Source organism: Gossypium raimondii, chromosome 2 (genome assembly GCF_025698545.1).
Source record: "Gossypium raimondii isolate GPD5lz chromosome 2, ASM2569854v1, whole genome shotgun sequence".
Taxonomy (NCBI): domain Eukaryota; kingdom Viridiplantae; phylum Streptophyta; class Magnoliopsida; order Malvales; family Malvaceae; genus Gossypium; species Gossypium raimondii.
The window spans coordinates 30,830,224-30,902,312 of NC_068566.1; the positions used below are offsets into that span (position 1 = coordinate 30,830,224).

A 72,089-nucleotide genomic window follows, 5' to 3' on the forward strand; every position below is an offset into this window, starting at 1 on the left:
TCTTGATATATGATTCGACACTAAAAAAAAAAAAAATTTAAATGTATTGGTGCCGCCATTGACAAAAGCCAAGACCCAAAATTTTTTTATTTTTTCAGATATCGATATTTGATTTTGACACGGAAAAAAAGAATAAAAAATTTTAATTTGTACTGGGTGCCGGCCATTGACAGGCTAGCACCCAAAAAAAAAATTTAATTTTTTCATATACTGGTATCTGATTCTGAGCCAAAAAAAAAAGAAAAAAATTTTAAATTGTACTGGGTGCTAGCCATTGACAGGCCAACACCAAAAAAAAATTTTATTTTTTCAGATATCGATATCGATTCGACACGAAAAAAAGAAAAAAAATTTAAATTATCTTGGGTGCCGCCATTGACGAATGCCAAAGACCCAAAAAAATTTTTTTTCGTTTTTCTTTTTTCTCCCTTTTTCGTATATCAGTATTATACAATTTAAAAAAAATACATGGGTTCCGGCCATTAACAAGCCAAAACCCAAAAAATTAATTTTTTTAAGTCTGACACAATTATTAGGCAAACATGGGTGCAAAATACGAGTGGGTTCTGGCCATTGACAGGCTACAACCCAATTTTACTATTCCTTTTAGGTTATTTTGGTGATTGTTTTTAAACCTGAGTTATTTTTGTAAATATAATATTTTTTGGACTAGTTTAGTAAAATAGCCTTATTATCTACATAAACAACCTAACGGAGGTCAAGTTACACACTTAACAAAGATCTTAGAATAAACTTGTTAACCTATCAAGAGGCGTAACGTGAAAAGGAGGTTAAGCCCATATTTATTTTCTAATCAACCTTGACGCTCTCTCATTCACACACTCTACCCTTCTCTCAACTCCAACAGTATTTTCTTCATCTTCTTCTCTCCTCTTCTCCTAGTTCTTACCCTTTTGAACTAGCTTCCATCTCTCCACCACTTGAAGGATACGACTCTCTACTCGAATAAGGTGAATTGTCTACAACCTTCACCACAATCTCTTTCACATTACTTCTCAATTAAAGTTATTCATAGGCTGGGTTGAGTTAAACTCGAGTTGTGCATAAGTATGATATTAAAACACTTTATACTTGCCTAAGTTCAGCCTGACACGAAATATGAACTTAAAATTTTACCCAAATCTGTTCATATTTGTAAATAGATAATTAAGCTCATTTTAGGTCCACCCATATTTTTTTAAATTATATTTTTTTAATTTAATATTTAATAGTTTTATATATTTGATCATTTATTAAAATTTTATATATAAACATCTTAACTTTTTTAACATTTTCAACATTACATTATTATATATTATTATAGACTTAATTTTTATGTATTATAAATTACATAATATATAAATATAATATATTACAAACTTAGAAAATGGATTGGGCTAGGTTCAAGCATTGAATCTTGAAGCTTGAGCCCAAATTATATTTTAAATAAGTCTAATTTTTTACCTAAGCTCATTTTCTAGGTCTAATATTTTCTAGGTTAATTTAAAGAAACATATTTTTAGATCGCATACTTATTTAAGTTAATTAGCCTAAATTAACCTCTTCCTTAATCATAACATTGCATAATCTATATAATCTTTTAACATTATAATATTTATTCCAAAACTATTTTTACTTTCCAAACTATTATTACCTCTGTATACATTATTAATTATTTCACCACTGAACTCTTTAGTTCATACTTTTGAACTTATTCCACATAATTCTCGTAAAATTTCATCATAAAGCAACACTAATAAGGGAGTGGGGTCGTAAAGCCTCTAACTTGGCTCTCATATATACACATATGTAACTTAACATTCATCTTCCACGTAATATCGTCACAATCATATAATTCATTCCAAGCAAATTAACATATCTATTTGTTATAAATATTTTCTGTCACCCACAATTTCACTCTACTCATTCGAGCTCAATATTAATATCTAATTAAATTTCAACACTTCGTTTCCATTTTACTTACTGATATTTGTCAAATTAGAGAACAACTTGCGGAATTGAGTACTTCGTTTTCACATTGCCATAGTATGACTATGGTCTTACACAGAAATACATATCACACTGATGCCATAGTTCAGCTATGGTCTTATACAGAAGCACATAATCACATTTTCATATATTACCATGATCGAACCATGGTCTTTTCTGTCAATTCATCACATATCACTGAATGTAAGTACTTATTCCTGCGTTCTACTCATTTTGATCTTCCAATTCAATTTTCATACTATTGTAATATTTAGGGTTCAATAGTAAAAACATAAAACAAAACATCATATTATCTCTAATTTAACAATTTAACATAAGATTCTACCATATGAGCATCTTGATTTCACTTATTCAAACGAATGTACATAAACTCACATTCATTCTATTTAAATAAATTTGCATACCATATTCACTTAATCAAATATATTGAGCACATAGCATCATATGATCACCAACATACTTGGATGAACTTATCATAACATAAACATTTTTTTTCATCTTATGATCATCTCTTTTTATATCGATTACATACATATTACTTAATTTCTATTCTTACCTTTTCAAATTCCAACGTAACATAAGCATATTTCATTTATCTCAATATTATTTTTAACATTATTGAAAACAGCTCAGTTAGAAATCATCTCTGTCTTAACAGAAAAATTTTCTTAGTGCCAGAAGGTATTACACTATTACACATACGCTATGTTAGTCCGAGAACCGACTAAACCATAGCTCTGATACCACTAAATGTAACACCCAAACCCGTATTCGACGCCGGAATAGGGTACGAGACATTACTAGAACACATACACTTGTATACGTATTTAAATTGAGTTACAAGATTTTATCTGAATTAAAACTTTTTAAATTACTAACGTGCTTTTATAATTCTTTACAACATATCCTTGAAATATTATATTCATAATAAATAGAGCCTACGAGACTCGATACTTACTCATGTAATTCAATGCTTCATTTCCATTTCATTCAATTCGCAACTTCTCTGTTCACAATTCAAATCAATTTCTCAATCCATTATACTTCTCAGTACCACAATAGTTGTTTTAATCACTACACCAAAACAGGCTTTTAGCGGCGCTTTTTTATGCCTTTAGCGGCGCTTTTAAGAGCCACTAAAAGTATTAGCGGCGCTTGAACTTTAGCGACGTTTATGTGAAAAAACGCCGCTAAAGATCATGACCTTTAGTGGCGCTTTTATAACAAACGCCGCTAAAGAACATGACCTTTAGCGGCGCTTTTGTCACAAACACCGCTACAGATCGTGAGTTTTAGCGGCGCTTTAGCCACAAACGCCACTAAAGAATATGATCTTTAGCGGCGTTTTGTCACAAACGCCGCTAAAGAATAAAGCTTTAGCCACGCTTCTAGCAAAAACGTCGCTAAAAACATAACCTTTAAAAAAATTATTTTAATCAAATAATATTTATTTTTATGATAAATATTATATTATGTTTTATTTTTTAAATTTGAACTTTAAATATACTTGTTAAGGATAAATAAAAATATTATTTAATTTAAATTTTCTATGAAAATCTCAACTTTAAAACTAAATATAAAAATTAATGAATTTAGCTTTAGAATTTAAAATAATAAATTAATAACACAATTAAAAAATTAGAAAATTTAGATTCCTAGAGTCAAACCATAATGATTTTCTCGTAGAAGTAAGAAACTAAAAAGAAAAAGAAAACTATGAATGAAGTAGATATCATAAAAAGAAATCCGCAGATGATTTTCTAGCAAAACATTTTTACATGATTAGTTCATAAAATCCACATCTTCATTACACAAGAGAAAGGACATTACATATCTAAAAGAACATAAAAGGCTTTGCACAAATAGGATGAAAAAAGCTAGAAAGGAGGTACAAAATTGTACATCTTTATCAAGTAGGAAGAAGTTTTGTGGAGTTGTATCTGCATTTCCTGTCATCCTTACAACAGCTTGCACAGCCATGCTAAGAACACCAAGCCCTGCACTGGAAGCCAGAAAGAAAAGTTTTTATGAGAAATAAAGCTGTGAGGGAATGGATGCAAGGAGCCGTAGAAAAATTATGGTCAAATATTGAAAGACCAAGCTTTATAAGTCAGCCAAATACCTTCCATCTCCCACCACAACAATCTTGTGGTTTGGAAAATCATCCAAAGATCGACCTTGTGCTCTTACAGTTCCTAACAATCCAGCAAGTGCAACTCCAGCAGTTCCCTAAGAGAATTAAGTAAGCACAACTTTCTAATATTTGTGGCATTCATAGTGATGCTGCAGCAATCTAAGTTACACTAGAATCTAATCTTATCCATAAAAGTAGCAACTTGCTGGGCCAAGTGCTCACCTGTACGTCATCATTAAACATGCAAAACCTTTCCCGATAGCGTTTCAGAGTTTTAAAGGCCCACTTCATTTGAAAATCCTCAAACTAAATGGGGTAACCATCAAATAAACATCATGGTATCAGCATAAAACAAAAGTCTCACTTCTGAAAGAGAGAAACCTGTACAATAGCCTCAGGCTAACGTGTTAAAATCGCTTCGATGAACTCATCAATAATTGATAAATATTCTTCCCCTTCTAACCTTGGTTGTCTTAGTCCTAAATCTGTCCAAACCCCCAAAGAGAAACATGTCAAGAGAAATCTCCACAATCGGTAAATAAAACAAAGTACCACCAAACATTTCATATGTTCCATTCTATGAATAACAAAGTAAATAAGCACATATTTTACTCATAAAGTGGGTCTTCAATTAGCTTTAGATTGTTAGTACCAACATCTAGCATATCTGGGAGTATATGTCAGAGACAGATTGATTTAATAATTAAAGTTCTAACACAAGACAAAAGAGTTGCCATCACAAGAAAATGTTGAAAATGTAAAATATGATAATAACATGGAGCAAACATTTTCAGCAAGATATAATCCACACACACACATTTTGCTCAGCCATAAAAATTATTTTAATATGATATATTATCATATATTTAGCTTTCCAGCTAAGTATGAAACCCTTATGGGGCCTTCTTTTATTTGCCCAAATTAAAAATGGTCATACCAATGCAAAGTAAATCGGTTTAATTTGATTCTATCTCTATTTCATTTTATTTTATTTATATTTAATGATAAAGTATATACATTTTCATATAGGAATAACTTTTAATGGGTTGAACCTAATTCATGAACACTTTCAATTTAAAAAATAAAATAAAAGCAATAAAAGCAATAAAAAGCGTGAAAGCAATAAAAAAGACAGACACAAAATATCATTAAAAGATAACATGAATATGATATAAAAATAAGAATATTTAACAATTATTAAATAAATAGTGAGAGATGAGAGGTAGTTGCACTCTCATCAAGCAATGTATAACTCACTCATTTAAATGCACCACTTCCCACTATAATGGCTCGCAAATAAACATTCATTTCATGGGTAACTCTTTCCTTACACAGGCTAATAGCTTGCCTTCATAAATTTGAACCTTTTGAACCTCTCAATTTATTAATTAAAGAAGAAAGATCTCTCATTTCTCCAACCAATCTTATGTTTCAGAACTTGTTTTTTATTTATTTTGTTTATGTGTTTAGTTGACAAAAGTTGATTCCAAGGGAGTTTTTACGACTTTTTTTCTTTTTTAATTTATAGATTTCTATTGACAGCTTCAACTATGCCTTGTCCTTAGGTGACACATTACTGAATCAAATTACTAATATATATTTATATATTTAGTATTTAAATGTTTATTTCTATTTGGTCTAATGGTTTTTGGCCTCCAACTTTATAACAAAGTTATTTCAGCTCTCCATTTAATTTTTTTTAATTTTTTAACCCTTAAACTTACCAAATGAAATGCCATATGTCTTCAATATAAGCTCTAAAATAATCTCTAAAGCAATTAGACACACATAATATGCATCCAAAAATCGACCAACAGTTCAAGATTTACAAATCAAACATGAAAGACAATAAAAAAGAAGAAAACACTATGTTTCATAACATTATTAGGAAATGCAGCTAAGGCTTATATATTACATTGGTAAATGACTAAATTTTGGACAAACCAAAGCAGGAATTGAGTTGAAAACATAACATGGAACACAGATCAAAAGATGTTATGTAATTGCAGATCCAAATAGCAAATAAAAGATAGGAAACTACATTAAAGAAAACAGCTTTTTAAAGTGACCAAAACAGCAAACAAAATGCAAAATTCCAAAATCAAAGTCAAGATCTAAACATCCATACATCAAGATCCGAGACTTAAAACCAAAAGTCAAATAGTATTAAAAAAGTCGGATCAAACCCAAATCTTTAAAAGAGTGAAGTCCTATGTTACTCAAACCCGGATGTCATTTTCATTTATCTTTATATCGGAGAAGCTTTCTTTGTAAGCTGAAAATATACCAACAAAAATAAAGTAGAATCATTTTTATCTTAACAAAACAAGATTCTTCTCAAACCTTATTTGCTTTTCAGGAAAGAATCCTTCTTAAAAATGCTTACACTACATTAACATTTAACATCAAAAGGATGTAGACAGGTAAATTCTATTTTATGAAAACAAAATCAATATGAAAACAAAAAAAAAACAAAAAAATTGTTATACCAATTTCAACTTCCGCGAACATGAGTGAAAGCTAATGTTAGTGCCCAACTATCTAGGGAACTACCCATATGTCCTTCGAATTCTTACCCAATGACATTACAACCTCCTACCACCAATCAAATCAAGTTGCCCATAATTTTACTTAACAACCTACAGAATAAGGTATGGCACACTAGAGAACATGTACATGACATATTGCCACCATCATAACCACCTCTTCACAGCTCTCAGCATCTCAACTCTCTTCAACAAAATTCATTTCAACCTAAAATAGAAGAATTGAGTTATCTACTTTGATACAAAAGGCCACAGCTTTGATAAATTGATATCATACTAAAATGGAGAGAAATTCCTTTGTTTCCAATAACATAGCAGCCATTCTTTATCCTCAATGTAACAACAATGTCAGTCATTAAAATCCCATCTGATCAACGAACTGTGCCATCTACTCCAAAACAAAACAAAAAAAAAGCAAGAAGAGTGCTGCAATGACATGATAAGAATCATCTATATTATAACTAAAATGTTTGATTGTTTAATTGAGTTAATATTACGAGTTAATCTCATACCAACTTAATTGAAACAATATATAAAGTCAATTTATATAAAAAGGTAAAGATATTACTAAAGTTATATATATACTAAATAGAATAGAAAATCACTTTCCTAAGCAACACCACACACAAAATTGGTTGTGGCTGATGAACTTGTTGTGTAAAAGAAAGTTAAAACTATATATGTTCAGGGAACTTACTATTCACTGTGTATAAGATTTTGAAATCTTTAGGAATCTGCTTCCATTTGACTGATCGTTTATGCCAGGGGGAGATTTTTCGATGCCGAACATGGAAAAATAGAGGAGTCGAGCAGTATTAGAAACCAACGGATGCCACCACAAAAACCTCGATCTTTCAAAGCAGGTAAAAGTTCTTAATGAGCAGATAATCTTAAAAGACTGTAAAGACGCAATAAAGTAAGACACCCTGGATGGGAGGAAGGATAAGATAGCCAGCACGTCAGATAAGATGATGAGGAATCCTTAGACTTACGGGCTGGAATGTGCCGCTCCGCTTAGTCGACTGACAGGCATGGAGAAGAAAATCAGATTGACCTAACTCTAAATGAAACTGTGCATAACTTCTCTTCTTATTTAGATTTCTCCCATTTGAACCACATTCTTCCCTTGAAACCCTAGTCTCTGATATGGGTTTGTCGAACTTGTCATCGCCAGATTATTTTTTCTTGTCATTCCTTAAAAAGTCCCAAAAGTAAATAAAATTAAAAAAATGAAACAAAACAAAAAACCAGGATATCAACAAACCCTTCTATCAGTTTCATCATTTCTTCCAGCGATATGTCTGGGTGATTCCATCCCATCTTCTGGTTTTCTTCCTTCAAGTCTGTTGTTGGAAATGGGAAATTTGGGGGATTTCAGCTGAAGAAAAACAAACTTTTATTTGGGGGATTTAGGGCGCACGACGGAGATGAGAAGAAGTGGGAGTAATGAGCGGGTAATCAAAAATTTTAATTACAAGTGAGCGGGATTTTAATTATCTTTCATTTTCTTCCATATTTGTGGCGTTTTAAAGAAAAAACGCCACTACCTAAACTGACCCTATTGAAAAATTGCAATACATATTTGCGGCGTTTTTATCAAAACGCCGGTAATGTCTACCTTTTGTGGCGTTTTTGTTGAAAACGCCACTAAAAAAATTAAATTTTTCTACCCAAATGGCATCGTTTTGGGAAATTTTAATACATAGTAATCGCGTTTTTTGTTGAAAACGCCGCTAAAGCTCGCATATTTTTTTATATTCAATTATTGTATCTTTTATATAAATTTTACATAAAGAATTATTAAAATTTTAAGTAATATTTAAAAGAATTAGAAAAATTATAAATTTTATTTTTATTTCATTTTATTTTTATTTTATTTTTGTATTTTATTTTTCTTATAATTTGGTCCTATCCAAATTAAATAATTACCTATCTATCCATATTAAATATATCAAATGGTTTAGATTAAATATTTTTAAATATAAAAGTATTAATTAATTGTATAAAATTGTATCATTTAACAAATCTCAAATAAACCTTAAATCTTAAATTAACCATTCAATATACATAAAGTCTATCTATTATATATCTCTTAAATAATATAAACTATACTCATAATTTCAATATATTAAATTTATTATTATATCTTTTACAATTATATAAGAAAACATTTAATATATAAATAAAAAACTAATTAATATAAACCCTAAACCTTAACCCGACCCTTGAAACCCTAAATCCCTAGTTCTTAACCCCTAACCCCTAAACCTTAAATCCCAACCCTTAAACCATAATCCCTAAATCCATATATAATCCCCAAACCTTAAAATAGTAACTCCTAAATTGGCCTTAAATCTTAAATTAACCATATACCGTAAGCCATATAAACCCTAAACTATAATGATAATTAATTAAATATTTTAAAATTAATACTATCTTATCTTTTTCAATTATATATGAAATTATTTAATATATAAATTTAAAAACATATTTAAAATATAAATAAAAAAATTAATTTAAACCCAAAACCCTAACTCGACCCATGAAACCCTAAACTCTAAATCCTTAACTCTTAACCCCTAAACCCTTAAACCTCTAAATCTTAACCCATAAACCTTAAATCCTAACCCGACCCTAAATCCCTAATCCCTAAACCCTAACCCAACCCAAAATCCCTAACCCTTAAACATTATTTAATATATAAATTAAAACACACTAATTAATCTAAACCTAACCCCTAACATCTAACCCTTAAATCCAAAAACCCTAAATCCATAACTGATCTTAACCTCTAATCCCTAACCCCTAGCCCCTAACCCATAAACCTTAAATCACAACCCTTAAATTAGAATCTCTAATCCATAATCCCTAATTTCATAACCTATAAACCTTAAAATTGTAACTTTTAAACTGACCCTAAATCCTAAATTAACCATATATATACTCTAAACCTATATTAAACCCTAAACTATAATGATAATTAAATTAAATATTTTAAAATTAATACTATCGTATCTTTTACAATTATATTTGAAATTAATACTTAAAATTAATACTCTAATTTCATTTGTCCTTTTCATTCATTTTTAGTTCTTACTCTTGAGTAGGTACTATTAGGTCATTGTTGTGTTCATGTTTGATTAACTAAATATAAAATTATTTTTGGTAATAAAATTATCAATATATAATATTATTTATCACCATATTTGGTGTTTTATATTTACTTTATTTGATTTATTTAATCGAACTATCAATTTAAGTTTTATGAAATTTTATTTTACTCATAATTTAATATATTTTTCTAGTAAAGTAGTTTAAATAATCGTGATTGAAAATAATAATAAATAGTTAGGAGTTAGGACTTCTCTTTAATAAAAACATTTTGTATTAAATAATATTATTTGTTATCATTTAAATGTAAATTTGACCAATATATAATAAATACAACGAAATATCAATTTTTTCAACTTATAATAAAAAAAAATATAATTGAAACATTACTTGAGAATATATCAAAGAATGAGATAGTTGAAATGGTTTTAGATTTGATTATTATTAGCGGCGCTTTTTCAAAAACGCCGCTAAAGGCCAGAGCATTAACGGTGCTTCTTCAAAAACGCCGCTAAAGGCCAGAGCATTAGCGGCGCTTCTTCAAAAACGCCGCTAAAGGCCCCAAAAACTCAGAAAACGGTGTCGTTTGGCTTAGGCTTTTTGCGGCGCTTTTCAGAAAACGCCCCTAATGCTTATTTTTAGCAGCGTTTTCGGAGAAGCGCCGCTAATGCTCTACCTTTAGAGGCATTTTTATAAAAGCGCCGCTAATGCTCGATTTTTAGTGGCGTTTTTGTCCAAGCGCCGCTAAAAACGCCGCTAAAAGCCGGTTTTGGTGTAGTGAATTCAAATCATATCACCAGCAATGGAAGTTTCCATTTAATTCACATATAATCCAATATCATTTAGTTCAGTACTAAAACGCATTTACCGTTTAACTCAACGTTTATGAATTATGATCGAGCATATGACCCATTCACACACAAGTCATTCATATATATGTATATTCCATTCCATACCATTCCATTCTATACTATTCCATTTCATACCATTCCATTCCATTCCATTTCATCAAGCATTCATAATTACAACCAATTATACACAATTCATTCATATAATTTAATGTCCTCCTCCTCCTCTCCATTCCACATCCTTGATACATATAACACTCTTAATTGGCATTATACATAATTTCACTATTCACTTATATTTAAATTCAAAACTATCTAGTCGAGTTACAGTTACTAAATTATTTTTATTCGGATCTACGGAGCTCCAAATTGAGTTCCGTTAATTTTCCCCGAAACTAGACTCACATATATTCTTACCATAAAATTTTAAGAATTTTTGGTTTAGCCAATTAGTACAGTTTATTCTCTCAATGTTCCCCTGTTTCACTGCTTGACATTTCTGACCTCTCTTCACTAAAAATAAATTATCTCACTGTAAAGAATTTTGATGATAATTTCGTTTATTTCATTTGAAAATAGACTCATCAAGGATTCTAAGCATATAAATTATAACTCATAATTATTCTTTTAAAATTTTTAGTGATTTTCCAAAGTCAGAACAGGGGATTCTGAAATCATTCCGACCCTGTCTCACTAAAATTAAAATATCTCAAAATATACAACTCTTTGCTTGATCTGTTTCTTTTATATGAAAGTAGACTCAATAATCTTTAATTCCATATCTCATTCAACCACTAAATAAATTTTTACAATTTTTGGTGATTTTTCAAACTAACGTCACCGTCACTGTCCAAATCTATTCTATTCCAACATCTCTCATTCACATAGCACTATAACCATTTATTTTATAACACAATGCAAGACTTCATCACTTTAGTCACTCTTTCGTAACTTATCACATTTCAATCACATACTCATATCTCGTTAAACATGTAGGTATAACAACAAATATTTGGGGGTTTCACATAGTACCACCCATGTTACTATTATCATTCGATACACGTAGTAGCCTTCACATAGTACTACACACGTGATCAATTTTTACGGTTCACGTAATAGCCTTCACATAGTACTACATACATGATCAAGTTTTACGGTTCACGTAGTAGCCTTCACATAGTACTACATACGTGACTAAAGCTTTTCGGTACACATAGTAGCCTTCACTTAGTACTACACATGTGACCATCATTTATCAATTCACGTAGTAGCCTTCACACAGTACTACGCACGTGACCAAAGCTTCTTGGTACATATTGTAGCTTTCACTTAGTACTACACATGTGACCATTATTTATCGATTCACTTAATAGCCTTCACACAGTACTACACACGTGACCAAAGCTTCTCGGTACATATTGTAGCCTTCACTTAGTACTACACATGTGACCATTATTTATCGATTCACGTAGTAGCCTTCACACAGTACTACACACGTGACCAACACTTTCACTTTCATATAGTGGCCTACACACAGTCCATGCCACATGTGAAAACATTTCTGTCACTTCATTCATATCCTTTTTTTATTCCGAATATTCAATCGAAAAATTTCTCACTTTATCACATTCTTTTTTTTCACTAATCAAAGTCAATTCCATGTCTTTCTTGACTTATAGTAACACATTTAACTTATTTAACATTCACATTATTCAATCCAGTCCAAAAATCACATTTTGGAAAAATTATATTTTTGCCCCTAAAGTTTCACAAAATTACGATTTTGCCCATTGGCTCGGAAATTAAACTTTATTCCTTTTTCTTATGTTTTATGACATGCTAAACATTTTTCCCTCCAATGAATACATCAAATTCTTGCTCTATAGTGCACTTATGAACATTTAGTATTATTATCGATTATGTCAATTTACTCGGTTTCACTAAAAATCGCTTAGCCAAAATCGTATAACACAATTCTAAGCTTCATATTCCATCATAAAACATCAAAATTCACACTTTTCATCTATGGGTAATTTTCCAAACATAAATTCTAGCTCGAATTAATGGTAAAAGTAGCTTAAGCTAGTTACCGGGATTCTAAAAATATAAAGAACAAGAAAAGCGGGGCTAGAACGGACTTACCATAAAGCTTGGAAGCTTGAAAAAAACCCTAGCTATGGCTCCATGACACATTCGGCAGCCCCCCCCCCATGGAGAAGATGATGAAATTTGGCTTATTTTGTCTTTTTAATATGTTTTAATTACCAAATTACCAAAATACCCTTAACTTAAAAATATCTTATTTCACCTATTTCATGTCCATTTTTGTCCATAATGTAACCAATGGTCTAATTACCATTTAAGGACCTCCAATTTAAAATTTCATAACAATTAGACACTCCTAACATATAGAACTCAACTTTTGCACTTTTTACAATTTAGTCCTTTTGACTAAATTGAGTGCCCAAACGTCGAAATTTTTGAACGAAATTTTCACAAAATTATTCCTTGAAATTGTAGACCATAAAAATATAATAAAAATAAAATTTTTTCTCGTCAAATTTGTGGTCCCGAAACCACTGTTTCGACTAGGCCCAAAATCGGGCTATTACATTTTGGGTTTTACATTGATAAAATTTTTAACATAATAATTGTAATTATCAAATTCGATATTTAAAATATTCATATTTACACCGATCGCATATTCAAATTTCATTTTGCAAATTGATTAAAAATTGAAACTCAGAGTACTCGGTTCGGATGCATAACTAGTTTTAAATACTTATCTAGTACTTTATTTTTTACGATATGGATTCTGAAAATATATCTCGGGAATCCTGGGATATCTGAAATGATTCTAAAAAATGCCCCGGATATTGGGGGTTGAAATTTGTAGAGAAAAATGCTACAAGCAGGACGCAATGTCAGCAAAGTACTGAAAACACTTCTAGCTGGACGCGCTTTTAGTACTTCTGCTGACAGTGCATCCTGCTTAGAGCGTTTACTCTTTAAAAATTTCAACGCCCTGTATCTGGGGGATTTTTTCAAAATCAATAGGAGGTTATCCCTTAGGTTATAAATGTAACATATTTCAGCCTCCGGTGGCATAAGCCGAGGAAATAAAATTTGAAGAAGTTCAGAAGAATAGAAGTTCGCGGGAAAGGCATAAGTTGGAGCAACGATACTATTTGTATAAAAAGTAAGCAACATTGATTTTTCATGTTAATATTTATTTGAAACATAATATTTTTTGTTTCAAACTACTCTCGACAGATAATTTGGTTAAAAATGAGTGAACAGATTAATGTTATTATTTATTACGATGGTGAGGTCCGTGGCACCGAGAATAGTGTGGTTTTTTTATAGGAGAACACAACACAACTGGCTTTTAACCAAAACATAAAGTTTCCAGAACTTCAGAAAGGAATTAGGCGAAAAATCGTCGGATCCAACCAAATGAGAGTATCGTTTATTAAGAATCAATTTTGTGGTTCTGTCAATCCCATGAGATATAACGCTTTCGATATCAAATATGGTAAGAACTTGGAGGGGATAGTGCAGACGCACATCGACAGTGAATCATTATTTCTCGAGTTATATGTGAAATTTTCAAGGCCAAATGAAGGCATTCGGTCGTCAACATCTCTTTCTGTTCGAGAGGTCAGAACGGTTGAAAATGCCGATAGTCCAACCACTTTGTGAGAAAGTTTCCATTATGATATCTCAAAATTATCGATAGGAAGACACTCATCCGTATCGGCCTTAGATTTTAATTGTGGGAGGCAAAATATCGAACAATTGGGTTTTGCTAGTAGAACAGAATACACGACCCCTGCACGACACTCAGTTAGTGGGTGTGACATGAACCTCGATGGGTAGATGTTCAACGCTGGGAATACTTACTAGGAATGTCAATATCTTCCAGCGGATGGCAATCTGCAAGTGATTCTAGATATTTCAAAAACTACACAATAAGGGAAGATTACTTCCTGCGACATCCACCAGCGATGGGACATCTAACACGACAGATGTTAGTGGGTCCGAGGATGAAGAAAGTAATGAATCTAATTTGAATATAGTATGAGATCCTGGGCCAATGGTTCAAAAATTGTATTATATTCTGAACCAGAGCCTTTTCTAACTGAACCAAAAGACGGTGGAAAGGGTGAAGATGAAGAAGAAGAATATCCATGATTCATGGCGTACTTGCCTCCAGCCCACATGCATAATGTCGATCTATCGGTAAAGGATGGGTTTGAGTTTGCAGAACTACCACACAGGAGACCGGGCCACGTAAGTTTTTCGTTGGATTTGGGTGATTTGGGAGTAGGCAAGGAGTTTTCCACTAAATATGGTTTTCTCGTTGCAATGAAACGATACATCCTCAAGAACAGGGTTAACTTTCACGTGGTTAAATCTCGATCTAAGAAGTTCGAGTCCAAGTGTGTAATGCGATACAGTAGATGCGCATGGAAAATCATAGCTTATGTTAAGAAGAAGACGAGGTTGTGGACGATAAAAAAGCTAACCGCTCCGTATACATGTGTTGTCACTAGTACAGTATCAATATCGGTACATATTATGACATAGTTGAATTACTTAATTTAACACACCTCTCGTGTTGCAAGTATTTCACGGGATTATCCAAAGTTCGATTCAGAGATGATCACAGACATAATACTACCGATAGTGAAAGCGAATCTAAGGATTATTGTGTCAGTTTTAATTGTAAATATTCATAGCCAATTCAATTACATGCCTTTGTACCATAAGGTGTGGATAGTAAAACATGAGACATTAAAAAATATGCACAATGGGTGAGACACGTCATACAAAAAGGTATGGAAGTGGTGTTGGGTGTTGGAGAGGTACATATCAGGTTTTGTAACTAATTTAAAAACATGACCCACGTACCACAACGATCGCTTGCTCTGTGGATGCCGAGTGTTCCACCGTCTATTTTGGACCTTCAAGTAATGCCCTCAAGCATTCCAATACTAGAAGTCAATTGTACAAATAGACGGTACCTTTATGTATGGTAGATATACCCATTGGTTATTGTTAGTTGTGGCACAAGATGGTAATCAGAGAATCCTTCCAATTACGTTTGCAATAACATCGGCAGAGTCAACAGATGACTAGGATTTCTTTTTGTCTAGGTTGAGAAGGCATGTTTGCCTTCAACATGATACATGCGTCATCTCGAATTGGGGAACTAGAATACTATCCACAATTGAATGACAGAGAAACCTCTAGGACCACACACACCATCAGTATTATCTAAGGCACATTGCGTCCAACTACTACAAAAAAATATCCCTCACCACTAAGCGAGCATAAGTGACCAACATGGATAAGTAATCGCCACCAATATTCTTTGGTTTGTAATATTTTGTTTGTTTTTTTATATTCTTTGGTATGCAATTGCCACTATCCACTTCTATCGATAAGGTATGAGCTCGTGAAGGGTCGTGTCCATGAGATGTTGGAAATATTATGGTCAACTAACTAGGCGGAGGCACGGTACCTCTCTAACATATCCTTCAATCAGTGGACACAATGCTACGAAGGAGGTCTACGATATGGTTACATGGCCTCAAACCTAGCGGAATGTATCAATTTCGTTTTAAAGGGAACGTGTCATTACCGATAACCTCGATTGTGAAAGAGACATACTTCCTTTTGGAAAAATTATTCCCAACGTGAGTGGCGAGTTATGCTGGGAAATTGTAGGGAGGCCACGTATGGTTCTCGGATGTGGTGAAACAAGTTAAAAATGCTACGACACGAGCAAATTGCATCCACTCAGTGTGTCACTTACGTGAAGACTTATGGTTTTGGATAATGGAGTTCGACAGACTAGACCAAGGTATTGCCAAGGGAGTGTACCGTGTACACCTGAGAAATAGGACTTGCGAATGTGGAAGATTTTACACACTTCATTTTCCATGCGCTCATGCAATTACAGCGTGTAGCAATCTACACTTCGACCCCATGAGCTTTGTGGACGAAATGTACAAATTAGAAAACTTGTACAACTTATGGAAACACGTATTCCCACCAGTCTTAAATAAACGTATCCGGTCGTCTGTATCGAGCGTTCCATTTAAGTTGTTACCCAATAGGTCATTGTGTCGCAAACCAAAAGGTTGACCAACGTCGACCCGAATACGTGACCACATAGATGTTTGAGACAGGTCCAACCAACCGAGGTTATTTGGATGGTGTAGGAACCCGATCCATACAATATTTTCATGTCCACATTGAAAGGACAATGCAAACTAGAAAACAAATATCAATTCCATTATAATATGTAAACGTGTGGTTCTGTGAAATGATAACAAATATCAGCTTTTCATTTTGTGAAATGATAACAAATTACAACTTTAATTTTGTAAAATGATAAAAAATATCAACTTTAATTTTGTTAAATGATAACAATATTCCTCTAAATACATAATAATAAAAACCATTGATATAATATAAATGTTCGATATAAGGATAAAAATAATCAGTGCAGATGCCGGTCAAAATTTGTGCCACATCAAGGTAGTCAACGTTTACGCGTTGGATTCCTTATTGGTTCAACCTCCAGGCAGGGTTGTGGTCGTTGGAATTGTGGTCTTGGTAGCTTCTCTTCTTCACCTTCAGTCGATTGTGAACCTTGCATTCTCGGTTGTCATCGTGCATCCTCCAATCTAGGAATAGGTGGTTGGGAAGATTAACCAACTTTGTAGAACAATGATCTTGGAGGTGTTTGCATCACAAACGGCGAATGAGCATAACCATGTTGAGTCCCATACATCAATAGGATAATGAATGGACTCTCCGTCGGTGCCTGAAACATAAACGGCCTATACGTTATCGTCGGTATCATTGTCGTTGGAAATGTAGATGGCATGAGCACGTAATACATCGGGGATGGATGTCCAAGAGTCCAACTTGACATAAGACTAGAAGTAGAAAAATGTGGTGCAATATATGGTGCTTGTGTGAAGATGATAGGGTTAGAATACGTACCAGAATAAGACGATACATACTGAATAGCGGGTGGTGTAAGCACCGGTGCTACGATTGTCGGTGCCGGTTATTGCATGGATGTTGATAGTGGACCTGCCTTGTAACACCCCTAACCCGTATCCGTCGCCAGAATAGGGTTACAGAGTGTTATTGTATAAACGCATATTAAAAACATACATTTCCAAAAAATTATATAGCATAGCATAATCCATTTTAATACATGCATTTCATCCCTTAATCGAGTCCTCGAGGCCTTAGAAACATTTTAGAAATGATTCGGGACTAAATCAAAAACATATGAAACCTTAAGAAAAAATTTTGAAAATTTCACATTGCATGGGTCACACGGCCGTGTCCCACCCCATGTCCGTGCCCGTATAACTCTTTAACTTGGGTCACACGGCCAAGCCACACATCCGTGTGCCAGGCCGTGTAACCTTCGAAATGGCTTCAGGCGCTCCTGTGCCAGATCGTGTGTTAGGCCGTGTAACTTTTGAAAACAACCATTAAAACCTACAAGGGACACATGTTCGTGTCGCTTGGTCGTATGTCACACACGACTAAGACACATTCCCGTGTCTTAGGTCGTATGGACAAGAAAATGGCCAAAATCAAGCCATTTCTTTCACCCATTCAAACATGAACCTACAAGCAACTTGAACATATAATTAAGACTTTAAAACATACCTAAATCATGCATAATAAGACCAATTCCCTATACCAAATATCCATACAACCAATATACCAATAGGCACCTCAATCACAATTCATTAAACTTACCAAAACTTATGTATAATTAACTTTGCTTCCAACATCTTACTTTCACCATACACATCTAGCTCCATATCATCTTAAAACATGCAACAATTAAAACCATTTCTATCATAGCAACTTAATTCATCAACAAGCCAAAACAAACCACAAGTGTATACTTTCATACCATTCTAATTGAACCAAAAGGATACATATTTACAACCTTAGTAAAGTGCATAACAACTTAGTTTAGTATTTTGTCCAAAAGATACCATAACAACCTATATAGCCACATATACATGTTAGAGTATGCCTAAAGATCAATCATGAGATGGTTGTAATAACATACTTGATTTATCATGTTTATTAATATAAGGCGTTACCATTATTATTTCAGTTTCTTTTACGTGTATATAAATAAATTGTTTTATAATAATGTCACGAGAATAATATGATTATTCTTAAAAGTTCCTTAGTCAAGTATTATTGTTGGATAGGACAACGATAATGCATTAAGACTAACGTGTAGTTGATTGATGATAAAGAGTTGTCATTGATATGGAATGTCGAATCATTACATGAATATGTGTGTTAGAGAACAACATATTGGATGACCCGTTATGAGTATGTTTCTTGGATTATTATGTAATTGTCACGACATTACTCATAATCATTAATATTTATATGATCCTCGACTTGAGATCATCATAATCCCAACATCGTGAGTTGTATATTTTGATACGCTTAAACGCATTATCGAATCGGTTGTTCTATAAAGGCGATGTTGGATATACCACAATCTATGTAGAGGGATATGGTTGGTCGATATAGGATAAGTCCCTCCTACATAATGGGAGTAATATCTTAGGCCACTTGATTAAGTAAGACTAGAAATGCATGGCCATGCTCAAATAAGTTGATATTAGATGTCATACTTATTTGTATATCGTAAGTCCGCTTAAGAGATCAAGGAACATGGAATGGACAATGAAAGTGTGACTATTCCATGACTTGTGTCCAATCCGAGATAAAGGACTTAAGGATTATTGCATAAAGGTTAATCATAAAAGGTTATGTCGAATCATGATCTCTTGTGACTTAGGTAGCAATGACGCATTGCTAGATGCCACTCATTGGTCGTAGTATTAGAATCGTTCTAGTGTTACCGCTAACGTTACAAGAACCTCTGTGGTCACACCCTATAGTTGAAATGAACGGAATATACCATAGTTGGTATTGTTTTTGGGTCGCTTGAATTAAATTAATTATAGAATTAATTTAATTCGGTAATCAAATTTCAACACATTATGTACAAGGTTGTTGTGCATATAGTGAGGATATGAATTTGGTTAGCATAAGAATTCAAATAAATATATGGTTTACCGAACTTATATTATAATTAATGTAATTATAATTTTCGGTTTAAAATATTATCATATTTATTTAATTCTTAAAACCCTAAAAACAAAATGATATAAATAATCACGTTTTTCTTTGTTTGAGTCTAGCGTAGCATAAGAAAAATAACTCTCAAAATTGTTTTGGGGATTCCTTCCGTTCAGTAGTCAACTGGGTGGATTACGTAGAGGCCGGATCACGATAGATTGCGGTTTTGGTTCAACAACAGATCGGACTACTTGTTGTTGAGGTGTTCTTGTCTCTACTGAATAAACATTAGGTAAATTCGTAACCTTGATCACCCCGATTCGTTCCTCACACATGGATCCATGGTTAGGGTCGCCGATTTTAATTTTTTCGCTGCGCCGTAGGGGTGCCGGCGATCCAACAATACATGCCACAACCCTAAGGAGTATAAGAACTGCCAACATCGATGGATAGTGTGATCCAAAGATTCGATCCATCCAAAAGTCAACAGTAACGATCTACAAAACAATACACAAAAACGTATAAGCTTATAAAGCTTAGTAAGAACATAGTAAGTCTTTTAACTTAACAACAAAAGAATGTAACTCTTATTTTACTCGATTTGAAGTTATCGGAGTGTAAACAATGGCACGTATGTGCAATTCAGGGGTACCGAAGTACAAACAGTGGCACATAAGTGCAATTTAGGGGTACTGAAGTATAAACAGGGGCACATAAGTGCAATTCAGGGTATAATTAAGTGTAAGTGAATAATTACATAATTATATTGTAACAACAAGTAGAAATTCAATTACGTATAAAAATACTATGAACTTACCTCGACAACTAAGACAAAGAAATACGATCGAGCTAATCCGTAACTTTTGCCTTCCCTTGATTTAGGTCCGAATGAGATTTATATTGATCTAAATAAGAAAATTCAATCTATTTAATACATACACTATTCAATTTAATCCAAAATTCATACTTTTGTAAATTTATATTTTTGCCCATAACATTTTAACTTCATTACAATTTAGTCCTTAAGCTCATAAATGGGAATTTATGCAATTTCATCCCTAACCCATGCTAGCCGGATTTACTATGAACAAATATTAACTCATGCAAATCATTATTTTACAATTTCACCATGTACGTTTACTATTTTTACAAATAAGTCCCTAAATGATAATTCATAAAAAATCACTTTACAAAAGTTGTTTATTTAATAACAATGACTCATTTTCTTCCAAAAAAATCATAAATCAAGCAAGAACATTCATGGAAAAACCCTAGACCTTTAACAGTTTTGCAAATTAGTCCTTAAGCTAGCTAGATTAAGCTACAACAATCCCAAAAATATAAAAATCATTAAAAACGGGACCAAAACACATACCATGCAAGCAAAATACAATGGTCGAACCCTAACTACTCTCCCTTTGCAAATTCGTTTGAAGAAGAAACACTTTGGAGAAGATGATATCTTTTCCTTATTTAATTTTATCATTAATTACCTTTTACACTTTTAACCTTTAAAACATTCATAATTTCAACAAAATCAATCCATAAATATCCACTAACTATAGAAATGGTATATTTACCATCTAAGTCCTCTTTTTTCAAAGTTTCATAGCTATTTGATACCTTTAGCTACTAGAATTCTACTTTTGCACCTTTTATGATTTAATTCTTTTTACTTAATTAAGAATGCAAACGACAAAGTTTTTTAACGAAATTTTTATATGACCCTGCTAACATTCCATAGACATTAAAATAATAATAAAATAAATATTTTCACATTAGATTTGTGGTCTCGAAACCACTGTTCCGATTTCACTAAAAATAAGCTATTACACACCTCGCCAACCCTTGGATTTAAAAGGGGCCATCATGGCATAATCGTATAGGGATGCCGACGCCTCACCTCTTCCCCGTACAAATATGGCTTACCATGGATCTTAAACAATGGCATGTACTCTGGATCGCATGCTAACTTCGGAACGATAATAGGTTCGTGAGTAGGTAATAAATCATATCAATTATTCCACATTAAAGGTGCTCATGGTTCGGGCCAAGCCGAGCCCAAAAAAAATTAGTCTATTTATTAGGCCCGTCAGGCCCAGCCTGGCCGAAAAAATGGGTCTAAAATTTTGTCCAAGCCCGACCTAGATAAAAATGCTAAAACCCCAGCCTGGCCCGCCCGTATTAATTTTTTATATAATTTTTAAATATATATAATACATAAAAAATACTAAAAACATTAAAATAAATATTTCCTAACAAATTGGAAATAAATTTTAAAAAATATGTATACTTAAATAACACAAAATTAATAATAAAACAAATGTTATACAATATCCAAACAATAACAACAAAATAGTAGTAACATAATAGTAAAATGGTAGCAAAATAGGGAGAAAACAACAAGAAACTAGCATTAAAACAACAAAAAAATAACAAATTTTGTTGTCCTTTTGTGAATTTGGGTTAGGTCTGACCTGGGCAAAAAATGCCTTACTCGAGGCCTAGCCCATTTTTTAAACAGGCATTATTTTTTACCCAAGCCCATTTTTTGGACCTATATTTTTGCCCAAACCCTCCCACTTTTCGAGCTGACCTTCGGGCTGGGCTAGGTGGCCCGACCTATGAGCAGGTGATAAGGAAGAAGGGGGATGAATGCGGAAGCAAATCGTAAAGTTTGTTAAAGTCGCGAATTTAACTTAAGGCTCTAGACGTTTAGAAAAGAAACTTGAATTCTAACACAACCTGAAACATAAACAAATCCAAGTCAGATAAAAAGAAAGAAAAAAATTAAAAATAAATAACCAAAATGAATAAAATAGTATAATGAAATCTAATATTAGAATTAATAAAGAAGAAAATAAAGAAGAAAGATGGAAAGATAGAACATGGTATGTAGAAATATTAAGAAACCTTGGAAACACGAAGAATCCACAACTCCCTTCAAGCGGCTCTAATTTCCCCTCCAATAAAGAAAACTTGGCAAGAAAAAAGTTTGAAGATGATTCCCACAATCTGAAAAGATTGATAAAACTTCTAAAAGAAACTCAAGAGAAATTCTTGAAAAAGAAAACTCAAAGAGAATTTATTAACTCAAAAGAGAAGTTGAATAATAATAAATTGTGTGATTTGTGTACAATGCAAAAGCCGATATATAGGCTAGCTAAATAAATCTAAATAGAACTCTTAAGTATACTAGAATTCTAATTAATCTAAACAAGAAACAATTTTAAACTAAACTTTCTTATTGACATAAAACTCTTAAATAACTTAAACTACTTAATAATTATTAAAATTTTGGAATAATAAAATAATAAAATAATAAGAGCTGATAAATAAAATATTAGGCTCATATATAATAAAAATTAAGCCTAAAACCTAAACCCAATATGATTTAAATTCGAATTAAAAGCCCGAAACTCGTAATTTCCGTCATAATCCCGTCCAGAAATTTTGTTCGCGCAGTCTTCACTAAAATGGTCATAACTTGAGCTCTCGAACTTAAAATCGAGTGAATCAAAGTGTGTTTCGAAACTAAGAGATAGATCTTCGAACTTTGTGAAGACATCTCAACCTATAAATGTCAGAATCCTATCCTAAAAGTCATCACAAGTCTGCTAATTTCCCAAGCTTGAAAATTGATAGCTTCAGTGAATGGAATTTAATAAATTTCACCACATTCGTGCATATATCATTCCCCCTTTCCTCGAAAAGATTCGTCCTTGAATCTTGTATTTGGTTGAATCTTGTTTTGATTTGCTTGACCTTTGACATTGTTGTTGAGCCTTGAGGTGGTGCGAGTCCATCACATTCATGGGTCAGAAATTGGGCCTTGAGACTCGCATCAACAGGTCTATTCCACATGTTGATATGTTGAGAGTGGAATACCGGCCAATTCTCATCTGACTGCCACAAGTCGATAGAATGCAAATCATCAAGGTCTTGAGGTGCCACGGGAATCGATTGTCAGAATCTAAACTGCCGCAACACTCTATCGATCTTGTGCATCTCAACGGTAGCGTACACTACCAATGGGACCTTCATGTGCCAAGCGTTGGGATTCATAAAGAATTCCTTGGGGATTGTTGACACCATTTTTTGGATGGAAAACGGGGTCGACTTGGGTTTTGAAAAAAGAAACGGGAGTCGCCACCAATCTTTTTTTTTTGAGGTGTGATTGGGTCACCTTGAAAAATGTTGTTTTTAATAAATAATTTGATTTTATTAAAACAACGGTTTTGGTCCACGAAATTTAGAAAACGGGTTCGGGAGTCGGTTACGCTCGAGGAAGGATTAGCACCCTCGATACGCCCAAAATTGGTACCTAGTTGATTACTTAATGTCTTAATGTCGAAAATTGAGAATTTGAAGGAATTAAAAATACAATCCTTGTATTAAAAAAAATTGGAAAAGAAGCATATTTCACGTTATTCGAAAAAGAGTATCATATCCAGTAAGTTAGGATACAATGTCTCAAATTCCCGATACGCGAATGAAAAATGCTTATTTAAAAGATATTTTAACCATCTCGGATTTAAGAATGAGATCACGACCAGTAAGTTAGGACGCGATTTTTTTCTTAAAATCCCGGGATCATTTAAAACTTGAGTTTGAGAAGATTCATACATTTAGATTTATCGTGAAAATCGAAACCCAGTAAGTTAGGGTACGATCCTCTCGAGTCTAAACACGAAATATTGTTTATTCAAAACAAATTTTGTTAAATCGAGTAAAATAAAACATGTAGTCGTTGTAAAAAAAGAGGGGTGAAAACTAATTACATTGTTGCGATGCATGGCAATACCATAATAAATACAAAAATATATAAGAATAATACGGGCCATAACAACTAAATAAATAAAATAAATAAAAGAGCAAATCCATAACATGCAGAACAATATAATAGCAAATAAAAATTAAAGCACTTGAGTAAAATGATAATAAGCATGTAAATAAATGAATGAATTAACACCAAAATGAAACGATGATAATGAATAACATTATAATATTTATAGATATAGGTATGTATACATGCGAGAATTATAAAATATAAGAGTATACGTACGTGTATGAATTATAAAACATATAAAATGTGAGTTTGTATGTATATGTAAATTATATGGAAATATACATATAAAAAGACATATAAGTATGTGTATGTAGTTATAAAAATATGTATATAGGTATATATAAAATTATGAAAATAGAAGTAATACAGACATGTATAAAAAATAGGTATTCTTTATGATAATTAGAAATGTACAAGTATTATAATATACATGCATATATAAATAAATTATAAAAATAAGTAAGCGTATATGTATACATATATATAGTACAAAAAGTATGCGTGTAAATATCTAGAAAAATATATGTATATATAAAAGAAATATACGTATATATGTAAGAGCAACTATAATAATGATAATAATAATAATAATAATACAAAATAATAATATAATATAGAAATATAATAATGAATAAATGAGTATAAAAAATAAAATACAAAAATAAAACAGATGGACTAAATAGGAATAAAAAAAGTATTGGGCAAAATCGAAATAAAAAAGAATAAAAGGGATTAAATTGTGACGCGTCGAAAGAGAGGGGATCAATATAGTAAATAACCCAAAGCCCCAAAACGCTGTGCTTTGATGGGGACTAAGATGAACCAAAAATAAAATTTTGTAGCCAAATCGCAAATATGCGAAAAACTTCCATGAAAGCGCTATAAAATAAAAAGGACTAATTGCACAAATATTCCATTTTAAGAAAACACGGATCCTCCCCGGGTCGGGTCACCGCTGGTCGAGAGACCAAACAGCGCCGTTTGGTCTCGAACCCTAAATTCAAAAACGACGTCGTTTTACAAGGTATTTAAACCCATTTTTGCTTCACAAAACATTTTAGCCATAATTTTTTAAAAAATTCCAAAAGCCTTTTCTCTCTAAAAAAGCGACACTTGAGGATTTAAGGCCCCATGTCGCGCGGCCAACCGCCCGCCACACCACCACCGTATTTCGATGGTCGGTGAGGCTCACGAATGGGTTTTAAAGTCCTCCCGGTGAGTTTCTTTGTTCTTTTTTATTTTCGTTTAAGCAATAAAATGAAAAAAATAAAAAACTATGATAAAAATAAAAAAGAAAGATTGAAATCGAGAAACCCGAAATCACCTTTGATTTTTTTGCTTTTATTTCTGTGAAAACTATTACAGAAGAAGAAAAAAAAGAAGCCTTTTTTTACAAAAAACAAATCGGTTTCCCCCCTTTTGTTTTCGATTAGAATGACTTTTTATATCAAGCCATTTTACAATTTTTTTTATTTTTCTTTGCTTGTTGTTGCTGCTTTCTTTGTTTGTTTGCGGTGAGCAGCTTGGACGGTGGCAGAGAGCGGTGGCCACTTGCGCTATGAAGACGGCAATGGCGCTAGGCGAGCTAGGGACGTCTGGCGCATTGGCTAGGCTAGGGTTTGAAAACCGAAACCCTAGGTTGACTATTGGAAATTTAGGTTGGTTGGGCTTTGGGTAGTTGGGCCGGTGCATTTGGGCTTCGGGTTTTGGGCCAGTGTTTAGGTGGGTTGAGTTTGGGTTATTTTGGGTTTGTTTAAGATGGGTTTGTAATGGGCCGGGCAAAATGGGCTTGTACAGGGATGACTTCTCGAATTGCGAAATCCTCGTATGGTGTCTATTCAAACTATATTAACGTGATAAAAACATTAATTATATATATACTACTAAATATGAAATTGACTACATTAAGATTATATAGTTCAAATTTAGATAAATACATACATTCGCTTTCGATCGTTGGTTTAATAGAAGTCGTATATCTTAAAGCCCAGTAGGTAATCCCATGTGACTCAACGCATGGTTCCACTTATTTAAATAACTTCCTAACATAATAATTTAAATTTAAATCAATTTTATCATGGTAATATCTACTGAATTTTATCTTGTTACGAGTGGGAATGTATACGGGTAGTTCGCTCGATGACATAAAAATTGAAACCGGTACCGCGCCCATGATTGTAGTAGTAAGAGGCAACCACCAATTTTGATTTTTCCTGGTTGTCTCGCCCGACATATCTTTTGGTACAATGTCGCCAACACAGCGGACCTCCAACTGAGTTCGTCTGCTCCTCTAAAATTGACGAGTTTCAACAGCCACCTTAGATGGACAAGATTTCGTAACTTATCCGGCAATAGTATACCCCCGAAAATCTGAAGGATGTACGCCCGAGCATGTTGTTCTCTTTCAAATTTAGTCGAATCTTTATCCAGCCTCGCAGAATTTTTTCGTATCCAAGCCATTTCGATCCAACCTCTATAAATCGTCTCCGGAGCTGAACCCAAAAGTTCACCACATACAACTCCCCAATCAGCAAACTGAACAAACCCAGTAACTACCGACCCATCCACCGGTAACCCTAACTGGAAATGCACGTCCTCCAGAGTGATAGTACACTCGTCGTATAGAAGATGGAATGTGTGCGTCGGATGGTACACTCGTCGTATGGGAGATGGAATGTGTGTGTCTCGAGTTTCCACCTCTCCACCAACGCACTTACGAGTTTCGGGTCCAACATACATCAAAGGCCACATGCCAAAAACTGACTTCCCTCAAGTATGGTTCGATCAACGGTGATAGAGCACCACGTAGATTACGAATATGGCATTGTAAAATTCGATCTTCCGCCTATTACGTAAAAAATACACAAAATATCAAGTTAAATATAACAATGAAATTAAGAAAATTAAACAAAATTAAGATTTATTAAAAATTATTATTACCATTTACAATTGATTGACGGAAATGTGCTTGTCATCAAGACGGATTAGAGACCCGACTATTGCTAATTATATAGAATAGAAATTAATTTTTAATAAAAAATATTTTTTTAAATATTAATAATAGTAATAAATTTAAGAAAGAATTTGAGAGAAATTTGAGAGATTTTTTAGAGAATATTGTGAGAAATTAGTAGGGGGTCATAGTTTTTTTTATCGTGAAGGGGGCAACGACTATTTAGAATAGCCGTTGGGGAAGGGGGGAACATGTCAAACTGGACATGTTTTTCATTAACGCTTATAGCTATAAGCATTTTACTGGTGATACGCAAAAAAAAACTTTCAACTGAAAGCGTTTTTATAAATTTTCCCAACTAAAAACGTTTCACCTAAATCGACCAATTCCCATAAGTATTTAAAATTCGATCTATTTTTAAAAGTTTAAAAAAAAAACGGCATGTAGTCCTAATAACTTAGACTCAAGAAATTCGAAATAATGAATAATGATTAGACATCTAATGGTTTGATTTGTATCCGTTTGGCATAATTTTATAGAATCACTTGAGTTATACTATTTTTTAAAACTTTATTCATAGCTATTAAATGATCTTCCAAGGGGCTTAGGAATTCTCCTCCATGGGCTTATACAACTTGGAATAAAAAAAAAAAAAAAATGAAGAGTGAAATACGAGGATGTTCTACACACTTCTAGCCAACTCACATCACATGTGACATAACCCTGACCCATTCCCACCTTCTTTATCTTCCTTCCCTCTCGTCTAATATGAATTGAAATAGGTACTTCCCTTCTTTCATCATATCCAAAATCTAATACTATGTTATTGCTCACAAAGATCCAGCAAAATACAATGGCAACTGAAATTCTTTATAATACAAATAAAAGGAAAATGAATGTACAAAATAATTGAAAATTCCCTATCAATATTACATAAATGGTACCAAAAGAGCTAAGCAGGGGCTGGGAGGAGACGGGGAGTGGAGGAAACAAAAGGGAGATTACGAAGGATAAGGAAACGAACACGCCTTGGGAAAGGAGCTTCATGGAACAAATGCTCCAGCACTCTGGCCAAAAGCACCATGTACTCCTCCATTAGCTCCGCCACATTTGCCACCAGAATCATTTTCTCCAACAGTCTACCGAAATCCAAATCAATTAGTAATGAAGTCAATCCACCCCCGAAATGATTATATATATATGGAGAAATTTTGGTGGGGTCGTCGAAAAATATTTTATTTTAATAAAGAAACGGGTGATTTGATGGGTTTAGGGTTTAGGGAAACTGGGTCTACAAAGTCAATTGAATTGAGGGGTTTTGCAGTTTCTAGTTTCCAGTGTGCTGCAGAGGGCGGGTGCCCATGGGTTGAGGGCTTTCCACGTGGAGAAGAATCCAAATTAACTCTTCTTACACATATCTAGACACTGCTGCTCTCATCCTTATCTTCCTCTCTTCCTTCCTTATCTTTTTTAATGGACTTTCCTTACATCATAATATCTTTATTAAAGAATTACATATATCCTTCATTGTAATAAATTTATTTCAATAAATAAATTATTTATATTATTATTTAGAATTACGAGTCAATTTTCAACTAAAATTTACGAAAATGTTATTTTATAATAAAATAAATTATATTATTAAAGTATATTTTAATTTTTATTATAGAATAATAAAAATATGCATATAAAAGAAGTTGAATCCATGTCAATTTTATTCGCAAAAACTTAAATTTATCACATATTAGCTTTATATATTCATAATATAATATTGTTGATTGATATGATGTGTACATTTGTTTATCTTTTGTTTGAAATATTTTAGTAAGGTTTTAAAGTTTTTAAGTAAGATGTCATTGTATAAATTATAATTTAAATACTATGGCAAAAAGAGAAAATATGTTTAATACAATCCTTAAAATATATTTTGTTTGATGCTTTCACTTATTTTTAATTTTCAGTTCCCAACTCCAAAAAATGTTGTCAGAGTGGTTTGTAGCGTCTCCAATAGTATACTTACGATTTTCTCTCTCAGATCCAACCCATTTTTACCAGAGATGAATGTGCATGCTATGCTATCATCAAATTGTTCTACCAGTTGACTACAAGAGAATTTTAGACAGGCGGAAGGTATCAAAGGATGAACACTAACACCTACAAACTTATGAAGACAACCCTCAAAAGCCAACACAAAAAAAGAAAGGTCATTGAGCAACTTATTTTACACACTACTCTCCCCTATTCTTCTACCCATATGCATACACATGAGACATAATTTACAGTTCCTAATCGCATTGCCTACCAAGATACAGAACAGTAAATCAACCTACCTACATCATGTTCAACATCAAGTCAAGATATATGTGTCATCTCCATATTCCCGTGACCAGAATGAATAAGATGGTAATGATGAAAAAGACCAACAGAAGAACTGATAGGGAGCTTGAGCGTTTATGCATGGGCTCTGCCTTGGAACACATTTGGCTGCTGCATGGCTTGCTATCTTCCTTAACCCTCTGCCTCAGTTTTGTACAAGGTTCTTTACCAATATCCTCGCTGCTAGTGAACTTGAACAACTGATTCTCTTTCTTGGACTCATCAGAGCTAGAAGTCTGTCCGGTAGCTTCTGCTTCTGTGACCTGCATCCAAAGTATTGAAACTTGCTATGTGAAATGTAGTTCAGTAAACTGATATATAAAAATGAGCTATTCCTGGTTACCCTACCTCAGTTAGAGTAGATTGAACTTCTTCTTCTTCACCGAGACCAGCACTTGTCAATTTGCCATCATCAAAACAGCCTGCAGACACTTTCATTGGTCCGTTAGAAATTTTCATTAGCAAGCGTAGTCTTCTTGGAGCATTGCCCTGATTTAAAATGTTGTCTAAACTTGGTTTTTCCTGAGGCCCACGGGTCCTAAAGTTGAATCCAGTTCCAAGAGTTTCATAGTCTTCTAACGGTTGTTGCAGAGGCTGGTAGGCTGTAGTCCTCATTCCAGTTACACCACCGTTATTCACATGATTCCTCAGACTGGTTAATTGTTGCAAATTATTAAAATCACCAATTGCAGAATTAGTAGATGAAGTTGCTTGGCCAACGCAATAGTTTTCAGGACCACCAATATGTCCACCTATGAATACTGGATCATATGGCCCAGTTTGGGTAAGGCTGGACTCTAAGGAAGTTAGCATTTGCACGGAGTTCTTGTCATCAACAAACCCACCAGGCCACCCAGGACCTCCAACGTCCGACTCATACTGGTAAAGAATTTCAAAACATAAAAAATTAAGTTAGAATCCAACTGTAAACTAAATCTCATTGCCTTCAAAGTGAAAAACAAATGCAAAAATGAGGCAGAAACTCAAACTCAAGCTTTAGAAAACCAAACAGGAAACAACTAATGGCTACATACAAAGGAAATAAATGCTAGAAGTTATCTCTTTACCTGAACTGGCAACATTTCAGTGTATATGCCATTTTCTTTGACATAGGAGGTTTCTGGTGGCATTGCCTTCGAAATGAATGCATTACCAGACAAGGGCATTTCGGTTCCAGCAACCAAGTTTTTCCAACTGTTAGACTCTTCAGAGAAGTTAGCACGGTTATTCAAGGCCTCATCCAACAATGGGAAAGATATATCTTGTTTGCTAGTCCCATCCTGGAAATGGAATCCATTTTGATCATGGCCAAAGTCGCTTGCATAAGGGGAATCCATATAGGGCGGCAGATCTTCAAAAAAATGTGAGTTCATTGGTGAGAAGACTTTATAATCAATTTCATCACAATTTGGTTCATACAAGTCTGAATTGCTTCCCAAGAGCGGATATTTCTGTGTTAATAAGCAAGAAAACAGTTCTTGTCAAGAGTCATGGTATAGTCAATATAAAACAATGATGCATGCAACAATGCTAGAATATAGATAACTTGTTGACTTCTACCAAGGTTTCTTCAGCTGCGTGATCTTCTGCATCAGAAGTCATATGACTATTGCAGCAGCTGTCACCCGTTATTTGACCATTTCGCATGGAAGTATCGGGATTCTGAGCTTGTGTCTCAGATGATATGGTATCTTGGAGAAGATCCGATGATGTATCATCATCAGGAGCAGATTTTGTCATGGCAGCCGAACATACGGTTTGTTCAACCTCATCGTACTTCACAATATCATTCTTCTCTTCCGGTTTATGAAACAATCGACATAGAACAAAAGCACTCTGCACCAAGAAAAAGGGTCCAAGTCATATAGTCATTCTTGTTTTTATTTGAATCAAACCCTTAACTAAGAATAGCAAGCCTAAAAATTAAGAAGGAAAACCTGGCCAGGGGCGGTGCCATCAAGGTCCTCTGTAGTGGGACGGTACTCATGCATGATCCAGTAAGTACGCTGGCCCTTGGGAGCACGGCCCTTGTAAAAAACCAAAGTCTTCTTCATGCCAATCAGTGACTTTTTAGACTTAATGGTTCGATCCTTACCCGTTGCTTTCCAATATCCTTTATCCGTAGCTCTGTTGGAACGATGGCTGTTCGGGTACTTCCTATCAAGCGGGCAAAAGAAGAACCACTCTGGATCGTCCGATTTTATCACCGACAGTCCTGTATTTAAATTCAACCATCCCAGCAATAAAAATTCAGAATTTAACTAATTTTGGAACATAAAAACTTTTTTTCGCAGAGAGGAATTTAAAAAAAAAAACCGTAAGTTTACCTCAAATTGCAAGTTGTAGGAATCGAATTTATGAAATAAAATGTATATTAATTTCATATATTGAGCGAATAAAGCAAAATTTTCAGCTGACGCTTTGGCTAAGGCTAAGGTATCAAAGAATCAAAACAATACTTAAACCAATAATTTCTTTCTTACGCAAAAGAAAAAGAGAAAAAAGAACTACCAGGCAAATCCCATGGCTCCCATTTGCAGACATCGATTTCAGGAATGACACCAACCTCGGAATGACGACCGTTGATCTTCAATCTAAGGTAATGATTGATGAGCTCCTCATCAGTCGGCCTGAACCTAAACCCTAAAGGCAACGTTTCCATCGTTAAAACTGCCATCCTTTGCTGAGTAAAATTGTCTTCTTCTTCTTCAGTGACTATCCAACTAGATTACTTAGGAAGGTAAATTAGTTGATTTTCAGTTGAGAGCTCCGTCGGGTCGCTTTCGTCGTAGGGTAAAGCCGCAAAGCCAAGTAAATGTGAAAAAAAAAAAAGAACATCATGTGTGAGTAATCACGTGATCATGTCCGGCCCCTTTTTGCGGCCGTGTCTCTCTACCATTGGTGGAGACTGAAGCGCATTACAAGAGGAAGACGATGAGAGGCGCCCACAGCGTATAAAAAACCCGGTGTGGACGGCGAATTGAGCCACCCAATAATTGAGCTCCTTTTTCCTCCTTTTCCAGTGTAGGCTCAGGCAATGGAGCACTAGATCTTACACAATTACCAAAATACCCTCCTACGCTTTTGTCACTTTTTTTTGCTTCTTGCTTTTTGGATAATACCATCCACGTCTTTTCATTGTAATGTTGCACTGAGGAAAAGGAGCACAGTGGTTAGCTTATCGCGCAAGCCTTTTCGTATTTTAATGGTCTCAGTAAAGTTAAAGCTTTTTCTATTGGTTTTTATTAAAAGAGAAAAAAGAAAAAAATTATTTTGCCTCGTGCGCCCGGCTGTCTATAATATTGTGATATTTGACCAGAAACTTTTTTATTTGGTTCATTCACGTGCTTTTCTAGTGTTCTATATATATGGACTAATTGCAACCAGATTTAGATTCTAAAATTACTACTAAACTTCAAAATATATTAATTAAGGTTAAAATGTGCTCCAAGTCCTTGTATTCTTTGTACATATGAACTTTATTCCTCTTACTTTTATTTTAATGAATTTAGTCCTCTGCTTTTTGATTTAAAAATACATGTTCAATTGTTAACATGGTAGTAAAGTGAGATTTTCTTTTAAAATTTCAAAATATTGCATCAATAAAGTTAAGAAAAAATTAACAACTTAATAATTAGATCTAAAATTTAAAATTTAAAAGTAGAAAGACTAAATTATTAAAAATAAAAATATAAGGACTATGTAAAGAAATCTTAAACTTTGACTGAAAATTGCTTACAGAAAATTTTGATATTTTATTATATTTGGATGATTCCACGTAATTATTTGATTTTTAAAATCATTTTTCAATGTTATTTTAAATAAAAATGCATAATAAAAATTATAAAATATTATGGAAATATTGCCTTTTGACAAACTAGTAATGACTATATTATCTCATATAAATTTAATATTAACTTAATTTGAAGTTATAGGTATGATGTTGGATAGTGAAACACCGGAGCCAAAAGGATAAATGAAAACAAATATTCATTTACACTATTAAAATATTATTACTAAATATTTAAAATTATCATTTATATATTTAATAATAATAAATTAATAAAAAATATTTCTCAATAAAATATTAAGAATACTATTTAAAATTTAAAATATTATTAATGTTGAAGTCTATTATCAAAATAATATTATAATATTAGATATCAATATTTTAATATTTTTAAAATTAAAATTTATTATTAACATAATAATATTTTACTCAATTCAAATTAATTTTATGTAAATATTATATTACTTATAAGGAGTTTTTTCTTTAAAAATGGTCTTATGTTTTTTAAAAAGACAATTTCATAAAAAAAAAAGCTTATATGTCAAAAAATAATCATTAAAGTATGCAAAAAATTCAATTAAGTTTATGCAATAAATTCGCACTCAATTAAGTCCTTTCTATTAACTAAAATAATCAATTAAGCCCCTCCGTTAACGATTCCTGTCATTACTCACGTTGACCGTTAAAATAAATTGATGAACCAATCAGATGGTGACATGCGGTAACTTCTGAGTTAATCTAATATTTTTCTATTAAAATATTAAAAAATTATAAAAATCAGAAAAAAAATTATAAAAATATAAAAAATATTAAAAAATTTAAATATTAAAAAATATATGAAAATTGATTTAAACTTTTAAAAATTATAAAAAAATAATAAATACTATCAAAAATATAATAAATCTAATAAATTATAAAATTAATAAAACATATTTAAAATTTTATAAAAATGTATTAAAATTCTATAAAAATAATAAAAACAATAAAAAGTATTAAAATTTATATAAAATCATAAAAAAACTGAATTGAACCAGATCAATCAATTGGACCGATTAGATCGAAATTGACAAGGGTACTGATCCGAAGAAAGTCATTAGACCATTTGACTTGGGAACCAAACGATTAAACTAGGTTTTTTTATTTTTTATTTTTCAATCATTTTTATGAGAAAATATTAGATTAAACCAAAAACTATCACATGTCACTATTTGATTGGTCAATCAATTTATTTTAACTGTCAATAACAAAAACTGTTAATGAATGGGCTTAATTGATCATCTTAGTTAACACCAAAGGATTAATTGAGTGTGAATTTAATACATAAACTTAATTGAGTTTTTTTTTGCATTTTTATGGGCTTTTTGAGATATAAGCAAAAAAAAAAAAGACTTGTTTTCCATTAATTGCTAATCAAATTCGATTGAGGGATACAGTCTAAATTTTGAAGCATCAATATCATATCATATCATATCCTTTCGTTATCTCAAATCTAACCCGTCGATAAGCATTAAAATTCAATTCACATTTTAAATATGCTTATTTGAGTTAATGCCCTCTTGACAAAAAAATCTGATTATTTAGAACTATTTAGAACGTCATAAAATTTTGAGAAAAACATGGCCTATAATTTGAAGATATATGGTGTAATTAACCCAATATATATATTAGAAATGATTATTTATATATCCAAAGAGCTGAATTGAGCCTTCATATTGCTTTGGAGAGATAATAAGACTTGAAGGGAAAGGTCCTTAATTAATTTCATTATATTACTCTATTATAAAAATTCCACAACCAAGTTGACTGACTATACATTCTCAAACCATTCAAGGAGAATGCATTATACTGTATCATGGTGTGCAAATTTGAGCAGTAACAAACATTGGGTTGCCCTCCCAGAATAGTACACTGAACATGATATACCAAACAGTAAGATTTCAGTCATTGGCTTGTAGATCATACTTTTACTATATACAGATTTACCTACAGAGTGGTATGGTACCCAATTGTTGCATTTGTTTCTACCCTCTGCAACGCTCTCCTGGTACTCCACTCATGGTAGAATTCCACTGCAAGTCGAAGGGCGGTTCCGAGTCCTATGACAACGATAACAACTGTACCATATCTCCTTGAGTTGCAACATCGTGAAGCATAAAAGCTACTGTTTTGAGAATGTAATCACTATAAACAGGTATACATACCAATTACCAGGTTGACTGGCAGTGCGGAGACGCCGAGCGTAAGGGATATTAACATATCCAATAGTAGACCACCAATAAGGATTGAGAGTGCCAGCCACAGCGGACTAAAACAACCCTGTCATAAAGAGTGATTTGATGCAAAATTAACACAAAAAGTTAGTATTTTCATGAAAATAATACCCCAGTAGGCTGGCTGCAGTTATGCTCTTACCCTTTCACGGTTAAGGGCTACAAGGCGTGGATTAATCCTCCAAACCCAGTAATTCCTCTGCACCATGAAGAACATTTGAGAATCAATATGGACAAGAGGATGAGATGCTAAAGATAAACGAAAAAGAAAAAAAAAACATACTAGAAAGCTGCAACACCAGTTTCCATGTTTGCTTCACACCAAAATCAATATCATCAATTACGAATGCTTTTAAAGTGCTAGAACACCTAATCAGGGGGTATAACGTGCCTTTCATCTCTATCTTTCTAAAATTTGTATACGGCAAGCATAATAGTAGGCAAATAACAACACACACTCAATTGTCAACTTTGTTTTAGTGTTCAGCTATAAATTTGGACATATATAAAACTCATTGCTAACCCTTTCACTTAAGCATAGAATACCTACACTGCGCTCAGGCTGCGGAGCTGTCACATTTACAGCTACTACTCTGCATGACAACAATAAGAGAATCACGATGTCTGTTAAAAATAAGGTAATTTAATGTAGGGAATCAAATTTTGAATAATTTACTGGCATATCTCGCATTTGTTGGACCCTTTCGTATGAAACCAAGTGACAATGCAAGACTGATGTGCTTTTGCAAGACCACCTTTGCATTGGCACCCAAGATCTATAAGACCTTCTTCCTTCTCCTGTTGACAAACTCTGAAGAATAATATAGATAATAATGAGTAATAGTATGTGATAACTATAGATTTTCAACAATATTTAATCTTTGAAAAACAAATTGTAGGCCAAAAAGGTCAACATGCTAACGGATGGTTTATTTAAGATTGTTGACTTTGCCACTATATATAAAATGACCTCAACTAAGATTTTCTCAACCCTTTAATCCTAGACCTTTATGCTCTACATGCTTCTTTTTGGGTACAATGGAGTAGATTCATTTATCAACTAACTAATCTAGGAAAACAAATGCCTATAAAATCATTGAACAAAAGTGTATTCACTCCATCAAGGGGAAACATAATTTCATATGATGAATTTGACAAATCCAAACTCTTTCCATATACTTAGTGATCACTGACTTGCATAAAAAACCATCCAATCTGCAGAAAAGTTTGCTTCGCAATGAGTGTGATGAATTTAACAAATCCGAACTCTTTTTAATATGATTCCAACATGCTTTGATTATACCAGTACAAGAATTGAAATGAGAAGTCATTAGAAGCTTTAACATCACCACTCTTGAATCAGATTCTAAAATTACAAAAGGAAATCCCTTGTTCCAACATAGCCTAAGACAGTAGTATATCGCACTAGATGCTTTTGATGTGATGCCGCAACAGAAGTTAGGAGCCAAACATTGCACATCCCATTATTACATAATGAGTTTAGAAAGCATAAACAGGGCAACAAGCCTCAAGCCAAGTGAAATGCTTAGGACAATAAACTTGGCAAGATAGAAAAACTCAGCTATGATCCATTTTCTTATGAGGATTCATGCTATCCAGAAGCCATTAAATATTGAAAACATAAAATACAAGAAGCACGCACATAAATAGGTAGTTAACAAAGAAGAAGTATAATGTACCTGCACTGCTCATGAGCACTAGTGGTCCTCGAAAAATACCCCATTTTCGGAGAAGCCGCATGAGGCAAATCCTCTTTAGTGGACTCGGCATCTTTTGATAATTTAGCTATCGGCTGCTGAGCCAAGTGAGATTCGGCCTTCGTTACCACATTGGTAGCCGATGTAGGATTGGCCTCACAAGCTGAATCCCCAACTGAGCCTGGTTGTATTTCCTCCTGAGGCAATGGGATGTTTCCATGCATCTCAAGGTCGGGTTCATGTAAATTTCCAGAAAGACCACCAGCTCTGCTGCTAGCCTCATTCGAACCTCCATTCTGCATCTGATTGTTATTTACTGCGTTTACAACACCACCTTTTGGTTCTAAAATATTTAAATCAGGGAATTCCCCTAACACCCTCATTCTTGATTCCAAATATGAAAGAAACACTCTCCAACACTGCCAGTGAATCAAAAATTGAAAACACCAGAGACGACTTTAACAAAAGAAATCATAAAATTGTCAAGCCCTAATCCCCCCCCCCCCTAATCAATATTGTGCTTGAAACAGAACACAACAGGCATTTTTCATTTCTTTGACTCCAAACTAACAATGAAAAAAAAAGCAAACCCATCAGCGATACCCATTAAACAAGGCAAAAAAACTTAACTTCAGCCCTAAAATTAGCTCAGACCCACTGAAATTTTGGTAAGCACTGACCAAAAAGAAAAGTATATGTACCTGAAGAATGATTATTCCTAAGCATTCACTTGCAGAGTTAATTGACAGTTGAGAGATGAAGAAGCAACAGCGACGATTAAGAAGATAGAAGAAAGTGGGAGAAAGGAGGAAATATACATGAAAACTTGTAACTTTATATGGAACTAATAATGAATTTGACTTAACAACAGACGAATCTTTTGTGTTTTTTTCCGGACAATAAGAATCTTTTGTGTTTTTTTCCAGACAATAAGAATCTTTTGTTTAATCACGCAATACAGCTGAATAAGGCATGTTTAAAGGTTGGAATTTTACTTTTTTTTCTTTTTAACTGTAAAGCACACTCACCTGTAAAATACACGTCCTTATCGGAATACCCACCTACCTACTACAGGGTTAATTTTAAGGGTAAACTACAAGGTTAGTCATTTTAAATAACAATCATTTCTATCACTTAAAAATTAAATTAATTAAATTCATCACTTTATCGTTAAACAATAATTTTTATTTTGAGTGATCAAATTAATAAAAGAAATTGAGTGACCAAAATATAAATGATTCATATTTAGAGTGACTAACATGATAGTTTACTCTAATTTTAAATAAAAACTAATTATATTTTGTTATTATTTATTAGAAACTTTATCATACACGTATGCATATGCGTATGAAAATCACGTATTTAGAAGAAATATGTGTGTTTAAAAATAACATACTATATTTATCAAAAATAATATACTTTAAATAACAAAATATATGGTTTGAAACTAATTAATAATAACACGTGAAATATGTATAATATTAAAATAAAAAACAGATTAAATTGTTAGTAAAACAAAATTTAAACACATGAAAACATCATTGTTGACACCAATTTTTTGATAAAACGGGTCGACTTGGATTTTAAATCGAAAACGAAAAAAACGGGAGTCGCCACCAATCCTTTTTAATAAGGTGTGATTGGATCACCTCAAAAAGTGGTTGTTTTTAATAAACGATTTGATTTTATTAAAACAACGATTTTAGTCCACGAAATTCAAAAAAACGGGTTCAGGAGTCGGTTACGTACAAGGAAGGATTAACACCCTCGTAACGCCCAAAAAATGGTACCTAGTTGATTAGTTAATGTCTTAATGTCGAAAATTGAAAACTTTAAAGAGATTTAAAATACGATCCTTAAAAAATTCGAACGACATGGATTAAGATTTAAGAGGATATTCGGCTATTTGGTCCAACGAGAAATCGAAACCCAGCGCATTAGAGCAAGTTTTCTCGAATTTCCAAACGCAAAACATTGCCTTATTTTGAAATTTTTGAAAGGATATTTAGCTATTTGGTCGAGCGAGAAAAATCGAAACCCAGCACATTAGGGCACGTTTTCTCGAATTTCCAAACGCAAAACATTGCCTTATTTTAAAATTTTTAAAAGGATATTTGGTTATTTGGTCGAACGAGAAAGATCGAAACCCAGCACATTAAGGCACGTTTTCTCAAATTTCCAAACGCAAAATATTGTCTTATTTTGAAATTTTTAAAAGGATATTTGGCTATTTGGTCGAACGAGAAAAATTGAAACCCACCACATTATGGCACGTTTTCTCGAATTTCCAAACCCAAAACATTGCCTTATTTAAAAAAATTTTCTTTTGAAATTATGGTGTTAATATGTATAACAAAACAATGATAAATGCGATGATACAAGCGTAAATAACGCAAACGTCAATAAATAAAATATATAAGACGAATTAATCATGCAAGAGAATAAGTAAATACATTATTTGAATAAAAATGGGCATAAATAAATAAATAAAACAAACACCGCATCGAAACAACGAACCATAACGGAAATAAAAAATAAAAAGAATCTATATGTATGTATATACATAAAATTATAAAACAAGAAGAATATATGTGTATATATATTCAAAGTTATGAAGTATAGAAATATAAGTAAGTATGTATATATATATTATAAGATATGATAAAGAAGGTATAAACATGCGTGTATATATATATATTTATGAAAATTAAATATATATAGGTATGTACATAAATTATAGAATATGTATAAATACATATATATATATATAAAATAATGTATACATATTATAAAATATATACATATATATATATGAATGGCAAAATTTGAAGTTTTAAAAGTATAAGTAAATAATAATAATAATAATAATAATAATATAAATGATGTAATATAATAGTAATAATATATTAAAATGATCCATCTATTAATAAATAGCTAAAATATCAAGCAGAAGACTAAATCGAAATTAAACAAAACTTTAGAGCCGAAATCAAAAATGAAAAGTAGGGAAAAGGACTGAATCATAACGCGCGTGAAAAGAAAAGGGCCAAAAAAGAAATAAACCCAATCCCCCCAAAGCGAAGCGCTGCAATGGACCAAAATGAAATAAAAATAAAATTATACGGCTAAATTAAAATAAAAGAAAAGAGAGAAAAAAATGGCCAAATTGCAACACCCTACAGAATCGAAGGGACCACGCGCACAAATATCCCTTTTAAAGAAAACATGCGGATCCCTTTATTGGAGCAGGTCGGATCGGGTCGGCCTTCCCAAAACGACGTTGTTTTGGGGTTTTAAAGGGTTGAGCAAAACGGCGCCATTTTGCTTCCCTATTTAAACCAAAATTTTTTCAAAACATTTCATTTTCTTTCTTCCTAAAAAAAACTCAAAAAGACTCTCTCAAATCCTCTCTCCCTCCCAAAAATTCGGCCAGGAGTCCGGTCGTCGGCCGGCGCCACCGTCTGCGGTGGCCAAAAAAGCCAAAACTACCCCTCTTGCTCCTCTTCTCGAGTAGAGCTCGATTTTGAGGCTAGTACACACTGAAAACCCGCCGATTACCGTAAAAATGCAGTGGATGTTTCGATCCGACGGCGAAACAAAAGGCCAGGTAAGTTTTTCTCTTTTTTACTCTTATTTATTGCATTAAAAAATGATAAAATAAATAAATAAATAAAATGGATAAAGAAAAGAGTACGAATCGAAAATGAAGGAAAAAAACCTTTGAAAACTTTTTATTTTTTCATCATCTCTTTGTTTTTTTTAAAAGAACCCCATTACAATTTGTTTTTGGGCTATTTATAGTCGATTCTGTTTTTGTTTCTTCTTTCTATTTCTGCTTACGTGTTCTTCTTTCTCTTGCAGGTGGAGCAGGTGCGGCGGTGGCAGAGGGTAGGTGCACCACTTGCGTTGATGATGTGACAACATGGTGATAGCAGAGAGGGTCAAGAGGCGGCTAGGGTTAGGCAGTAGGCTAGGGTTTCATTTTTTTTTTGAAATGTTTTGGGCTTAGTGGGCTACTAGGGTTAGATTTAGGTTTGGGCCTATTTTGGGTTTGGCATTTGGGCTAGGGTTTTGGGCCTGACATTTTGGGTAGTGGGCCCGAGAAAATTGGGCTTGTACAGCTGCCCCTCTTTGCTCGTTGTCGTGTAACGAGAATAGAGCAAAGACTTTGAAAGACCAATTTTGCCCGGTCTCGCCGAGTCTTGACTTCTTTTGATGCTTCTCTTCTTCAAGTGGCTTTATTTCAGTCCACTATGCCTTGTTCCTTCGATCCACTTTACTGCACTTCAGAGAGATCTGACTTGGTTTATGATTTTAGTCTACTCCACTGCAACTTCAGGGAGATAAGACTTGTCATGGAAAATTGAATCTGACCTTCTACAACTTCAGAGGTATAGGATTAGCAGCTTCAGTCTGCTCTACTGCAATTTCAGGGAGATAAGACTTGTAGTTTTCGATCTGTTCGTCAGGGAAGTAAGATTCGCTATTGTAACTTCAATCTATTTAACTGCAATGTCGAGTAAGAAAAATTCGCCATTGTAGCTTCAATCTATTCGTGGCCTCAATCTTTTAATTGCAATGTCGGGGAAGCGAGATTCGCCGTTGTAGCTTCAATCTGTTCCACTGCACCGCCTGAGAAGTAAGATTCGCCGTTGTGGCCTCAATCTTTTAATTGCAATGTCGGGGAAGCGAGATTTGCCATTGTAGCTTCAATCTGTTCCACTGCACCGCCAGGGAAGTAAGATTCGCCGTTGTGGCCTCAATCTTTTTAATTGCAATGTTAGGGGAGCAAGATTCACCATTGTAGCTTCAATCTATTCCACTACACCGCCAGAGAAGTAAGATTCATCGTTGTGGCTTCAATTTTTTTAATTGCAATGTCGAGGAAGCGAGATTTGCCGTTGTAGCTTCAATCTGTTCCACTACACCGCCTGGGAAGTAAGATTCGCCGTTGTGGCCTCAATCTCTTAATTGCAATGTCGGGGAAGCAAGATTTGTCGTTGTAGCTTCAATCTGTTCCACTGCACCGCCTGGGAAGTAAGATTCGCCGTTGTGGCCTCAAATTTTTTAATTGCAATGTCAGGGAAGCAAGATTTGCAGTTGTAGCTTCAATCTGCTCTACTGCACCACCAGGGAAATAAGATTTGTCGTTGAGGCCTCAATCTTTTAATTGCAATATCGAGGAAGCCAGATTCGTCATTGTAGCTTCAATCTATTCCACTGCACCGCTAGGGAAGTAAAATTCGCTATCTTCGATCTGCTCCACTACTGCTTAGGGAGACAGGATTTACAATCTTCGACCTACTCCACTACTACTTAGGGAGATAGGACTGGTGGTTTAAATCTGCTTCCCTACTACATTGGGAAGATAAGATTAGCCGTCTTTGATCTGCTCCACTACTACTTAGGGAGACAGGATCTGCAATCTTCAACCTACTCCACTACTGCTTAGGGAGATAGGACTGGTGGTTTAAATCTACTTCTCCACTAACTTGGGAAGATAAGATTCACCATCTTCGATCTGTTTCACTACTTCTTAGGGAGACAGAATCTGCAATCTTCAACCTACTCCACTGCTGCTTAGGGAGATAAGATTTATGGCTTAAATCTGTTTCTCCACTATCTCGGGAAGATAAGATTCACCATCTTCAATCTGCTTCACTACTGCTTAGGGAGACAGAATCTACAATCTTCAATCTACTCCACTGCTGATCAGGGAGATAGGACTAATGGCTCCACCAATCTGTTCTATGGAGAACATGACCTGTATAATGAACCTAATTATGCCTAATGATTAGGATGTCATGATAAAAAAATGAATCAAATGCTCCTAACTAGACGTGTATGCACGAATGTAAAATGTCATGAAAATGACCCCTTAATGTTTGAGTTGTTATTGCCCATTGTTCAATAAGGCTTTATTGCCAACACGTCAGAATGCTATCTTGTCCGGTTGGTAATACTCATATCTTACTTAACCAGATTGCCCCTACTGTAATCTTCAAAGTCCAATCTACTGTAATTCTGTGTTCAATCCACTATAATTCTGGGACAAAAAATTTGAACCATTTTCCTCCCACTGAGTATAATATCTGGCTCTTTTTCAATCCTCTCCCACTGTAATTTAGGGATACATGATCTGAATCTCCTTGGTCTCCTACACCATTCCCAGGGTGTCACACCAAATGTTTATGTACAATTGCAAAATTTTCTTCTCCGAAAAAAAACCCTCTTCTTATCACTCGGTGATCCTTGCTTGTTTGTTCATTGAAGCTTTATCATCAACACGACATCTTGTCATTTTGTTCAATCAATGTTTGGACAACAAAATCCGAAAGGATAACCTTAACTTAGACTCTTCCTTTTTAGATATTTCAACCTTTAAACACGGTATTTTCTAAACAATAGTCCTGTTTCAGGTTCCTATATTATTTAGAAACTTCTAGAGTAATATGCAAAACTTCCATTGTGAAAGTATTATTAGTCCATTAATCATTATTCCAATGCAACATGCTTACAAAAGATCATAACGATGGATAAAATAGAATTGATTCGGGAGCATAGCTCGAAATAAGTTATCAATGATAGCAAGAATAAGAGGAATTGATTGGAACACGTATCTTGAAAAAGAAAGAAGTATTCCAAGAAAAAGAAAGAAGTATTCCAAGAACAACAAATTCAATATATAAAGTATGAAGGTTAGGTGCCCCAAATATCGCAGCTTGAACTTCTCTGTACAAATTTTCTGAAGGCCTTTCTGAATTTGACATTTGTTTAGGAGATCTACAGGACTTTGTCGATGCCCCAAGATGTTACCTACCCTTTCCTATTGATTCAGGTATAGCAAGATAACCACATGCCCCGATCTGATCAAAATTTGAGCTGTTCTGATCACCTCATGCCCCAATTTAATCCAAAATTTGAGCCGCCCTTTTCGGGTTTTCAACTCAAATCCCTTTTGGTCTCAAGGCGCCCTTTGCGGGTTTTCACCTTGGCCTCTCCTTTTCTTTTTCTTTTTCTTTTCTTCTTCTTCTTTCTATTTTTTCTCTTTTTCCTTCTTTTTTCTCTCTCTCTTTTTTAAACATTTTTTTATTGAATATGAACTCATAGGATTAGTTATGTCCTTGTTATCCCTTCCGATCAAGATTGATGCTTTTCCAGATAAAACCTTCCACATAAGGTCTTTTCCAGCTTAGTATGAAGTTCTTTTTATATGGGAATGATCTTCTTCAATACCAGGTCCTTCTCATGGAATTCTCTAGGGTGAACCTTTTTTTTTGTGAGCTCGCATCATTTGCTTTTGGCACATTTGACCATGATAGATAACTTTGAACATTCCTCTTCAATTGAGATTGGATCCAAAAACTCAGAGAGAAAGAATATTGTCTTCAATAGGCAAAACCACGATGGGCCCAAGAGAACGTCATTGCCCTGGGGAAGTTTTTTTTTTGTTTTGCCTCCAATACTCTGTTCACTTTGGGGTGACATAGTGTTATTTTGAACAGCTTGCAAACTTCTGATATCGTGGTGTTGTTCCGATTACAATGTCGGTGCTTAACCCGGGCATGGCTATGTAGGGGTGTGCATAATTCGGTTAAAACCGAAAAAATTCGGTTAACCGACCGAATTCGGTTAAGCGGTCGGTTAACCGAATTTTTTTGGTCGGGGGTCGGGTACTTTTTTTTTAATTTTTCGGAATGCAGTTAATTCGATTCAAACCGGTTGGTTAGCAAAAAAATTGATTAACCGAATATTGCAGGGTAAGCTTTAAAAAAAAATTTGGACCCTTATTACCATGGGCCTCAACCAGGTCAAATTAAATTTGGCCCAATTTATTTTCTCTCCTCTAAGAACCAAACTTTTTTTCAGCACTCAGCACACTACCACAGCAGTGACCAGCCGACTTTCACAATTTCACTAACACCCCTAAATCCCTAATATTCTCAATCTCAGTTGAATCGAGAAAACCCACCATTTTCACACCTTTTTGCTGTCCATTTCTCTTCCACCACACCAACACCCAGACCCAGGTTTGTTGTCTTCTAATTTTACACCATGTTGCTGTCCATTTCTCCTTACTGCTTGACATTTGTGCTTTCAGCTTACTTTTATGGGTTTTTCTTTTTATTTATGGGTTTTGCTTACTTTTATGTTAGTAATAATGTCTTCTTACTTTTTGTGCTTTTCTTTCATTATTATTTTCAAAAAAAATGTTGATTTTCTCTGTTGATTTCCTTGAAGGCTTGAACTCCAAAAGCTTGTTGATAACTATCTTATAACTATCTCTCACTGACAAAATAAAATGTTGCCTTACTTTATTTATTAACTATTATTTTAAGTTAATGTTTTTCATTGTTAAATATTTATTAGTTGAAAAACTATGTCGTTGTATACTATTGTCTTAATTTTTTCATTGTATACTATTGTCTTAATTTTTCTTTCATCTTTATAGTTAACCTTTGTCGTTGTTTAATTACTTTTTTATTTGTAATTAATGATAATTTTATATTGCATTAATTAAATAACAAAATCCTATATTGTTAATTAAATAATTAAATAATTAAATGCTAACATTTGAATCTTAAAATATTTAAAATTAAAATTGTTATTATTTATGATTCATTGTATATGTTATTATTTAGAATAATAAACATCTTAATTATCAAATGAATATCGGGTTCATTGTCATTACATAAATTGAACATAAATTGAAATATCATATAAGATTATCAAATTGAACCGTTCAAACTAAATACCTTAATTCATCAGTATAAGATTATTTTTCATATAAGATTATTTTTCATACCTTAATTCAATTTCATTCAATTATCAAATTGAATCTTACATGAATCGTTCACATTGATGATCATTTTCTTTACGGCAAAACAACAATAATTTTATTGCTAACTACAATTTTCTCCACCCAATGATGCAAAAGCATATTTATTTAATTAGTCGACTTTGCTTGGGCTTTATCAACTAATTTAATTGATTAAGTTGAATTCGAAGGTGCAAATGCATGTGTTCCATAATGATCAACTAATTTAATTGATTAAGTTGATTAAGTTCCATATTGCATCAATTTAATTAAGTTTCGGATTTTGTAAATAATATTGTCCTTGACCCCAAGTTTGTCGTATTATTTTAATTTATTATATACTTTTTTCTTGCGAATGTCAACCGAACCAACATCTATTGGGGTAGTGTTACACCTCCTACTTGATAGATTCGAAAATTCGGAGTTGGAGCTTCAATCCAAACAAAGGGACTACCGGAAAAGAAAAGCCCTCCTCAAAGGTCGAAGTTTGGTCTCACTTCACTAAATTTATTAATAGTGAGGGTGCAAGTAAGGCTAAATGTAATTATTGTGAAAAGGAATTTTGTTGTGATATGAAAAAAAATGGTACGGGGTCATTGAAATATCATATTGGTTCATGTAAGAAAAATCCTAGTAATGTTGTTGACACTAGTCAAGGACAACTAGTTTTACCTAGAAAGGGAATTGAAGGGGGGGGAAAGGAATCTTTCAACTTGGAGATTTGATCAAGAAGCATGTAGGAAAGGATTAGCACAAATGATTCTGATTGATGAATTACCTTTCAAGTTTGTTGAAAGTGAAGGTTTTAAGAAATTTATGTTTGTGGCATGTCCTAGGTTTCATATTCCTTCACGAACTACTATGACTAGGGATGTTTATCAATTGTATCTAGATGAAAGGGTCAAGATAAAACAACTTTTGAGAAGTTCTTGTTCTAGAATTTGCTTAACTACTGACACATGGACATCTTTGCAAAGAGTTAATTATTTGTTTATCACTGCTCACTTTATTGATAACGATTGGAAATTGAATAAAAAGATTTTAAACTTTTGTCCAATTTCTAGTCATAAGGGTGAGTCCATTGGGATGGTGATTGAGAAATGCTTGTTGAATTGAGGATTGATAAGTTGTTTCTTTATTCTTGTTGATAATGCAAGTTCAAATGATGTTGCTATTGGTTATTTGAGAAAGAAATTTAACCTCGGGGGGGCTTAGTTCAAAATGGTAAATATCTTCATATGAGATGCATGGCACACATTGTGAATTTGATTATTGTTGAAGGCTTAAAGGAAATGAATAAATCATTGAACGTGTTAGGGGGTCATTAGACATGTGAGACAATCTCCACTAGATTACAAAAGTTTAAGGAGTGTGTTGTGGTGGAAAAGATAGAGTGCAAGAAGATGTTGTGTCTTGATGTTTGTACTAGGTGGAACTCGACCTACTTAATGTTAGACACCGCTTTCGAACTTTGAGAGAGCTTTTGAGAGATTTGAGGAGCAAGATACAAATTTTAGAAATTTGAACTTGAAAGGGAGAGGGTTGACCTAGTGTGGATGATTGGGATAATGTTAGAAACTTGAGGGATTTCTTGGAACACTTTTATGAAGTCACTTTGCATATATCTGGCACTTCATATGTCACGTCCAATAATTTTTTTGATGAGCTTTCTGAAATTGATATTCTTTTACGAGATGCTCAGTTAAATAGTAATATTGATTTCAATGTTATGGCCATCAAGATGAAAGAGAAGTATGATAAGTATTGGGGTGATATTGATAAGATGAATTTGCTTATGTTTGTTGCTTGTGTTTTAGATTCTAGACAAAAACTAAAGTATCTTGAATTTGCACTTAGTGAAATGTCTAGTTCTGAAAAAGCTTGTGAAATGATGCAAAAGTTGAAGGAATCTTTGTATGAATTGTTTGATGAGTATAAGCCTCCACTTCATGGTACTTGTAGCCAATCGAGTGTGTCAACACATGTTTCTATTGGTGAACCACAACAAAAAATGAAAAGGCGAATGCAAGCTTTGTATAAAAAGCGTGAGTTGGAAATTTGTGGTGAGGATAAAACATCTGAGTTGGATAAATATCTAGCTGAGGCTAATGAAGAATTTGTTGAAGATTTTGATATTTTATTGTGGTGGAAAGTGAACACCCTAGATTTCCACTCTTTCAAAATTGCAGAGATGTGTTAGCTATACCGGTTTCTACTGCTGTTTGCTTGAGTCTGCATTTAGTACCAGAGGATGTGTGCTTGATCAATATAGGAGTTCTTTAACTCCTAAAATTGTACAAGCTCTTGTGTGTACTCAAGATTGGATTCGAAGATCATCATCACAAGAAGACATAAAAAAGATTGAAGAACAAATCCAAGAGCTTGACAAGATTGAAAATGGTATGTTTATTGTTTTATTTTAATAGTTTCAATTTTTTTACCATATCACTCTTACTTATTTAATTGATTCAATGTTTAGACATTTCTTGGAATGCATTAGAGCCTACCCTAGATTCATGAGTCATGTCGTGAGTTGAAGGGTATGCTTACTACTATCTTATTCTTGTTAATTTATAATCTATTCGTTTGTTTATATTATTTGAGTTTTTTTAAATGCGTATATTTCTATTATATGCTAAATTTTTGCTCATGTTTTTTTAGGTTTAATGCAAATGGAGATATTTTGGAGAGATGAAATGGATATATTTTGGAAAGATGAAATGGATATAAATGGAGAATGTTAAAAACATACATTTCAATTATGTGTTAATTCAAGACTTATGTAATATTTTTAATTATGTAGTGATTCAAAGACTTATGTAATATTTTTAATTATGTAGTGATTCAAATATTTATGTAATGTTTTTAATTATGTAGTGATTTAATTCGGGTAATTCGGGTAATTTGGGTAATTTTCGGGTAATTTGGGTAATTTGGGTCATTTTCGGGTAATTCGGGTAATTTTCGGGTAATTCGGGTAATTCGGGTAAGTCGGGTAATTCGGGTAATTCGGGTAAGTCGGGTAAGTCGGGTAATTTTTAACCAAAAATGATCAACACATATTTTTTGGTTAATTCGGTTAACCGACCTTATTAACCGAAAAAATTTGATTCAGTTAATTTTTTAAAAAATTGGTTGATTATGATTTAAAAATTTGGGAGGTCGGTTAATTCGGTTTCAAGAATTTCGGGTCGGTTAACCGGTCGGTTAACCGACTGAACACCCCTATGGCTATGTGAAGATATCTTTGAACTCTTGAAGCAACTCAATAAGGTTTTGCTTAGTTTCTTCGATTATGCATGTTCTAATTTTTACTATTTTTCCCTCCTCCAAGGTCACAATCTCCATTGTCTTTTCATGAGGTAAAATTTGTTTCTCTTCCTATTTTACCATCCACAAGAAGTTCAGAAATAGGCTACAATCTATGTCATCTTCAAAATCATGAGATCCCTCTAAACACATGTATCGCTCAAAAGGAGATTCTGAGTCTGTAGCAGCGTCACTCATGTTGATATTTAGGGACCTGTTGTAGTTACAAAAGAATATACAAAGAATGTATGAATTTATGAATAATTATTTGTACAGTATAGTTATGAATGAAAGATTGATTTGGAAGAAAATCCAAAAGAATGAAAGAATCAAAAATAATTATTCGTAAAGAATGAAAGAATATTGGCTAAAAAATGATCGTAAAGATGCATTTCATTAAAATAATGACGTTCAGACATGAGCCTATTCCACAAAAGAGTTCTCATTGCCCCTAAGCTAAAAGCAACAAGTGTGTTCTAAATATTACTCTAAGTAAGCTCTAAATACTATAGAGATTTCTTCCGCAGTCCTATTGCTTAGAATACTCCCAAGGTTATAAGGGCGGATATCTAGCAAGGTCCCTTCTTCAGTTGCTTTTTTTTTTTGACAAATAACATTGGTGTGAACATTTCCCAACTTCTTCATGCATTGCATTCACTCTATTATCAATCATGATTGGGTAGCGGATTTTCTACACTAGAGGAATCATCAAATTTGACAACGCCCATACTGATAAGCCTTTCAACCACTTTTTTAAAAGCAATACAATTTTCTATTGAATGCCCCGTAATTCTCGCATGATAATCACATTGCACATTTGTGTCGTACCATTTGGGGTATGAAGGTTGTAAAGGCTTCAAGTAGAAAGGGGAAACAACATGTGTGTCAAGTAAAATCTAATACAGCTCCTAGCATGACATTGGGATTGGTGCAAATTGGGACTTCTCAATGTTTTGCTTTGTGCCAGATTCTTGTCTCAGGGGGATCTGATGGCTAGAAGTAACCGTCCTTGGCTGGCTTGTGGTAATCGGCCTTGAACAACCCTCGTCACGCCTACTCGTATTATTTACCACATTTTCCCTCTTCCTCGGGGCCTTTAAAGTATTGATTTGAGAGCTCCACTCTCGCCCTTTCCGTTTATAATGATCTTCAAATTGTTTTGGGAACTCCACTCTCGCCTGTTTTGTTTCCGCTAGATCATCAAGGACAACATAATTAGTTAGATTGCCCCTTAGATTGGAGTCTAAGCCTGTCGAGAAATTCATTGGTGTCGAGGTACTGATTTGGTATTGGGGTCTAATGTTAACAGACACCTTTTGTGGATACCCATCTGGTTGTGCCTGAGTGATTGTTGGTGTAGAGCCTTGAAAATAAGCAAGGTCTTCATTATCATTCCCAAAGTGGACCGCTGGGTTTTTTCCTTTTTCTAACCCTCTATCCAATAACTGGGTTAACTGGCTCATCAGATCTCTTTTGAATTCTAGCATCTGATCCTTCATATATTGTTGAAATTTGGTCAATTACTCTTGCATCTGTATTTGCATTTGCTCTAATCTCTCTAACCTTTGGTCTATGTCTCTTGATTTTGCTTGAGTACCGTAACGATGTTTGGTTGGTATTAACTGAAATAATTTTACTCAATTAGGGTCTTTTAATGATCCTTAATGCATATGATGTCATGTAATGCAAATGCATGAATGCAAAAAAAGAGAGGCGTTGATTCTGATTCAATTCTATTAGAATAACTTTTCTAGAAAACAAATCTCTTTACATAAAATGGATATATATACGGCCTTGCCCTCATATTCCAAGCGAAGACAACGATCCTTTTCTTCATCTGGATGTTAAAATGAATCTCGTAAATTTTTTAATGGATACCTCTACTTGCTCCTTTTTGCTTGTTCCGGGTCGCGACTCATTGCTCACTCATCCTCGTGATGCTCATTAGCTTCTTTAAAAAGGTCGGGACATTGATGACTCTCGAATAATCTTTATCAACTTGAATCCTTGAGCAGTGAAGCAAAGTTGTGTAGTCTTCTATTAAACTATCACTCTTCTCTTGTTGTGTTTTCTCGGAACATATTCGGACAACCATATTATTTCCCATTTTATCAAAAGACCCATTTTCCGTGACAAGATTTTCTATTTAGCAATCAAATTTGAATCAACACCTCTTTTTTATGATGAAAATGCAATGCAGTCATAACCAAAACAAAACAGGTTAGTACAAAGCAAAAGCAAATAAGTAAGAAAAAATACCTATTCAGATAACTACTAGGGGTTTGAAGTGGTTCTACCTAGGGTGGGCTCCTAAGGTATTCTACATGTGGTTTGGTTCTGAAGCAAAGGTACCTGAACCAGCAGATTCCTCGATCTTTACCCATTATAGGCTCATATGGATCGAGTTCGATTCAAGGGAATACATTTCCCTATGGCTGCACGGAGATGAAAATCTCACGAAGACATAGGTACGGATGTATCCCGAAAGCGATCCACTATCCTGCACGGAGGTGAAAACCTCACGAAGGAGTAGCTTCTCACTCCCACTTAAAAGGGTGTGACCAACGATCATGAAATGCAATGTGTGGAGATATAAAAATTTAAAATACAAAACATGGTGAAAACTATAACTCAAAACAAATGAAATACAATGAGAGGATCGTAGATTTAAACCTTATTATCAGCTTTCGACTAAAACACAAGAAATAATCAACTCGTGGCCTGAATCTCTTATTTAAAGTCCCCAGTGGAATCGCCAAGCTGTTGACACCATTTTTTTGATAAAAAGGGTCGACTTAGATTTTAAAATGAAAACGAAAAAAATGAGAGTCGCCACCAATCCTTTTTAATGAGGTGTGATTGGATCACCTCAAAAAGTGGTTGTTTTTAATAAACGATTTGATTTTATTAAAACAACGATTTTAGCCCACGAAATTCAGAAAATGGGTTCGGGAGTTGGTTACGTACGAGGAAGGATTAGCACTCTCGTAACGCCCAAAAAGTGGTACCTAGTTGATTAGTTAATGTCTTAATATGGAAAATTGAAAACTTTAAAGAGATTTAAAATACGATCCTTAAAAAATTTGAACAACATGGATTAAGATTTAAGAGGATATTTGGCTATTTGGTCCAACGAGAAATCGAAACCCAGCGCATTAGAGCAAGTTTTCTCGAGTTTCCAAACGCAAAACATTACCTTATTTTGAAATTTTTGAAAGGATATTTAGCTATTTGGTCGAGCGAGAAAAATCAAAACCCAGCACATTAGGGCACGTTTTCTCGAATTTCCAAACGCAAAACATTGCCTTATTTTGAAATTTTTAAAAGGATATTTGGTTATTTGTTCGAACGAGAAAAATCGAAACCCAGCACATTAGGGCACGTTTTCTCGAATTTCCAAACGCAAAACATTGCCTTATGTTGAAATTTTTAAAAGGATATTTGGCTATATGGTCGAACGAGAAAAAACGAAACCCAGCACATAATGCACGATTTCTCGAATTTCCAAACGCAAAACATTGCCTTATGTTAAAATTTTTAAAAGGATATTTGGCTATTTGGTCGAACGAGAAAAATCGAAACCCAACACATTAGGGCACGTTTTCTCGAATTTCCAAACGCAAAACATTGCCTTATTTAAAAAAAATTCTTTTGAAATTATGGTGTTAATATGTATAACAAAGCAATGATAAATGCGATGATACAAGCGTAAATAGCGCGAACGTTAATAAATAAAAGATATAAGACGAATTAATGATGCAAGAGAATAAGTAGATACGTTATTTAAATAAAATGGGCATAAATAAATAAAACAAACACCGTGCGAAACAACGACACCATAACGAAAATAAAAAAACAAAAGAATCTATATGTATTTATATACATAAAATTATAAAAACAAGAAGAATATATGTGTATATATATTTAAAGTTATGAAGTATAGAAATATAAGTAAGTACGTATATATATATTATAAGATATGATAAAGAAGGTATAAACATGCGTATATATATATATTTATGAAAATTAAATATATATAGGTATGTACATAAATTATAGAATATGTATAAATACATATATATATCAAAAATAATGTATACATATTATAAAAATATGTACATATATATATATATGAATGGAAAAATTTGAAGTTTTAAAAGTATAAGTAAATAATAATAATATAAATGATGTAATATAATAGTAATAATATATTAAAATGATCCATCTATTAATAAATAGCTAAAATATCAAGCAGAGGACTAAATCGAAATTGAACAAAACTTTAGAGCCGAAATCAAAAATGAAAAGTAGGGAAAAGGATTGAATCATAACGCGCGTGAAAAGAAAAGGGCCAAAAAAGAAATAAACCCAATCCCCCCAAAGCGCAGCGCTGCAATGGACCAAAATGAAATAAAAATAAAATTATGCGGCTAAATTAAAATAAAAGAAAAGAGAGAAAAAAACGGCCAAATTGCAACGCCCTGCAGAATCTAAGGGACCATGCGCCCAAATATCCCTTTAAAAAAAACACGCGGATCCCTTTACTGGAGCGGGTCGGCCTCCTCAAAACGACGCCGTTTTGGCGTTTTAAAGCGCTGAGCAAAACAGCGTCGTTTTGCTTCCCTATTTAAACCAAATTTTTTTCAAAACATTTCATTTTCTTTCTTCCTAAAAAAAAAAACTCAAAAAGACTCTCTCAAATCCTCTCCCCCTCCTAAAAATCCTGCCAGGAGTCCGGTGGCGCCACCGTCCGCGGTGGCTGGAAAAGCCAAAACTACCTTCTTACTCCTATTCTTGAGTAGAGCTACATTTTGAGGCTAGTACGCACTGAAAATCTGCCGATTACCGTAAAAATACAGCGGATGTTTCGATCCGACGGCGAAACAAAAGGCCAAGTAAGTTTTTCTCTTTTTTATTCTTATTTATTGCATTAAAAATGATAAAATAAATAAATAAATAAATAAATAAAATTGATAAAGAAAAGTGTACGAATCAGAAATGAAGGAAAAACACCTTTGAAAACTTTTTATTTTTTCATCGTCTCTTCGTTTTTTTAAAAAGAACCCCATTACAATTTGTTTTTGGGCTATTTGTAGCCGATTCTGTTTTTGTTTCTTCTTTCTATTTCTGCTTGTCTGTTCTTCTTTCTCTTGCAGGTGTGGTAGGTGCGGCAGTGGCAGAGGGTAGGTGCACCACTTGCGCTGATGATGTGACGGTAGCGGCAGTAGCAGAGGGGTCAGAAGAGGCGGCTAGGGTTAGGCAGTAGGCTAGGGTTTCATTTTTTTTTGAAATGTTTTAGGCTTAGTGGGCTGCTAGGGTTAGATTTAGGTTTGGGCCTATTTTTGGTTTGGCAGTTGGACTAGGGTTTTGGGCCTGAAATTTTAGGTAGTGGGCCCGGGAAAATTGGGCTTGTACAATCATATTAATAATACTGATTCAATATAATTATTTATCATAGTGTTGTTATCAATCCTGAGTTGGAGTCAAGTTAATTTGTGACACCATTTAAAATTTTCTAGTGTAATAGGAATGAGTTCAAATCATACCATACACATATTTTTATTTTTTAATTAAAAACAAAATACCCTAAAATAATATAATTTATTTTAAATACGGAATGCCATTTTTGTAATTTCTTTAATTAAATTGATGCCCAGTTGACTAATGACACCAATTCAATCAAGATTTTGTTAGTAGTATAGATTTATTTATTTATTTTAATTACAAACTATTGAAATTTACTTTCGTGTGGAAATATTATAAATTTAAATATATTTATTTTTCATAAAATATATTTAACATTAATTATAATTAATTATTTTAAATTTATATTTAATTCAATCATATATTAACCTTAGAGAAATTATTTGATGGATCATTCCCACCACATCATCCATGGTCTATTTTCAATTATTTAATGACATTTTTTTAATCTCAATGACACGTAATTTTGGTAATTTTTTAATCTTAAATCCCAAACCCCAAACCTTGAACCTCAACCCTTAAATTGTAACAGCCTATTTTTCAGTGGTGTAAAAAATAGTGGTTTCGAGGCCACCAAATCCGATGAGTAAGTTCGTAAATATTATATTTAATATTTACAAATTAATTGTGACTTTGAAAAGGCTTTTAATTTGATAATTTATATTATTTAAGCGATTTATTAAGTTTAAGTGATTTGACCCAAAGGTCAAGTGGTTTTAGAAAATGAAGTATCGGGGCCTCGTTTCTATAAACCGAGCCGTAAATATTTTTATAATTTTTTACGGAGAGTCATTAAGATGATATTAAAATTTTGTTGAAAAATTTTAACATTTCGATGGTTAATTAATTAAAAGGACTAAATTGTAAATGATGAAAAATTTGGTCGCTATTTGATTTGAGTGATTAAATGGCTTCATTAATAAAAGTATGTGGATTAATATGATAAATATGACATAATATATATGAGTGGGTGGTTGGCTTTGTCTTATTATGAAAATATGTATGTTTTATTAATTAAAATAAAATAAATAAATAAAAGTAATAAAAAAAGTTAAAGATATTATCTTTTACCTTTTAAATCTGATTTAGCTACGTTTTTTGTAATTTTATATTTTTGAGATCGTTGCAACTAAGTTCGGTTAGTCATACCTTCGATTTTGAAATTATTAAAGATTTTAAATGTTTCTATTGATGAATCATAGATTTTTATGTTAGATGATGAATTTGGAATGTTTATTAATAATTAAAAGCATTTTGTTAAGTGATTTTGATGAATTTTTCGATTGTGGACTAAATTATTAAAATGGTAAAAGTACAAGGATTTGATGTGAAATTAATACAAATATGGGCGGATATCGGTTCCATAAATATTCTACTGTTATAATTTGGCATTAAAAATGGTTAATTTGCATGTTTTGGGCTCTGAGACTAAATTGAATAAAAGTAAAACTTTAGGGAAATTTTATAAAAATATTAAAAATGACTAAATTGCATAAATTGCATAAAATCTAGCCGGCTTCCCACTTTATTAGGAGAAAAATTTAGAAATCAAATAAGAGAAAATAACAGAGGTATTATTCCGTATGAAAAGCTTACATATAGTAAACTAATTAGTTTCACCCAAAAGAAGGATTAAAATTTGTCAAGATTTAAAATTACAAAATAACTTAAAAAGAAAGATATCAATGTAGAAAGGAATTAGGATAATTACGCCACCAATTTGACATTAGGAATGAACCTTCTTCAAAAACATGTTGCCCAGAAACCAAAAATAGAAAAAAATATTTGAGAATATTATAAAAACCCAAATATAGAAAATACGAGAAAAGGAAAGAAACAACAAAAATAGAAAACAAAATTGATAAAACAATAAAATGTTATAGATGTGGAAAACCGGACATATCTCAAAATATTGTAAAATTAAAAGAATAATCAATAATTTAAATCTAGATGAAGAAATAGAACAAAAAATTAAATGAGATTATATTAGAAACAACTTCTTTTGAAAATGATACATCTATCAAACAAATGAATTACAAATAGACGAATTACATACAACATCTCGGTCTTACGATGATGAAAATGAACTCTCAATTAATATGTTAGCTAGAGACAAAAATTTATGATCGAAATTATTGATAAAATTCAAGACCCAAAACTTAAAAGAGAATATCTTTTAAAATTAAAATCATCATTAAAAGATAAACCAGAAAAAGAAAAAGAAAAAGAAATTATTTCTAGTCAATCACAAATGTATAATATACAAGATATAATATTTAATAAATATGAAAAAATAAAACCGAAACAAATTACAAATTACGAACTACGGTAGAAATAAAACAAATTAAATTAGAATTTTCTCAGCTTAAAATGGAACAACAAGAAATGAAAAAACAAATGCAAACCTTAAAACATGAAATCTCAGAAAAAAGTTCGTGAAATTGAACACGAACTCAAGAAAATACAGGAATATATGATGGTTCTAATCAAGTATCTATTCAAAGATATTTAATAAAAATAAATATTGTCATAAAAAATGAATTTCAATTAGAAACAATAGCCCTTTTTGATACAGGAGCAGACCAAAACTGCATTAGAGAAGGGATAATTCCAACAAAATATTATGACAAAACATCAGAATCTCTTAAAGCTGTAAATGGTAAAAAACTAAAGATTACTTACAAAATTCCCAATGCAGAAATATACAACAAAGGTATAAAATATCAAACATGTTTTTTAATGGTAAAAGGTATTACCCAAGATGTCATATTAGAAACCCCATTCATATCCTTACTCAAACATTATAAAGTAACAAATAATTCTATCTCCACCAAAGTTTTAAACACTAAAGTAGAATTTCCTTTTATAAGAAAACCAAAATTAAGAAATCTCAACTTATTAAAATCTTTATCCATCCATAATGGGAAAATCAATAATTTAATTAATCATAAACATAAACAAATCTCTTTTCTAAAAGAAGAAATATGTTTTAAAAATTGACTGAACAATTAGAAAAAGAGAAGTACAAAAAGGATAAATCAAATCAAAAAGAAATAGAATCAACAATTTGTTCGACATTCCTAATGCTTTTGGAATAGGAAAAACATGAAATAACATTATCATATGAAAACAATTTTGATGAAAGACAAATACCCACAAATGCAAGATCCATACAAATGAACAAAGAAATGGAAGAATTTTATAAAAAAGAAATACAAGACCTTCTTAATAAAAAAATTAATTAGGAAAAACAGTTCTCATTGGAGTTGTTCAGCATTTTATGTAATAAAAAATGCAGAACTCGAAAGAGGAACCCCAAGATTAGTAATTAATTACAAACCTCTCAATCAAGCTTTAAAATGGATTAGATACCCAATACCAAATAAGAAAGATTTGCTACAGAAACTTTGTAATGCAAATATTTTCTCAAAATTTGACATGAAATCTGGATTTTGGCAAATCTAAATAAAAGAAGAAGAAAGATATAAAACGGCATTTACTGTACCATTTGGACAATATGAATGGAATGGAATGCCTTTTGAATTAAAAAATGCTCCAACCGAGTTTCAAAGAATATGAATGATATTTTTTACCAATACTCTCAATTCACAATAGTATACATCGATGATGTATTAGTGTTTTTAGAAAACTTAGAAAAACACTTCAAACATTTATCCATCTTTATAAAAGTCATAAAAAATAATGGTTTAGTAGTTGCTAAATCCAAGATAAGTTTGTTCCAAACCAAAATTAAGGTTTTTAGGTCATTATATTTCCCAAGGAACCATTACTCCAATAGAACGGTCCATAGAGTTTGCTAGCAAATTCCCAGACCAAATTCTTGATAAAGTCCAATTACAAAGATTCTTAATAAGCCTCAATTATGTCATAGACTTTTATCCAGGTCTTAGCAAATTATGGAAACCGTTATATGATAGGCTCAAAAAGAATCCACAACCTTGGACAGATGACCACACCAATATTATCACCCAAATTAAAAAACAAATCACTAAGCTTCCTTGTTTATATTTAGCCAATCCAAATGCCCCCAATATTGTAGAAACAGATGCTTCTAAAATACGATATAGTGGGATCCTAAAACAAGTCAAAGGGGGAAAAGAGCAAATAGTCCAGTTTACTTCCAGACATTGGAATCCAACTCAGCAAAATTATAGTACTATTAAAAAAGAAATTTTATCAATTTTTTTGTGCATTAAAAAATTCCAAAGTGATTTATTAAATCAAAAATTTCTTTTACGAATCGATTTTTACGAATCGATTTTTACGAATCAGTAAAATAAGTTTTACAACCTGCTATTGACCGCGTCGTTAACTTTAGCGGCGTTTATAGAAACAAACGCCGCTAAAGGTCACGGCCTTTAGCGGTGTTTGTGACTTAAGCGCCGCTAAAAGTCAAGCTCTTTAGCGGCGTTTGTGACTTAAGCGCCGCTAAAACCTAGTGCCTTTTAGCGGCGTTTGTGATCAAAGCGCCGCTAAAGGTCAAGGTATTTTGCGGCGTTTGTAGTGGAAGCGCCGCTAAAAGTCAAGCTCTTTAGCGGCGTTTGTGACTTAAGCGCCGCTAAAGATAATAGCGGTGCTTTGCACAAAGCGCCGCTAAAAACCCTGACTTTTAGCGGCGCTTTTCTCACAAACGCCGCGAAAAGACCTTGACTTTTAGCGACGCTTTTCATAAAAACGTCACTAAATGCATTAACCTTTAGCGGCACTTTTCCCACAAACGCCGCTAAATTGAACAACTTTATAAAAGAATATTTTCTATATTTTTAGACCTCCTGTAACAACAAATCAAAAGAAACTAAAATCTAAACCAACCGAAAGCAATAAATCTATATAATATTTAAAATTAAATGAATAATATATAATAAATATCAATAAATGAAATAAAATTCATATTATTCTTAAAAATATGTTAAAAGGTAAAATGATAATATAAAGTTAAAATGATAAAAAAAATTTACACGATAGTCTAAGACGACGATGGTTGCGACTGTTGAAACATCTTCATCATATTCTGAAGCTGCTGTTGGAGTTTATCGTACTTTCTAGTCTGCTCTGCTTCCCTCTCTGCCGCTTTTGCTTTTAGCTGTATCTGGAGTTCTTCATACTTCCGTTGAACCTCAGCTTCTCTCGCTGGTGCCTCCGCTTTAAGTTGTGTAATTTGCTCAACTGTTATCGCTTACACATCTGAGCCATCGGTCTCTTAACCTCGGACTTGACTTGAGCCTGACTCCCCGAAGGCATGTATTGTTGCAAGCTGGATCCAAAATATTGGGTTGGGCTAACAAAAGATCCTTGAAATCGAACCCGACCGTACCTTTCAGGACCCAAAACATCAGTGATAATACGGTTATCAATGTCTTCAATATGAACAGAACTATCACTAGAAGCAATTGCTTCGTACTCCGCTTTTTTATCCTTTAGTTTATCCTACAACAATAAATAACATAGTTAGGAACGAATATATATTAAAAAATGCAACATAACTTAACAAAATTTGCATTACAAGAAATGAAATAAACCATTAGAAAATATACACGTAAAATATTAAAACAAGTCAAATTGTATTAAGCAAAGCGTGCGAATTTCTGCGACTTGAGTCATAGGGTTCCCATCTTTCTTCCTATGTGTAATGTCAAAAGTTGAAGGCGTCCAACTTTACGATAGGACGACGATTCCTATAATCTGATAGTAAAATATTATTTGATAGAAAGTAATAAAAATCTGACAGAATTACAAAGTTCAAAATACCTTAGAGTGAGCTACACAAGCAAAACTTTTAGACCCAGCTGTGTGAGTGAATTTCTGTTTCTGCCTACTACATTTACCAACTCGTTCACAATCCTACATTATGAAAATTAGTACGTTGATTAATAAATAATATAAACCAAAATAATTACAAGATTGTTTTAGTAACATATACCTCTCCTTTCTTCGAAGTCCAAAATCTAACGACCTCTTCCCACTGATACCTCAGCATTCCCAGCGGGACATTTTGTAATCTCTCGTCCAGGGTTGTTTTTGTCTTAAAATAGTCTTTCTTTAATGTGCTCTTATGGTCTCTCCATCTTTTTCCCAATGCCTTTTTTACATAAGCATCGGAGACCTCTACAGCAAATCTCGCATACAAAGAACAGAAGCTAAGAAAGTTAATATAATTGAAACTTAAGCCCAAGTATTATAAATGACATTAACGTTTTGTTACCTTAACGTTATCAAGAGCTTGGTTCTTGTTACTATCGGGCATTTGTCGCCATGTCTCGAAGTTAATTGGCAACATATTTGCATTCCGTTCTAGAATGCCCAAGTATCCTGCTAAAAGACGAGCTTCTGATCCAACAGGCTAACCAAAGCTATTACTGCATACTTTGACACGCTCGGCTGGATCTAGCTCGTATAAATCCCTCAGTAGCGTACGCCCTCGAACTCTCCGCGTCCCACCATTTTCAACTGAAAAATTTTATATTGTTATAAGAATTTTAAAAATAAATAAACAAGAAGTCAACAAGCATTTAAATTAAATGTTAAAGTACTTTGAATTTCTGTAGGTTCCTCAGGTGTAATAGAAATATTCGAAGACCCAATAGCAGACTGTTGATCACTGCTGTTTGTTTCCGCAGAGTTTGGAGTACCTGGAACCAGGCTTAGATGTCGCACTTTTCGTCGCTGCATTTTATCTGCAGTACAAATGAAATCTTTGAAAACTTAGTTGAAATATACAATAAGATTAATATTTATATTATGATATTACATATAATTAAATAATTGTAAAAGCTTACTACATTATAATTCGTAATTATCTTTATCCGTATCCTGGCGGACCCATTGAAATTGTGTACTAGTACTAGGGATGTTTTCATCTAAGTTTTGTTCTGGAAAGGGCAAAGTTTGTGTTCTGTCGTCAATGCCATCTCTACTTCCACTGCCCATGTCAAACAAGTCTCTAGGGATGTTACGGAGTACAACGTACCAACCCTCATCAGTTGGATCTTTTGAGTAAAAAACTTGTTTGACTTGAGAAGAAAATACATACGGCTCATCAATCAACTGTTGTCCTGCGTGAATTAATCGATCGAAGTTCACCATTGTGAAACCAAATTGATCTTGCTTAATTCCACGAGCAGTATTAACATCGGCCCAATCACCTCGAAATAAGACAACTTTCCATTTGCCGTAGTAATCCAACTAATTATGTCAGTAAGAAGTCCGAAATATTCCACATTTCCCTCGACCGGATTATTATCCCTAGCACTACCATAAATTGTAATTGAAGAATTAACAACTATTCCACAATTTTGCGTTCTCCTCAATCTCTCGCGATATTTTGTATGAAATCTGAATCCGTTGATGAGGAACGCAGTATATCTTTTAACCACCCGATTTGGACCTTGAGAAAGCCATTTAACTTCGTCAGTGACGTTCTTCCCACTCCAAACCTACTGAATGGAAAGTAAACTGAGTTATTAAAAATGTTATGAGAGAACATTATTATTTGTCGATGAAAGCTCCAATTGCATACCCTTTGGCTTAACCATTCATGGAAAGATTCAGTGAACAACTTATTGATATCCCGATGTTGTGTTCTTTGGGAGCGCGAACGAGATCTCAATATTTGTTTGTACTCACTATGTTAGAAATATTTTTGAAATTTATTAGAAGATAAACAATTTTTGATTGATGAATATTTATCAAATTTCTAGAACTTACTTGCGTAAAGGTTCCATTGATTCGTGGTGAAACAGAACATATCGATGTGCTTGTACCCACGATAAATCATCTAATTCTGCAATTTCAACTTTGCCGAGTGGTTCTCCAAAACTTTGGAACAAATAAGTATCGGCGAAGTGATGATCCGTGAGTCCAGTATTTCTATTTGGTCTGTTAAACCTTGTTTCAACACCTTCCAAATATCTTGAACAGAAAGTCATACATTCCTCTGCCAAGTATCCTTCAGCAATCGATCCTTCTGGATAACGCTTGTTGCGGTAGTAAGACTTCAATTTGGAAAGGAACCTAAACACGATATACAACATTATCAAAAAATTGTAACTGAAGGCATATAGGTGAATGAAGGAAAATTTTAACCATTTTATTTAAGACCTTTCTATGGGATACATCCATCGATAGAAAATGGGTCCGCCAAGAATTGCTTCATGCGGGAGATGGATTATCAAGTGAACCATAATAGTGAAGAAAGAAGGTGGGAAGATTTTCTCCAAGTTGCATAAAGTCAACGCAGCTCGATCTTGTACCTTCTGAAGTTCTTCAACATCCAAAAATTTGCCACAAATGGCTTTCATAATATTTGATAGTTCAATTATACAAGACGTCACATTCTGCGACATACAACGTCGTAGAGCAACTGGCAGTAAATCTTGCATCAGGATGTGATAGTCATGTGATTTTAGTGAATACAGTCTTCGATCTTTTACACTAACACATCGAGATATATTTGATGCATACGCATCTAGAACCTTTATATCCTTCAACACCATGCATAACACTTCTTTCTCCGTCTTCGACATTAAAAAAATAGAAGGCGGCAACCGATGTTTCCCATTCGGAAGTGGATTGGGATGAAGATCAGGTCGAATGCCGATTTGGACTAAATCAAGTCGACTCTGAATATTGTCTTTTGATTTTCTGTCGATATTTAGAATTGTACTCACAATGTTCTCACAGACATTTTTCTCAATGTGCATAACATCAAGATTGTGTCGTAGAATGTGATGCTCCCAATAAGGCAACTTAAAAAAATACTTCTTTTTTTCCACAAGTCCACCTCATTAGGATCGTCCTCTTCATCTGACTCATCATCAGCTTGATCATTTGATCTTCTATTTCTTTGCGTGTTTGGCGGTTGGTTCGTCTTCCCATAAGTGAAATTCATATGTTCCAACATGAACAAGATTTCAGAGCCAGTGGTCTGCAAAGGAACTTCTCTGAACTCTTCAGTACCGTCAAATACAGAACTCTGAAATCTAAATCTATGATTTTCCGGTTACCACCAATGATGCCCCATGTAAGAGAACTTCTTCCCATTATACAACCATTGCGAACATGTTTGTGCAGCACAACAAGGACATGCATAACGATCCTTGGTACTCCAACCGGATAAATTGGCATATGCGGGGAAGTCATTAATGGTCCACATCAAAGCTACACGTAAATTAAAGTTCTCCTTTCTTAGCACATCGTATGTCTCAACACCGGCCCATAATTGATTTATCTCTTCAATAAGTGGTTGTAAATAAATGTCGATATCATTCCCGGGCCCTTTCTCTCTAGGGATAATCATAGATAAGATAAGGGAAGATTGCTTCATGCACATCCACGGAGGCAGATTGTAAGGAACAAGCACCACTGGACAAGTACTGTACGCAGTGCTCATGATCTTGTAAGGATTGAAGCCGTCAGATGCTAGCCCAAGCCTCACACTCCTAGGATCGCTTGCAAAGCTTGGAAATTTATTGTCAAATGATTTCCACGCTAAAGAATCTGCCGGATGTCTTAGTAATCCATCATCGGTTCGTCCATCATGGTGCCACGTCATTGACTCCGCTGTTTTCGATGACATGAAAAGCCTTTGAAGCCTTGGTATCAACGGAAAATACCGTAAAATCTTGACTGGCTTCTTTCTTGTCTGTGCATCATTTTCATCATCGTTCCCATCTTCTGTGTTTCTATTTATCCAACGGGATTCGCCGCATACATGGCAGTACTGTTGGTTTTTTCGATCGCCCCAGTACAACATGCAGTCATTCGGGCAACTATGGATTTTGTTGTACCCAAGGCCTAAATCTTTAATCATTTTCTTCATATCTTTGCATGATTGAGGGATTTTTGCAAACGGAAACATTTCTGTCAGAAACTCTAACAGCATTGTCAATGAGTTTCCAGTCCACCCTCCCAAACATTTTAACTGAAAAAGACGAACGCAGAAGGACATTTTTGAAAATTTTGATCCCTCATACAGTTCTTTGTTCATGTCATTAAGTAGCGCGTAGAAATTCGCCGCTTCTCCATTCGACTCTTCAGGAGGTACAGTTGTTCCCGGTTCGGTAAAAGTATTTCCATGAAGATTACAATCATCAGATGGCACAAAGTCAGATGGGATCGATGGCAGATGCTGACTGTTCATATTAAATGCATCCCGCAACATACATTCCATGTCATCCCCTCCAACAGACTGATGGTAAGCAGTACCAGGATAAGATACATCCATCGTTGAAGAGGAGGTACTAGCCGGGCATTCTCCTTGAAAAAGCCATTTTTTATAACCCCGAACAAACCCATCGACAATTAGATGCTCGTACACAACTTGACGATAATGCCAGTTTGTGTTGACACAGTTGTTACACGAGCAAAGAATCATGTTCTCTTGGCTTGCATGTTCAAATGCAAAATTAAGAAAAGAATGTACTCCATTTCGATAACCGTTTCTTAACCTTGACAATTGCATCCAAGAACGGTCCATTTCTAAATTCTTGAAGTCTGATTTTCACCATAAATTACAACGGTAAGTTGTTCAGTTACAAGTATATATGAGTTATGTAAGTTATGTATTACGTAAGTTATGTATTATGTAAGTTATGTATTATGTAAGTTATGTACGTTATGTAAGTTAAGTATTATATAAGTTATGCAAGTCCGACAAGTTAATGTATAATATAAATTAATTTAGTTATGTCGGTTATGTATAATATTATGTAACTTATTATGTTATTATGTAAGTTATGTATTATGTAAGTTAAGTATTATATAAGTTATGCAAGTCCTACAAGTTAATGTATAATATAAATTAATTTAGTTATGTGAGTTATGTATAATATTATGTAACTTATTATGTTATTATGTAAGTTATGTATTATGTAAGTTAAGTATTATATAAGTTATGCAAGTCCGACAAGTTAATGTATAATATAAATTAATTTAGTTATGTGAGTTATGCAAGTTGTTATATAAGTTTCTATATAAGTTACGTAACTTATTATGTAATAAGTTATGTATTATGTAAGTTTATATATAAGTTATGTATTATGTAATAAGTTATGTATTATGTAAGTTTATATATAAGTTATGTATTATGTAATAAGTTATGTATTATGTAAGTTTATATATAAGTTGTTATATAATTTTAATTAACTTATGATATCATTGATATTTAGAAAATTTGAATTATATATGTAACGTATGATTGATATTTGAATTATGTAACATTTACAATTCTTTCTAAAATTATAAAATTTATTATTGAAAATATAGATGTTAATATTTAGAAAATAACATTTACAATTCTTTCTAAAATTATAAAATTAATTATTGAAAATATAGATGTTAATATTTAGAAAAATAACATGTACAATTATTTCTAAAATTATAAAATTTATTATTGAAAATATAGATGTTAATATTTAGAAAAATAACATGTACAATTAGTTTTAAAATATAAAATTTATTATTAACAATATTTAAATATAGCTTATATCGTAAATTAATATATGTAAAATATTTAAAATATAGTAATACTTATTTAAGTTATCAAATTATGTCCCAAATTTATTACGTTTTTTCCACGAATGCTTGTGTGATTTTCTAATATAAAAGCATAAAACCCTCGACAATTTAAAGTTGCATGCTTTTCTTTTTATTTCTATAAGTTTACCACTAAGGTCTTTTCATCATTTTCAAACTTATTTATCTTCAAACTATAAATATAGTATATATCGGTTTCATACTACCATTTCTTTATTTTATAAGTAATCATTGATTTTCAGAGTGTAATTACAATTGTAAATCATATATATTACTATCAACAACAATAATTCTAATTTAACTTGAGTACCTTTTAATAGTTCGAGACCAATAAGACATTATGTTTCAAAAATATTAACTTGAGTACCTTTTAATATTCATTTGTTATAAATCCATTTTAAAAATAACTAGTATTAATTAATAAAATTTGCATTGGCAAAAGGAACTATTAGCACATAAAAATAGTCCACCTGCTTAAAACCATTTGGGGATTTGCATAATACATGTCAAAACTGCCTACATGCAACGACTATATCAGTACCTCGAAAAGCAACACGCATAACTGACGCTGATACATTACAACAGAAGAATGAAATATTTACCTTCCACGCCAAAGAATAGACAACTTATGCAGCGAAACAGGCAGCAATCTAGCCCGAAGAAATTGACCTTTCACACCAAAGAATAGCGTTCTCCTTCCAACACAGCAAGCTAAGCACAACAATGCAAACATGAGTTATGAACAGTTACACAGTACAGTAAACTACAAACAGGCTATAAACAAATAAGATGTTTCCTTAATGTAATGCACTGGATTAAGCATTTCTATATTATTTGACTGCATATGACCAATGAATTTTGTCATCTAATTATATATTCAACTCTGTTTTAGGGAGGGACAGCTGAAGGAGGACCATGACCAGATTTATTTTTATTTTATTTCATTTAAGCTATATATATATATTTTTAATTATGCTGTATTATTGGTGATCACAACAAGAAACCAAATTTCCAATAATTTCTGTCAAGACTTCACTAAAAACGTCGCTTCTAGGTCTCTCAAGTCAAATTTAACAACAGCATAAATGATATGCACTTACATCAATTTCAATTAATTAACTACTCCATACTATACGAATTGTAACTATAATTACAAAGTTTCGGAGAAGAATCTATCAAATACAGGGGAGGTTAGGTCATTTGCCATGAAAATTTTAAATCTAAATTTTCAAACTTATGAACAAAATTAGTCCAAACAGTTCATGGCACCAAGGGATAAACAAACAAATTTCAAACTTATGAACATATAAAACGCATATAAAACAACTATGTATATAAAACGCAGTTCAAGTGAATCCAGTACTACAAGGCTGCAAATCCTGTAATACAAACAGTTTCAAACTTATGAACAAAATTAGTAACAAAATTATGAACAAACAGTATTACAAGCCTGCAAATTCATTTTCTATAATACAACAGGATAGTCAAAATTATGAACAAAATTATGAACAGTTTCAAACTTTTTTTTAAAAAATACAAACAGCAAAGAAACCAATAATGAACTAAATCATACAATGGGTATAGATAAAATTGTAAGAACAAATTCCCAATTTTTCTGTCCCAAACACGATACTGAAAAATTGTCTAAAACCCATCAACAATTTACGAATTCAGTTATCAATGAAGGTGTAAAACTATGTAGCACAGGATGCAAGACAAACCGAACCAGGTGCAAAACTTTTTTACTGCAGGAGAGAAAAAGGAAAACCTTATATGTTGTTGTACCCTAGCGACGGCAGAGGACTGTGGCGGCACAGGACAGTGACGGTCGACGGTTGACGAGCGACAACCGGAGGGTCGGTGAGCAATGTAGCAGAAATGGTTGGGGGCAGCCTAGGGTTCTAGAATTGGGGGATTTTTGGGGGAAAATTTGGGGGGAATTTTGGGGATAATTTGGGGGGAATTTTGGCTAAGTGTTGGGATAAAATGATATACCAGAATGAACTATTGCGGCGTTTGTAACATAGCGCCACTAATGCTGTTAATCAAGCAGATAAAACGACACCGTTTTATTAAAACTGGGAAGAAACATTGCGGCGTTTTTGCTTAAAACGCCGCTAAATCTCACATCTTTTATTTACTTATTTATTTCTTAATTTTATCTTTAATTAATTGTATCTTTTAATTACTAAGTATACTTAAAGTTTATCAATTCTTTTGACAATTTCAATACAATAAAAATAAAAATTTATTAATTATTAAAACATTTGTTCACTACTAAAAGTTTACTTATATATATCTAATTAAATTATAATATTTTAGAGTAAATGGTTTAAGGTTTAATACATTTAGATAATATTACGTCTTATGCATGTATAAAATTAATTTAACCATTCAATTATACATGCATATCTATATAAAGTTATCTATACACCTATCTCTTAATTAAATAATATAAACATGCATCCAAATCCCGTCGTTCATCCAAGAAGGCTGAACCAGATTTTGTAGAGTACTGACCAAAAATTGGAGGAAAACAAAACCGCGTAGCTGGGCGATAAGACGTAATATTATATACTCATAATTTAAATATATTAAATTAATTTATTGTAATATAAATTATCAAAACTAATTAATATAAGCAACCATCCCTAACTTGAGTACCTAACCCCTAAATCCCAAACCCCGAACCCTAAATACCTAACCCCTAAGTCCCTAACCCCTAAACCTTAATCCCAAACCCTAAATCACAAACCCCAAACCCCAAACCACCAACCCCAGATCCCAAATCCCAAATCCCTAACCCCTAACCCCTAACCCCTAAACCTTAATCCCAAACCCTAATCCATACCCGGTACTCCTTAAAAGACCATCCAAAATTTTTTTCCCTAAATCTTTAATAATCATAAAATATATTTAAAATCGACTAAACAATAATTAATATTTAATAATTTTGTATAAAGTACCAATACACAATATTAATCTTTATAAATTTTTTATATAAAGTTACCAATCATTAACATATATTTTTATTTCTAATTAAAAAATTCTCTATTTAACTACTTTATTATACTTTTAATTTATCAAATAGATAAATGAAAACACAAAGGACGAACAACGACTATATATATCTATGTATGAGATTTTTTTTAATATTGAAGTGATAACAAAAGGAATGATAGCGAGTTAGGTATATGCATATATTTTAATTTGAATGAATTCAATTCAAATTCACAAATCTATTTAAGTTACTAATTATATTGCAACCTTGAATTTAAATTAAATAATATTATATATCCATCGAATTTTTAATCCTAATAAAAACATATCTTTAAAATTGTAACCCTTTTTGGATATTCATATCCACAATAACCACAATTTGAATTTAAATTAATAGTTCTATATACATTAAATTAATAATCATGATATTAATTCAACATGATTATAATTAATTAGATTAAACCTAAAACCTAAATTACCTAATCTTGATCGACAAGTAATTCAATTTTTAAAATTTGTAATCATACTATCTATTTTAGGATTATATAAATTTTTTAAATATATTATATAAAAAATTATCAAGATTAATCATGTACCCAAAAATCTTAAAATTTATTTTAAATAATAATAATTTAATTTTTTCATGTGATATATTTCAAATTATTTCTATGTGTTATTTTTTCCTGAATATTTTAAATATTTAATTACATTTAAGTTGAATTTTATTTAATTAATATGAATAATATAAGCTAATTAAGATAAAATGCTTTTTACCGGTGCTTGCCAAACAAACGCCGCTAAATAGACCAATTTTTCGGCGCTTACCAATAAACGCCGCAAAAAACCCAACCTTAGCGGCGCTTTAAAACCAAACGCCACTAAATACCTTAACATTAGTGGCGATTGACCAAAACACGCCACTACCACCCCCAACCAATAGCGGCGCATACATAAAAACGCCAGTAAAATTCACAACATTAGCGGCGCTAGGATAGAAACGCCGCTAAATACCTTAACATTAGTGGCGATTGACCAAAAACGCCACTAAAACCTCCACCATTAGCGGCGCAAACATAAAAACGCCGGTAAAGGTAAGAACATTTGCGGCGCTACACTAGAAAACGCCGATAAATATTGTAACATTACTGGCGGTTTCTCACAAACGCCACTAAAAGACCCACCATTAGCGGCGTATACTCAAAAACGCCGATAAAAGTCATAGAATTTGCGGCGCTATTATAAAAATGCCGCAAAAAACCCTATCATTAGCGGCGTATAGTCAAAAACGCCGTTAAAGGTCTCAGCATTAGCGGCGCTAATATTGAAATGCCACTAAAGCCCTTCGAAGACCACAAAACGAAGTCGTACCAGTTTTTTTGCGGCGTTTTAAGTAGAAACGCCGCTAATGCATTTTTTTTGCGGCGTTCTCTTGAAAACACTGCTAAAGATCAGTTTTTACCGGCGCTTCCTCTCAAGCGCCGCTAATTCTCTATTTTTTCCAGCGTTTGTTCGAAAAACGCCACTAAAACTGCCGCTAAAACCCGATTTTGGTGTAGTGATTTCAATAAAATCTTCATTTTTATTTTATTTATTTTCTTTTCCACCACAACCATGAGCCACTAAACCCATCTAGCTGAAGGTTGTCGATATTCCCCAAAAAGAGTTCTTGAGGCTTAAAGTCCGTACCTAGCCTTCTCGCCGAGTATTCATCATTTCTCCTCACTACGGGACTGACGCTTTCGTCCATGTCCCTTAAGAAGTAAGCTTTTCAACGTATGCAAAGGTGGCCACTTTGTATGTTTTGGGAAGGTTGCACAGTCGGTTCGTTAGCTTACTGCTTTAGAGGTTGGCGAGCTCAAGAGACAAAATGGCGTGAGATTCGTAATTGAGAAGCGTTGATCTAGCATAAGACGATCCTACAGAAGCGATTGTTGGCTAGAGTCAGGTTCCACTAAATCGTAAGTCTAAATCCTTGGAGTTGGTGGTCGTAAGCGTCCTCTTCCACTATAACTGGCTTATTCGGTTTGGGAAGGATCATCTAAAAGCCGAGGATTGAACCCAAGGCGGAACGAGACAACTGGAGGCTGGAACCTCCCATAAGAATTTCCTCTCTCTCAACTCTATTTTTAATTTCTCGAATTTTCGATTCAATATTCTTTAT

At 33.1% G+C, this 72,089-nt stretch overlaps 3 protein-coding genes and 1 long non-coding RNA gene across 16 annotated transcripts; 1 reads left to right on the forward strand and 3 right to left on the reverse strand.

The window, feature by feature from the left end:
- Positions 1 to 3,745: 3,745 nt before the first annotated feature.
- Positions 3,746 to 8,193, reverse strand: LOC105804612 (NAD-dependent malic enzyme 2, mitochondrial). Of its 6 annotated transcripts, none has more exons than XM_052627088.1 (6): positions 7,955 to 8,193; positions 7,683 to 7,884; positions 7,388 to 7,541; positions 4,367 to 4,629; positions 4,133 to 4,239; positions 3,746 to 4,012 (listed from the first exon to the last, which is right to left on the reverse strand). In XM_052627088.1, exons 4-6 carry the CDS (start codon positions 4,433 to 4,435, stop codon positions 3,793 to 3,795), a joined length of 396 nt encoding a protein of 131 aa, XP_052483048.1. In that variant the 5' UTR covers positions 4,436 to 4,629; positions 7,388 to 7,541; positions 7,683 to 7,884; positions 7,955 to 8,193; the 3' UTR covers positions 3,746 to 3,792. The 6 variants fall into 6 exon arrangements, 5 of the variants coding, with proteins under 5 accessions (XP_052483048.1, XP_052483045.1, XP_052483041.1 ...); XM_052627085.1 differs by having other exon boundaries at positions 4,367 to 4,450; positions 4,526 to 4,629; positions 7,683 to 8,193; XR_008193015.1 differs by having other exon boundaries at positions 4,526 to 4,629; positions 7,683 to 8,192.
- A 21,493-nt stretch (positions 8,194 to 29,686) lies between these two features.
- LOC105788148 (protein NTM1-like 9) lies at positions 29,687 to 33,119 on the reverse strand. 3 transcript variants are annotated; one of them, XM_012614900.2, is made up of 6 exons: positions 32,498 to 33,119; positions 31,924 to 32,201; positions 31,547 to 31,822; positions 31,054 to 31,437; positions 30,335 to 30,865; positions 29,687 to 30,249 (listed from the first exon to the last, which is right to left on the reverse strand). In XM_012614900.2, the coding sequence occupies exons 1-6, from the start codon at positions 32,661 to 32,663 to the stop codon at positions 29,977 to 29,979; spliced, it is 1,908 nt and encodes a 635-aa protein (XP_012470354.1). In that variant the 5' UTR covers positions 32,664 to 33,119; the 3' UTR covers positions 29,687 to 29,976. The 3 variants fall into 3 exon arrangements, with proteins under 3 accessions (XP_012470354.1, XP_052483061.1, XP_052483064.1); XM_052627101.1 differs by having other exon boundaries at positions 32,553 to 33,113; XM_052627104.1 differs by lacking the exon at positions 32,498 to 33,119 and adding an exon at positions 32,314 to 32,453.
- Positions 33,120 to 35,511: 2,392 nt separating this feature from the next.
- LOC105788147 (uncharacterized) lies at positions 35,512 to 38,714 on the reverse strand. 6 transcript variants are annotated; one of them, XM_052627109.1, is made up of 8 exons: positions 38,466 to 38,714; positions 37,747 to 38,183; positions 36,723 to 36,857; positions 36,597 to 36,639; positions 36,189 to 36,245; positions 35,978 to 36,092; positions 35,764 to 35,872; positions 35,512 to 35,684 (listed from the first exon to the last, which is right to left on the reverse strand). In XM_052627109.1, the coding sequence occupies exons 2-8, from the start codon at positions 38,145 to 38,147 to the stop codon at positions 35,627 to 35,629; spliced, it is 918 nt and encodes a 305-aa protein (XP_052483069.1). In that variant the 5' UTR covers positions 38,148 to 38,183; positions 38,466 to 38,714; the 3' UTR covers positions 35,512 to 35,626. The 6 variants fall into 6 exon arrangements, with proteins under 6 accessions (XP_052483069.1, XP_052483074.1, XP_012470351.1 ...); XM_052627114.1 differs by having other exon boundaries at positions 35,760 to 35,872; positions 38,466 to 38,713; XM_012614897.2 differs by having other exon boundaries at positions 35,764 to 35,890; positions 37,747 to 38,080; positions 38,466 to 38,712.
- Positions 38,715 to 48,835: 10,121 nt separating this feature from the next.
- Positions 48,836 to 49,476, forward strand: LOC105788146 (uncharacterized). The gene is made up of 2 exons (XR_008190840.1): positions 48,836 to 48,982; positions 49,244 to 49,476. It is a non-coding gene; the product is annotated as an uncharacterized LOC105788146 (long non-coding RNA).
- Positions 49,477 to 72,089: the final 22,613 nt, after the last annotated feature.

Excerpts from the sequence above, each read along its gene's own strand:
- LOC105804612 (XM_052627088.1), bottom strand. The coding sequence starts at position 4,435 with ATGAAGTGGGCCTTTAAAACTCTGAAACGCTATCGGGAAAGGTTTTGC. Across the intron at positions 4,240-4,366 it reads TGTTTAATGATGACGTACAG|GGAACTGCTGGAGTTGCACT; the intron begins GTGAGCACTTGG and ends TAATTCTCTTAG. Across the intron at positions 4,013-4,132 it reads GTTGTGGTGGGAGATGGAAG|TGCAGGGCTTGGTGTTCTTA; the intron begins GTATTTGGCTGA and ends TCTGGCTTCCAG.
- LOC105788148 (XM_012614900.2), bottom strand. The coding sequence starts at position 32,663 with ATGGCAGTTTTAACGATGGAAACGTTGCCTTTAGGGTTTAGGTTCAGG. Across the intron at positions 31,438-31,546 it reads ACGCAGCTGAAGAAACCTTG|AAATATCCGCTCTTGGGAAG; the intron begins GTAGAAGTCAAC and ends TTATTAACACAG. Across the intron at positions 30,250-30,334 it reads TTCAATCTACTCTAACTGAG|GTCACAGAAGCAGAAGCTAC; the intron begins GTAGGGTAACCA and ends CTTTGGATGCAG.
- LOC105788147 (XM_012614896.2), bottom strand. The coding sequence starts at position 38,147 with ATGAGGGTGTTAGGGGAATTCCCTGATTTAAATATTTTAGAACCAAAA. Across the intron at positions 36,640-36,722 it reads AACAAATGCGAGATATGCCA|AGTAGTAGCTGTAAATGTGA; the intron begins GTAAATTATTCA and ends GTTGTCATGCAG. Across the intron at positions 35,891-35,977 it reads GCCAGTCAACCTGGTAATTG|TTGTTATCGTTGTCATAGGA; the intron begins GTATGTATACCT and ends GATATGGTACAG.